General features: G+C 45.8%; 2 protein-coding genes and 1 long non-coding RNA gene across 3 annotated transcripts in view; 1 reads left to right on the plus strand and 2 right to left on the minus strand.

The window, feature by feature from the left end:
* Positions 1-6,348: 6,348 nt before the first annotated feature.
* LOC139163547 (WAP four-disulfide core domain protein 3-like) lies at positions 6,349-31,897 on the minus strand. The gene is made up of 9 exons (XM_070744380.1): positions 31,786-31,897; positions 22,364-22,570; positions 19,971-21,132; positions 19,712-19,781; positions 17,136-17,327; positions 15,520-15,660; positions 13,821-13,964; positions 9,867-9,998; positions 6,349-7,184 (listed from the first exon to the last, which is right to left on the minus strand). The coding sequence occupies exons 5-9, from the start codon at positions 17,281-17,283 to the stop codon at positions 6,997-6,999; spliced, it is 753 nt and encodes a 250-aa protein (XP_070600481.1). The 5' UTR covers positions 17,284-17,327; positions 19,712-19,781; positions 19,971-21,132; positions 22,364-22,570; positions 31,786-31,897; the 3' UTR covers positions 6,349-6,996.
* Positions 31,898-31,976: 79 nt separating this feature from the next.
* LOC139163551 (waprin-Phi1-like) lies at positions 31,977-47,332 on the minus strand. Its single transcript, XM_070744386.1, has 4 exons — positions 47,161-47,332; positions 46,763-46,921; positions 37,384-37,536; positions 31,977-32,129 (listed from the first exon to the last, which is right to left on the minus strand). Exons 1-3 carry the CDS (start codon positions 47,261-47,263, stop codon positions 37,385-37,387), a joined length of 414 nt encoding a protein of 137 aa, XP_070600487.1. The 5' UTR covers positions 47,264-47,332; the 3' UTR covers positions 31,977-32,129; position 37,384.
* Positions 47,333-66,961: 19,629 nt separating this feature from the next.
* Positions 66,962-71,028, plus strand: part of LOC139163554 (uncharacterized) — a 7,001-nt gene continuing 2,934 nt past the window's right edge. Inside the window, exon 1 of the long non-coding RNA XR_011558497.1 lies at positions 66,962-67,325. This is a non-coding gene — a long non-coding RNA (uncharacterized lncRNA). The remainder of the gene's footprint in view (positions 67,326-71,028) is intronic.

The following is a 71,028-nucleotide window of genomic DNA, read 5'->3' on the forward strand; positions in this document are numbered from 1 at the left end:
CTGTCGGAGGTTGTGCCAAAATCCATTGCGCACAACATTTCTCTAATCGAGCAACCCTTGCAGAGGGAGATAAAGTTCAGTCTGACACAACCTCTTTGACACAACCTCATGTTCTTTGTTGCCCCTCTGTCCAGGCTCTGATAAGATGTTGCTGAATAATCTGTTCAAAGATTTGGACTGGGGCAGACGCCAAGGTTCCCCTTCTTTCTCCCCCCCCCCCCTTCTTGAAGATGGGCACTGCATTATTTCAGGGGGACCTGATTGATTCCTCCAAGAGTTTTCAGAAGGTTGCCAGAAAGACCTGAGCCCAAACATGTTGCAACCAAAGTGGAGTTCCAAGAATACCGAAGGTCCCTAATACATTCCTCCCACTCCCCAATTACTACATAAGTAGAGTGTAAAAAATGTACAATATGCATATCTCTTTTGTCTTTCTGTATTTGGTTTTTATTGTATATATTTAATAAATTTATTTAAAAAAAAAAAAAGAATACCGAAGGTCCCAGTGGGGGATATTACGCAACATGCGAGTCCAAAACCTGGGTTAATAATTCACAGCTCTCATGTTGAAACTGTGCATCACCAAAAAATGCTTTTTCCAAAGGCCACCCGACTATGTTTTTCCTCGAAGATGTTTCACTTCTTGTTTAAGAAGTTTTTTCTTTTCTTTTCTTATTTGACAAGCATGTATTCGATAACAGATATAAGTATAAACATGGTCATGTGTTTTGTTTATCTGTTTGTTTGATCAGATTTCTATGCCACCCTTCTCCTGTCACTCAGAGTGTCTTACAGTAAACCAATACAAAAAGATGAAGAAATCTAATATTAAAATATTCTAAAAATCTCAATATTAAAAACACATAAAAACCTAACTTAAGTTACATTCTGCACGAATCCGAGCAGCCGATAAGGTCCCACAGAGTTGGCCTTCTCCGGGTCCCGTCGACCAAACAATGTTGTTTCACGAGGCCCAGGGGAAGAGCCTTCTCTGTGGCGGCCCCGGCCCTCTGGAATCAACACCCCCCAGAGATTAGAACGGCCCCTACCCTCCTTGTCTTTCGCAAACTACTCAAGACCCACCTTTGTCGCCAGACATGGGGGAGTTAAGTTATTCCTTCCCCCTAGGCCATTACAAGTTATGCATGGTATGTTTGTGTGTATGTCTGGTTTTTTATAATTAGGGCTTTTAGTTAAATAAATAAATAAATTCTAAAACCCTGAGCACATTGTTATGTGTTGTGTGAATGTTTTATTATTATTATTATAAAAATCAATATATATTGATTTTTGGTATGGCTAGCTGATGAGGCCAGAACAAGGCCGAAATAGCGCTATCCTAGTCTCCCTTAATTATAAAAATTCAGCCATCATTCACATTCATAGCCTACTTCACTCATAGGCCGGAGTAGATGTTAAGATTTCAGTGCCATTTTCAGGGCCTTACGGAAGACTGGGGGGGCGAGGGCGGTATGAATCTCCAGTGGGAGTTGATTCCAGAGGGCTGGGGCCACCACAGAGAAGCCTCTTCCCCCAGGCCCTGCCAAACAGCATTGCCTGTCTTTCGGGGCCTGGAGAAGGCCTACTCTGTGGGACCTAACCGGCCGCTGGGATATATAAGGCAGAAGACGTATTACCGTAGGTAATGCACCAATACATTAAATGGATGCAAATAAAAAGGAACATTAGGACAGGGGTGGTAAGCAGGCTGGTGCGCTTACGCACGCCCCTAACAGACATCTCAGGAATGGGGTGAGGTCGAGTGTAGACAGTCTAAGGTTAAAGTTTTGGGGGATTTGGGGAAGAAACCACAGAGTCAGGCAGAGGATTCCAGACGTTGATCACTCTATTGCTGAAGTCGTATTTTCTGCAATCAAGTTTGGTGCATTTTATCTTAAGTTTGTATCTATTGTGTGCTGGTGTATTGTTGCAGTTGAAGCTGCAGTAACCATTGACAGGTAGGACATTGTAGTAAATAATTCTATGTACTATGGTTAGGACAGACTGAAGGTGGCACAGTTCTAAGTTGCCTAACGCCGAAATTTCAAGTCTGGTGGAATACGGTATTCTGTTACGAGCAGAGGAGTGGAGGACTCTTCTTGTGAAATATTTCTGGACTCTCTCGGTTGTATTAATGTCCGAAATACAGTGTAGGTTTCAGACTGGTGAGCTGTATTCAAAAATTGGTCTAGCAAATGTTTTGTATGCTCTGGTTAGCAGTGGAATATTGCCAGAGAAAAAGCTACACAAGATTAGCTTAACAACTAAGGGGCGAGTACAAGTGCACTAGAGTGCCTTCCATCCCCTGTCCTATTGCTCTCCTATATCTCCTATACCTTTCTTCTATTCCTATATCTCTTCTTCTATTCTTTCATTGATATGTTCTATTCCTATATCTTCTCTTTTCTTCTTTCTTAGGTATATTTTACTATGAGTATCTCCTCTATAACCTTCATCATGTATTTTACTACGTGTATATAGATATATACCCACTAAAACCCTCATTGTGTATTGGACAAAATAAATAAATAAAAATAAATAAATAAAAACTCGTAGTGCCTTTTTGACAATGTTGTTACAATGGGCGCTGCCGCACGAATCCCAGCGACCGGTTAGGTCCCACAGAGTTGGCCTTCTTCAGGTCCCGTCAACTAAACAATGTCGTCTGGCGGGACCCAGGGGAAGAGCCTTCTCTGTGGGAGCTCCGACCCTCTGGAACCAGCTCCCCCCTGAGATTAAGATTGCCCCCACCCTCCTTGCCTTTCGTAAACTCCTTAAAACCCACCTCTGTCGTCAAGCATGGGGGAACTAAAACATCTCCCCCTTGCTCATGTTGTTTTGCCGTCTGATTGATTGACTGTGTGTCTGGTTTTTTATATATATTGGGATTGTTTTATGAATTTTTTAATTTAAAATTGTAATTAGATTGGTGGGAATTGGATTTGTTACTATGTACTGTTTTTATTATTGTTGTGAGCTGCCCCGAGTTTCCGGAGAGGGGCGGCATATAAATCCAATAAATCTAATCTAATCTAATCTTTAGGTGATTAGATATGAGCACTCCAAGGTCCTTGACAGAGTAAGATGAGTCTACAAGGTTGTGTCCTCCAAGCCTGTATTTTGTGTTCTGATTCTTTTTGCCAAAGTGTAAGACAGAGCATTTGTTGGTTGAGATTTGAAGTTGCCACATGTTTGACCATTCTGACAGATAGTCAAAGTCTTTTTGAAGAGTAGCAGCATTGTCGGTGGTGTTGAATATTTTTACATTACCACATTTCTTACGTTTAGCAATTTTACATGATTCTAATAATAATACACACTTTTATGTTGTTATAATCTTCCATTATTTAGTTATTTAATACAGTGATACCTCGACGTATAAACTTAATTAGTTCCGTGACCAGGTTCGTAAGATGAAAAGTTTGTAAGATGAAGCAATTTTTCCCATAGAAATCAACGTAAAAGCAAATAATGCCTGCAAACCCCCCCAAAAGTCGCCCCTTTTGCCTTCATTTCCTTCATTTTTCCTGGAATCCAACGGAAGAGAATGAGCAGAGCCAGGGGTCAGTAGATCACCGACTGGCGTTGTGGGGAAGGTTAGAGATGAGACCAGGGAAGTCTTAATACCACCCTACTACGCCCTGGTCAGACCACATCTGGAATCCTGCATCCAGTTCTAGTCACCCCACTTCAAAAGAGACATAGAAACTCTGGAGAAGGTGCAGAAAAGAGCAACCAAAATGATTAAGGGACTTGAAACCAAGACTTACGAAGAGAGATTGTGGGAACTGGGCATGGATAGCCTAGAGAAAAGGAGGGCCAGGGGGGACATGATAGCTGTATATGAGGGGTTGCCACAGAGAGGAGGGGGCCACTCTATTCTCCAGAGCACTAGAGGGCCGGTCGAGGAACAACAGCTGGAAGCTGACCAAGGAGAGATTCAACCTGGAAATAAGGAAGAACTTCCTGACGGTCAGAGTGATCAGCCAGTGGAACGGCCTGCCAGTGGAGGTTGTGAATGCCCCAACTCTGGACACTTTCAAGAGGAGATTGGACGGCCATCTGGCTCGGGTGCTGTAGGATTTCCTGCTCAGGCAGGGGGGTGGACTTGATGACCTGCATGGTCCCTTTCAACTCTAACAATAAATAAAATAAATAAAAATCCGTTTCCCTCCAAGGGCGAAGTGCGCCCTGTAGTATGCTCCCTAAATGCTGAGGGCATGAACGCTGCTGCGATGGGGGGGCAAAATTTGTGCGTGATGGGCACCCAAGATTTTTCTTGCCGATTGCTGTGTTTTGAATTGTTAGGCTGAAGGAGAATGGGGATGGCGCCACGGCATTGACTGACGTTTTTTCTCTGGATTAGGGGGATATTAAGCCCAAATTTCATCTCCGGTCACTCTACAGTGGCGAAAAGCCTGGCCATCAATCTCGAAATGGTCAAGAAATTCTCGGCCAGCATTTACTCTCTCAATTTTGTGCACTTCTGGGAGCATCTCGGCCCCCCATCGCACCAGCGTTCACACCCTTAGCATTCAGGTAGCGCATGACAGTGCGCACTTCGCCCTTGGAGGGAAACGGAGTGAGGATGCTCATCTCTAACTTTTCCCCACAATGCCAGTCGATGATCTACTGACCACTGGCACTGCTCGTCACTTTCCCACTACAGACAGTAACACCAACTCCCCCCATGAATATTTCCTGCGAGAGCTACGGGCCTTGTAATGTTCCTTTCCAGATAACCATGGTAACTGCTATGGCATTGTTATAAAAAAAGCCATACAAAATTACTAATCCAAAACTTTTCTTTTAAATATTTTATTGATTTTCTACTTTTAAAAAGAAAACACAATAGCAAGTACAGAAGAAAAGGAAATTAAATTAATCATAGTATATACAGATATTGGCATTATATTAGCATTAAAATCACTATATTTATATTATATTAATTATACACTAGACCAGAGGTCCCCAACCTTTTTTGCACCAGGGACCGGCTTTAAGCTAGACCAGTTTTCCATGGCCCGGTGGGGGGGGGGGGGAGCTAGCTGTCAGCGGCGCCGTAAAAGGGGCGATCAAGAGAGGAATGGGTGAATGAATGGACGGAGGGTGGGAAGGAAGGAAGGAAAGAGGGAAGGGACAGGAACAGAAGAAGGGTGCAAAGGAAGCAAGGAAAGGTGTGAAAGGGGAGAGTAAGAGAGGAAGGAGTGAAAGAAGTGAATGAGGGAGGAAAGAAGGGAGGAAGGAAAAGGAAAGCAAGAAATGGAGGGAGGAAAGGAAGGAAAGAAGGAAAGAAAGAAAGAAGGGGGGAAGGGACAGGAACAGAGGAAGGAAGCAAGGAAACTTATGAAAGGGGAGAGTAAGGGAAGAAGGTAGGAAGGAGAAAGAAAAGAAGAAATAGAGGAAGGGAAGGTAAAAGAGAGAAAGAAAAAGAGCAAGAAAGAAAGCAAGAAAGAGAAAGAAAGAAAGAAAGAAAGAAAGAAAGAAAGAAAGAAAGAAAGAAAGAAAGAAAGAAAGAAAGGCAACTTCAAAGAAAGGCTCACTGAGCATCTCTCAATCTCTCTCTCTTTCTATCCCTCTTTCTTTCTTTCTCTTCCTTTCTCTCTCTCCTCTTCCTTTATCTCCTCTCTCTCCCTCTCTCTTTCTCTCCCCCCTCTCTCCCCTTTCCCTCTCTCCCTCTCTTGCTATCTCTCCCCCCTTTCCCTCTCTCTTTCTCTCTCTCCCTCTCTTGCTATCTCTCCCCCCTCTCCCTCTCTCTTTCTCCCTCTCCCTCTCTTTCTCTCTCTCTCCCCCTCTTTCTCTCTCTTCTTCTCATTTTCTCTCTCTTGTTTTCTTTCTGTCTCTTTTGCTTTCTCTCTCTCTCACTCTTTCTTGTTTTCTTTCTCACGCTCTTTCTCTCTCTTGTTCTCTCTCTTGCTATCTCTTTCTCCCCCCCTTTCTCTCACTCTCTCTTTCTCACTTTCTCTCTATCTTGCTGTCTGTTGCTCTCACTCACTCTCGTTCTCCGTTCTTCTCAGCGGTGACGCGCGCACGCCCTGCCCGCCTCACCTTTGCGAGAGCACTTTCGCCCCGGGCTCTCAGCAAGGGGGTTTGCAGGAGAGGTGGGGCCGGCGAAGGTGATATTCAATGTCGGGGGCGCACAGGCGGTTGCACGCGCTCCCTATCTCCCTGCTAGCCCACTCGGAATATTCAAAATAAGAAAAGCCTTCGCCGGCAAAGGTTTTTCTTATTTTGAATACTCCGAGTGGGCTAGCAGGGAGATAGGGAGCGCGTGCAACCGCCCGTGCGCCCCCGACATTGAAGACCTCCGCTGAGAAAAGCCTTTGCCGGCATTTCCTCTCGGCGTCAAGGAGGCGCAGCGGCGGGCGGAGAGAGGGAAGGGGGGGCAGTGGCGTCCCTCCTGGCCTTGGCGGGCCGCCCGACCCTCCCCACCTCCTGCAAACGCGGCGGGCGGCAGGGGGAGAGCAAGGAGCCGGTTCCAGCGGGCGCGGGGCTTGGCTGGCTGGCGGGGGGAGCGCCGCTGGTGGTGCGGAAAGGCCGAGGGGGCCCTGGCGCCGCGGACCGGCTGAAAACCCCCAACGGCCCGGTGCCGGTCCGCGGACCGGCGGTTGGGGACCTCTGCACTAGACTATAATTTGTCTCTAGTATTTTATGTCACTTAAATATTTCCTCTCTTTGAGCCATTTACACCATTAAGAAAACAGAAGACGTGGAAACACACAGTGGATGGACAGCAGAGGAAGGCATAAAAAGTCCATGCAATTCAAAGGCCAATGAGAAGAGACAGGGGAGGGGGAGGTCTCTGTTCCTCAAGAGAAGACCCTGGGGAAGAAACCATCACTTGACCCCGGTCTGTCCTTCAGAACCTTCTGTCCCTTTGGGGAACTGAGGGTGGTGGCCCCAAGCCCTGGGCTTCCCAGGGCTTTGGGAGAGATGCCGGAACAGAGGGGGGAATGGAGGAGGAGGAGGAGGAGGAGGAGGAGGAGGAGGAAGGCTTCAGGGTCTCTCTACCCCCCAGTTGGCCAGCGGACCTTTCCCTGGTTCCCTGCAGACCATCCTGCAGCCGTTTGAACAGCACTTTTGGGCACCCTTGCAGTCAAAGTCGTGCATGCAGGCGCTCAGCATCTTCTCCAGGCATGGTCCCAGGGACCCCCGCAACAGCAAAGGACACACTCCAGGCTTTCCTGCAACCAGAGAGTAGCATGAGATCCCTGCCTCTTCCTCCACCCCCTAAATAGACCCTGGGCTCTCATTCTGCCTCAGATTCCTGCCCAGCCCAGCCTTCCCTCCTCTTCCCTCCCACTTGCTTCATCCTACAAGAACTTTATGTTCTTCGGAATGTCCTTCAAGAACTTTATGTATTTCTGAATGTCTTTCAAGAACTTTATTTTCATCCTTCAAGAACATTATGTACTTCTGACTGTCCTTCAAGAACATTATGTACTTCTGAATGTCCTTCAAGAACTTTATGTTCACCCTTCAAGAATATTATGTTCTTCTGAATGTCCGTCAAGAACTTTATGTATTTCTGAATGTCTTTCAAGAACTTTATGTTCATCCTTCAAGAACATTATGTTCTTCTGAATGTCCTTCAAGAACATTATGCTCTTCTGAATGTCCTTCAAGAACTTTATGTATTTCTGAATGTCCTTCAAGAACTTTATGTTCATCCTTCAAGAACATTATGTTCTTCTGAAAGTCCTTCAAGAACTTCATGTACTTCTGAATGTCCTTCAAGAACTTTATGTTCATCCTACAAGAACATTATGTTCTTCTGAATGTCCTTCAAGAACTTTATGTTCTTCTGAATGTCCTTCAAGAACTTTATGTTCATCCTACAAGAACATTACGTTCTTCTGAATGTCCTTCAAGAACATTATGTACTTCTTCTTTTTTTCCAATTCATTTTTATTTTATTTTGTTTGACTTACAAACATTTAGACCTCATACAATACAACATTGAACATTTACGATTTATATATGTACAAGATTTATTTTTTACAATTCTATTTACTATACCTTTTTCTTAACTTCCACCCAGTTGTATATTTTTCCCACACTTTGTAATAGTCCTTATTTTGTTGGTTTTGAATCTCATATGTTAATTTGCTAAATTTGGCGCAGTCTAATATTTTTTTAATCACCGTTTCTTTGTTTGGAGTCTTATCTTGTTTCCAAACTTGTGCATATGCTAATCTTGCAGCAGTAAGTAAGTGATTTATTAAGTGGTAATTTTCTTTGCTGTGTTTGCCTCTAATTATGCCTAATAAATACATTTCCGGTTTTATCTCAATTTTATAGCCCAATATTTCTTCCATCCATGTCCTAATTCGGATCCAGAATTTTTTTGCTTCGTTACATTTCCACCATATGTGGTAGTATGTTCCCACCTCTTTTTTACACTTCCAACATTTGTTACTAATATTTACGTTCATTTTGGCTAGGCGCGCTGGCGCATAATGCCATCGAAAGAACATTTTATAAAGACTTTCTTTGTATGGTGTTGACAAAGTCATCTTATAGTTAACTGACCATAGTTTTTCCCAGTCTTCTAGCTGAATTGCATATCCAAAGTTAGTCATCCAAGCTATCATATTAGGTTTAACTATTTCTTCAATGTTTTCATAGTTTAGTAGATAAGTATACATTTTGGTTATAAATTTTTTATCAGATCCTGTCAATATTTTGTCTATTTCATTTTGTTTTTTACATATTCCGGATTTCACCAAGTCCTTTTTGTATCTACTTTGAATTTGGTAATATGGTAGCCAATCTATTACTATGCCTTCCTCTTTAAGTCTTTCTCTAGTTTTTAGACTTCCTTTGGTATTTAATAGAGCTTCATAGGTTATTATTTGTTCTTGGCTAATTATATTTGGATGAATTTGGGCTTCTAGTGTGGATAGCCATCTGGGTATTTCGTTATAGTGTTTTTTCCTAACTTTCTGCCAGCATGTCAACAGTGTATTCCGAATTTGATGTTGTTTAAAATGAGAATGTTTTGAATGTTCTTTTCCCCACAAATGTGCGTGCTATCCTTCATTTATATCATGGCCTTCTATTGTTAAAATTCTAGGATTTTCAAGGTTGACTCATTCTTTAATCCATAGTAATTTAGTGGCTTGGTGGTATATTTCTAAGTTGGGTAATTATGTACTTCTGAATGTCCTTCAAGAACTTTATGTTCATCCTTCAAGAATATTATGTTCTTCTGAATGTCCGTCAAGAACTTTATGTATTTCTGAATGTCTTTCAAGAACTTTATGTTCATCCTTCAAGAACATTATGTTCTTCTGAATGTCCTTCAAGAACATTATGTTCTTCTGAATGTCCTTCAAGAACTTTATGTATTTCTGAATGTCCTTCAAAAACTTTATGTTCATCCTTCAAGAACATTATGTTCTTCTGAATGTCCTTCAGGAACTTCATGTACTTCTGAATGTCCTTCAAGAACTTTATGTTCATCCTACAAGAACATTATGTTCTTCTGAATGTCCTTATAGAACATTATGTTCATCCTACAAGAACATGATGTTCTTCTGAATGTCCTTCAATAACTTATCTGCATCCTTCAAGAACATGATGTTCTTCTGAATGTCCTTATAGAACTTTATGTTCATCCTACAAGAACATGATGTTCTTCTGAATGTCCTTCAGGAACTTATCTGCATCCTTCAAGAACATTATGTTCTTCTGAATGTCCTTATAGAACTTTATGTTCATCCTACAATAATATTATGTTCTTCTGAACATCCTTTAAGAAAAGAAGAACTGCACTGGCCATACTTACTAGCTGTCTCCCCCTCCACTTCCTTAGATTTGGAGTGAGGTCTCTGAGAGGCCTGTGCAAAGCCAAGAGGACGTACCTGGAGGAGGCCCTTGGCACTGGGAGCCACAATCCGTGGGGCCGCACTTCTCCCCCTTCGCACAATCGGAGTCATCTCTACAGCGATCTTGGCATTTGGGTCTTGGTGGATCTGTGCAAACACCAGGACCTTCTGGGGGCAAAAAGAGAGATACTTAAAATGGTGAAGCCTAAGGATGGTTGAAATAATAATAATAATAATAATAATAATAATAATAATAATAATAACAACAACAACAACAACAACAACAACAGGAACAGGAACAACAACAGAAACAACAACAACAGAGTTGGAAGGGACCTTGGAGGTCTTCTAGTCCAACCCCCTGTTTAGGCAGGAAACCCTACATTACTTCAGACAGACGGTTATCCAACATCTTCTTAAAAACTCCTGCATTTTATCTTAGGATGGATCTATGTTTATCCCAGGCATATTCAAATTCAGTTACTGTGGATTTACCGACCACGTCGGCTGGAAGTTTGTTCCAAGCATCTACTACTCTTTTAGTCAAATAATGTTTTCTCATGTTGCTTCTGATCTTTCCCCCAACTGACTTCAGATTGTGCCCCCTTGCTCTTGGGTTCACTTTCCTATTAAAAACACTTCCCTCCTGAACCTTATTGAACCCTTTGACATATTTAAATGTTTCGATCATGTCCCCCCTTTTCCTTCTGTCCTCCAGACTCTACAGATGGAGTTCATGGAGTCTTTCCTGATACGTTTTATGCTTAAGACCTTCCACCATTCTTGTAGCCCGTCTTTGGACCCGTTCAATTTTGTCAATATCTTTTTGTAGGTGAGGTCTCCAGAACTGGACACAGTATTATTCCAAATATGGTCTCACCAGCGCTCTATATAAGGGGATCACAATCTCCCTCTTCCTGCTTGTTCTACCTCTAGCTATGCAGCCAAGCATCCTACTTGCTTTTCCTACCGCCTGACTGCACTGTTCACCCAAAAAGAAAGGAACACCCCCACTTGCTCAAAATCTCTCCCCCTCCCAGGATGCTGTCCACCTGCCTTTGTATTCTGGGCAGCCCCCACCCCCAAACTGACAACTCTCACACACACACCCCTCCAGCTGCAAAGGATGCCTCTGGGGCGGGGATTGAGGGAGCGTTTCTTTGCCAAAAGTTTGCAATCTCTCCTTTTCCCTAAAAGGCAGGTGGGGCCATTGTCTGTCTGTCTGTCTGTCTGTCTGTCTGTCTGTCTGTCTGTCTGTCTGTCTGTCTGTCTGTCTATCTATTTAGTCAAGCATTTATAGGGTGGTAATTTGTAGAATTAAAACATTAGATAAGTAATGATAAGAAGTAGACATTAGGGCAGGGACGGTAGGCACAATGGTGCGCTTATGCACGTCCCTTACAGACCTCTTAGAAAGGGGAAGAGATCAATTGTAGATAGTCTAAGGCTAAAGGTTTTGGGGTTAGGAGTAGAAACCACAGAATCAGGTAGTGCATTCCAGGCGTGGATTACTCTGTTGCTGAAGTCGTATTTTTTGCAGTCAAGTTTGGAGCGGTGGACATTTAGTTTAAATCGATTTCATGCTCGTGTGTTGTTGCGGTTGAAGGTGAAGTAGTTGTTAATAGGTAGGACATTTTGGTATATGATTTTATATAATTAAGTTGCAACGGAAACGACGGAGTTGTAAGTTGTCTAAACCAAGAATTTCGAGTCTGGTGGAGTCAGGTATTTTGTTGTGAGAAGAGGAGTGAAGGACTCTTCTTGTGAAATATTTCTGGACTCTTTCAATTGTGTTGATGTCAGATATGCCATCAATGTCAGCTATGTCAGCTATGTCAGCAATGTCTCAGGTTCCAGGGTCAGGAAGGTGGGAGGAGGGAGGAGAGGTATTTATTTAACATCTACATGAAAACACCGGGTGAGATCATCCGATGGCATGGGGTGAGGTTCCAGCAGTATGCTGATGGCACTCCGTTGTACATTTCCACCGGGTGTCAATTCAGTGAAGCAGTGGATGTGATGTGCCGGTGGTGCCTGGAGGCTGTGAGGGTCTGGATGGGAGTCAACAGACTCAAACACAAGACTGAGTGGCGCTGGGTTTTGCCTCCCAAGGACGGTTCCATTTATAATTAATAATTTAATAATAATAATAATTTATGAGATTTGAATGCCGCCCCTCTCCGTGGACTTGGAGCAGCTCACAACAAAATAACACAGTATAACAAATCTAATATTAAAAATCATTTAAAACTCAAACATTAAAACCATGCAACACAATCATTCCATGCATAAACTATATATGCCTGGGGGTCTCTTAATTCTCCCACGCCTGGTGACATAGGTGGGTCTTTAGCAATTTACAAAAGGGAAGAAGGGTGGGGGCGGTTCTAATCTCTGGGGGGAGTTGATTCCAAAGGGCCGGGGCTGCCACAGAGAAGGCTCTTCCCCTGGGGCCTGCCAACTGACATTGTTTAGTTGCTGCGACCCGGAGAAGGCCAACTCTGTGGGACCTTATCAGTCATTGGGATTCGTGCGGCAGAAGACGGTTCCGGGGGTATTTATAATTTATATAAATTTAAACATTTATAATGTTTTAAATTAACTGTTTATATTAATTGGATCTAGCTGTATTATTGTATACCGTTCGGTCATTAATCTGTTGTGAGCTGCCCCGAGTCCACAGAGAGGGGTGGCATAGAAAGTCCAATTCATAAATAATAAATAAATAAATAAATCTGACCATCCTTAGCTTGGGGGCGGTATTCTATTCTAACCCCCTCAGAATGGGTTCACAAACTGGGAGTCCTCCTTGATCCACAGCTAAAACTAGAGCAACATCGCTCGGCTGTGGCTGTGGGGACCTTTGCCCAGGTCCGCCTGGTGCACCAGTTTATTTATTATTTATTTATTTATTTATTTATTTATTTGATTTGTATGCCGCCCCTCTCTGGAGACTCGGGGCGGCTAACAGCAATAATAAGACAGCGTATAACAGTAATCCAATACTAAAAACAATTAAAAACCATTATTATAAAAACCAAACATACATTCAGACATACCATGCATAAAATTGTAAAGGCCTAGGGGGAAAGAATATCTCAGTTCCCCCATGCCTGGCAGCAGAGGTGGGTTTTAAGGAGCTTACGAAAGGCAAGGAGGGTGGGGGCAATTCTAATCTCTGGGGGGAGTTGGTTCCAGAGGGTCAGGGCCGCCACAGAGAAGGCTCTTCCCCTGGGTCCCGCCAAGCAGCATTGTTTAGTTGACGGGACCCGGAGAAGATCCACTCTGTGGGACCTAACTGGTCACTGGGATTCGTGTAGCAGAAGGCGGTCCCTGAGATAATCTGCTCCGGTGTGGCTCTATTTGGATCGGGAGTCTCTACTCACAGTCACTCACGTGCTTATCACCTTGCGGCTCGACTACTGCAATGCGCTCTACATGGGGCTACCCTTAAAGAGCGTTTGGAAACTACAATTATTCCAGAACGCAGCCAGACGCACTGTTGTGGGTCTGCCTCAGTACACCCACATAACACCAACACTCCGCGAGTTGCACTGGCTTCCAATCAGTCTCCGGACACCATTTAAGGTGTTGATTATCATCTATAAAGCCCTACATGGCTTAAGGCCAGATTATTTATGGGACCGTCTTCTGCCTCACACATCAAAGATGCCAATTAGAGCCCACAGGGTCGGCTTTCTCCAGGTCCTGCGGCCAAGCAATGCCGACTGACAGAAGCGTGTGGGAGGGCCTTCTATGTGGTGGCTCTGGCTCTCTAGAACAAGCTTCCCTGGAGATCCAAAGGGCCCCTTCCCTCCTGGCCTCCCAGAAAGCCTTAAAAATCTGGCTTTGCCAGCAGGCCTGGAGTCATTGAGCGCCAGCCCAGAAGTATGAATGTTTTTATTATAGGGGTTTTAAACTGTTTTAATACTACGCTGCCCAGAGTCCGAAAGGAATTGGGTGGCTCACAAATATAATAAATTAAATTACCTGTTCTGGGTCGCAGGCACTCCAGGCCGCAGCCGCTGAAGCAGCACTTCTGGTCCGAGGGGCAGCCTCTGTCGTCCTCACATCGGTTTGGGCAGGGGGTCTCGGTTGTCAGCACCCTCCTCCTCGGGCACAGGCCGGGTCGGGCTACGGCAAAGACAGCAAGATGCCAGGGGGAGCAGAGGGTGAGTGCCTGCCCTGTGGGGCTTGACCCCCAGCCTGGCTGCCCCTCTCCCTCCTTCCCCCCACCCACACATAAGAGACCCTCTGTCCTGTCTCAGCGCTGAGCCCCCAATAATCAGATGCAGACCAATAGTATAACTAATATAAAAGGATTTAGCATTTACAAAAGTCTCAGTCTTTTAAGAGTCTTTTCAAAGTCTTTTCAAAAGGAATCAAGTCTTATCAGTTGGCCAGAATCCCAGAGAGAAGACAAACACAGCAATAATTACCAGGTGAAGCAAGATTCCAGAAGTGTAGATGTCAGAAGTTAAGGTGAAGCTCATTAGCCAAGCCAAGAATGGGCTCTTTTGAAACACAAGCCGAATGCCATAGCCGATACTAGAGGTTTCCAAAATGAACTGCATTGTTCTCTGCAAAGAGGCATGGCGCACCTCACACTTAAATAGTGTGAGGGCTTGACCCAATAGCCAGCAGTTCTATTCACGCATAAATCTCCTCCTAGCAAACCACTCATGCCTCCTAGATGCCCTGCGCGCTCTAGCATCCAGAAGAGGCTCTTCCTCTTCTCCTAAGTCACTCAACTCAGGAAGTGCAGAACACCCTCATTGCTCTTCAGCCTCTGACCCTACATCATGACAAGATGGAGTGGCTGTGGGTCCTGCCTCCCAAGGACAATTCCATCTGTCCATCCATTACCCTGGGGGGGGGATTATTGACCCCTTCAGAGAGGGTCCGCAACTTGGCCGTCTTCCTCGATCCACAGCTCACATTAGACAACCATCTTTCAGCTGTGGCGAGGGGGGCGTTTGCCCAGGTTCGCCTGGTGCACCAGTTGCGGCCCTATTTGGACCGGGAGTCACTGCTCACAGTCACTCATGCCCTCATCACCTCGAGGTTCCACTACTGTAATGCTCTCTACATGAGGCTACCTTTGAAGAGTGTTCGGAAACTTCAGATTGTGCAGAATGCGGCTGTGAGAGCAATCATGGGCTTTCCTAAGTATAATTTAGTGTTGGTAATGACCTATAAAGCCCTTCATGACACCGGACCAGAATATCTCCAGGACCGCCTTCTGCCGCACGAATCCCAGCGACCGGTTAGGTCCCACAGAGTTGGCCTTCTCCGGGTCCCGTCAACTAAACAATGTCGTTTGGCAGGACCCAGGAAAAGAGCCTTCTCTGTGGTGGCCCTGACCCTCTGGAATCAACTCCCCCCCAGAGATTAGGACTGCCCCCACCCTCCTCGCCTTTCATAAACTCCTTAAAACCCACCTCTGTCGTCAGGCTTGGGGGAACTGAGACATCCCCACCCTTGCCTATATAATTTTGTGTGGTTTTTTTTCCTTTTTAGACTTTTTAATGTAAAACTGTTATTTTAGTTTTTACTTATTAGATTTGCTACCATGTATTGTTTTTATCATTGTTGTGAGCCGCCCCGAGTCTACGGAGAGGGGCGGCATACAAATCTAATAAATAATAATAATAATAATAATAATAATAATAATAATAATAATACTCACCTGGCTCTGCCCTCACACAGCGCAGCTGGCAGTCCTGGAGGCAGCATTTCTCCCTGGGACCACAGGGGGCATCATCCAGGCAGGAGAGCCGGCAGGGCTCCAGGGCCGTGGGGCAGGCAGTGGGGCAGTAGCCGGGGTTGACTGGGAGAGAAGGGGGAGAAGAGAAGGACCATATCGGCCTATCCCAGAATGGCAGGCAAGTCGCACCCCAGTGCCCTGGTCTCCATTCCTTCCTCTCCCGGGAACGGTTGGCCTGGCGTGGCGACTGGCAGAGAGACCGAGTCCCTTTTGCCAATAGGGACAGAAGCGCCCCTCCCTAACCGCCCCTGCAATCGGTTCATAGCAGTGCAGGTGCCTCGACTTACAGCCATTCATTTAGTGACTGTTCAAAGTTACGATGACACTGAAAAACGGCCAACAGCCATGTGAGCAACTTAAAACCTGCAGTGATTCACTTTACAATGGTGGCAAGAAAGGTCATAAAAGGAGGCAAAGCTCACTTAGCAACAGAAACGCTCGATTGTGGTCCTGAATCAAAGGCTGTCTGTCGCTGTGTTGACAGTGTGACTGTGGGCCCTTTTTGTAACCCTCGTATTTGTCTTCGTAGCTTGTACGGCCAAAGCAGGCAGGACAGCGGCCACAAAGTGAGAGAAACATAAGAAGCAGGCTTGGTTTGCATGTCCTGCTGACCCCCTGACCCTTCCCCAACCACTCTCACGATAGGAGTCCAACTTTGTTTCTACGGCCCTCTCCCCTCCCCCAACCATTTCTATTCTACCATTTTTTTTTTATTATTATTATTATTATTATTATTATTATTATTATTATTATTTATTAGATTTGTATGCCGCCCCTCTCCGTAGACTATTCTACTAAATTCTAGTGATTTTAAACAAGTAACTGAATGTAAACCTGACTGGGATAAACATAGATCCATCCTAAGATAAAATATAGGAAATAGTATAAGGGCAGATGGACCAGGAGGTCTTTTTCTGCTGTCAATCTTCTATGTCTCTATGTTTCTATGAATGAGGAAGGAAGGAAAGGAAGAGAAGGAAGGAAGGAAGGAAGGAAGAGAAGAAGGAAGGAAGGAAGGAAGGAAGGAAGGAAGGAAGGAAGGAAGGAAGGAAGGAAGAATCCACAGGAACTGAAACATGCCTGGGATAAACATAGATCCATCCTAAGATAAAATACAGGAAATAGTATAAGGGCAGATGGACCAGGAGGTCTTTTTCTGTCGTCAATCTTCTATGTTTCTATGCTTCTATGAATGAGGAAGGAAGGAAGGAAGAAAAGAAGGAAGGAAGGAAGGAAGAGAAAGAAAGAAAGAAGGAAGGAAGGAAGGAAGGAAGGAAGGAAGGAAGGAAGGAAGGAAGGAAGGAAGGAAGAATCCACAGTCACTGAATTTAAACCTGCCTGGGATAAACACACATCCATCCTAAGATAAAATACAGAAAATAGTATAAGGGCAGACTAGATGGACCAGGAGGTCTTTTCCTGCCGTCAGTCTTCTATGTTTCTATGTTTCTACTCAGCCTTGAGAACCAGGCTGGCAAGGGCCCTGGGGGGCAAATTACAGGGCAGCCCCCCCCCTCATCTCTTGCACCCCCCTTTACCCAGAGGAGGCTGTGTGCAGATCCTCATCCGTCCCAGGCTGCAGCATTTCTCATTCCCTGGACACGAAGCATCGTTGAGGCAGTAGAGTCTGGAGGGTGGGGGCTCCTGGGCAATTCCCGCTGGGCACCGTCCTGCTTTTCCTGGCATTGACTCCTGAGGCCGGACGGGGCCCGGGGTTGTTTCTTTGGCAGCTGTGAAGAGGAGGCCGAGCGCTGTCAGGTCTGAAGCATTAGTGGGTTGCTACCGGTACAGGGAAGGATGGTGCACCGGTAGCGATTGCTCCGCTACACGTGCAGCTTCATGTCTCTTGCGAGCATGCGCACATGTCCCAGCATCTTTTCCCACCCCCACTCCTTCCCCCCACACACATGCGCACCCTCACGCTGCCCCCTGCAAATGCACACAAATCACCCCCGCCCCACTGGAGCCTGGGATGGTGGAAAAAAACAGGCAAACCGGAAGTTAGAAAAAGCAGACTTCCGGTTTGCCTGTTGGACTCTTTTTCGCACTCCGGAGCCTTCAGGGAAGCTTCCTTAAAGCCCCCGGAGGGCGAAACGGCCTCCCCAAGGCTGAAAATCGTCTGCCCTTCCGGCAATGTCTTGCATGCCCTCCTGTGGCGTGTGGTTTGCCATTACCGACCTAGTGGTTCCCCAAAGGCAAGATGACCAGTTTGTAGCTTCGGTAAAGCGGGACACCATTGATGGGAGACACGGGGGGGGGGGGAAACGGATGACCAAATTTTACCTCAGCATTTGTCGGGGGGGGGGGGGCTTCACCTCAAAGCAAGCGATTTCCCTACTCTTCCCCCCCCCAACGCCAGAGAGGTGTGCGCTTGGTCTCTTCTCCAACCCGCTGATCTCTCTCTCTCTCACGTTCTCTCTCACTGCTGGCCATGCACAAAACAACCCGTAGCCGATAGCGCCAAAGTTTCAGGCCACCGCTTCATTTTTTTCCTTCTCCCCCTCCCCACTTTACACCGGCTGATTTCAGGCATCGCCCGGCATCAAAGGATGAAGAGCCAGTCCTGCCACACGAATCCCAGTGACCGGTGGTCTCCTTAGGGTCCCATCGACCAAACAATGCTGGCTGGCGGGACCTAGGGGAAGAGCCTTCTCTGTGGGGGGCCCGGCCCTCTGGAATCAGCTCCCCCTGGAGATTTGCATTGCCCCCACCCTCCTCTCCTTCCGGAAGAGTTTAGAAACTCATCTTTGATGCCAGGCCTGGGGTTCCGTAGATCTTCCCCCCTGACCGATGAATGTTTTAGTATGATTGTTGAATGAATGGTATTGATTGTTTTTAATTAGAAGTTTATAGATTGTTTTAGTGTATTATTAATTGGATTGTTGTTACTGTTTCCTGTTTTTTTTTCTGTACATGCTGTCAGCCACCCCGAGTCCTTGGAGAGGGGCAGCATTCAAATCCAATTAAATCTAAATCTCCAAAATATCAGGACTTTTTAAAAACGCCGCTGGACGCGGGACAAATTGCTCAAAAGTGGGACTGTCCCACCAAAAGCGGGACATATGGTCACCTTACCCAAAGGGCCTCCTGATGCCAAAGACCTGGAGTCTAAATCTGGGGTAGGAATTCCTGTACATTCTTCACCGGAGACCCCAGACCCCTCTGTCTGCCTTGCGCCATCTTTCCTCTGGGGTCCAGCGAGGTGCCCCATCCAGGAACTCCTTTGGTGGCAACTGCTGGTTCCTGGGCAGGGCCAGCAGGCTCAAGGGCCCCATTGTGTGTCGTGTCATGAACTCCCCCCTTCCTCCCCGCTGGGCCTCACCCCTGGGGGGGGAGAGCTGTGAAGGTTTCCCACTCACCTGTCCTCCCTCGCTCAGCCGTGGAGGTGACCATCCCCAGGAGGAGCCAGAAGGCCCCAGACTTCATGGTGCTGCTCCAAAGAGCCTTGGACGATGCCAAGCCAGCCCCCCTCATCCTATATATCCAGCCAGACAATGGGGGGTGGGGTGGGCTGCCCCCTCCCAGGTCTCTCCATCCGCCAGGGCTCTGTAGCTTCCCATCCAGGTGAGCGGTGCCAGCATTGACATGTTGCCCTCCTGCAGGGCTCGGTTGGCATCTCCCAGGGCAGAAGTGATGGATGGTGGCTTTCATCCGGATGGGAGCAGAGCCACCAGGTCCCCAGGTGTGTTCTTGCCACTGTCCAGGATGTCAGGCCTCTGACCTCCTCCAATGGGGAGGGAGGGCCCTTTCTACTCACCCAGGGGACCGGAACTCCAAGGAGACATTCAGAGGGCAAACGTAGCTCCTGGGTTTGTGCCAGGCTGCCCTCCCCCAACTGCTTGGCATCACTTCAGGCAGAAAGCCCAGAGCAGAGCAACCGAGATGATTTAGGTTTAGGGACCTGAGGGTCAGCTGAATGAGGAACAGTTACAGGAACTGGGCATGGCTATTCTAGTGAAGAGAAGGACCAGGAGAGACCACGACAGCCTATATCCCAATGTTTCAGGGGCTGCCATAAAGAGGAGGGGGGCAGGCTGTTCTCTAAAGCCAGACAAGGAACAACGGATGGAAACTAGTCAAGGACAGAAGCAATAGCAATAGCATTTAGACTTACCTACCGCTCCACAGTGCTTTTAAAGTCCTCTCCAAGTGGTTTCCAGAGTCAGCCTCTTGCCCCCAACAATCTGGCTCCTCATTTGACCCACGAAGGAAGGAAGGAAGGAAGGAAGGAAGGAAGGAAGGAAGGAAGGAAGGAAGGAATAGCAATAGCATTTAGACTTATAGTCTGCTTCCTGGTGCTTTCCCAGCCCTCTCTGAGCAGTTTACAGAAACCGCCTCTTGCCCCCAAAAATCAGGGTCCTCATTTGACCCACCTGGGAAGGATGGAAGGCTGAGTCCACCTTGAGCCGGTGGTGAGGTTTGAACTGCTGAATTACAGCTAGCAGTTAGGTGAAGGAGCCTGCAGGGCTGCACTCTGACCACTGTGCCACCAAGGTGCATAGGCAGTGGTAGGCAGCAGGCAGGACGGGGTGGAAGGCAGTTCCACTGGCGGAAATGAAGCCATGTGCCCAGCTCCAGCTGACTCTCCCATCCTCCTCCTCCTCCTCCTCCTCGGAAAGTGGCAGGGAGACCAGCGCCGGCAGGATTGGCAGGGGGCCCGTTTCCTCCCCCCTCTGTTCTCAAGAGCTGATTGGCCCCCGTTCGCCTAGCCACCCATCCTCAGGAAGGAGAGCGCGGGAAACTCAAAGTCAGTTTTCATGCCAGAGAGCGACACTGGTGAGGTTGTAAGTCGAGGACTTAACAGGTCACTTGAAGGATGATGATCGTTCAAGCCACTCCCACCTGGTCACATGGCCGGCAAGCCACTCCTACCCAGTGACATGACCATCAAACCACACCCATAAAATAAGCCCACACTCACAAGTCTGGCAATAAAAATTTGGGCTGCCCATTACTACGCATAGGCAGCCTAGAACAAAGGAGAAATTTTCTGGCAGTGAGAACAATTAATCAGTAGGGTGTATCTGTGTGTGTAGAGAGTGTGTATGTTGGGGTGTGTGTATGTAGAATCCTGTGCATGTGTATAAGGGGTTTTTAGTTGTTTAGTATTGGATTGTCACATGCTGTTTTTTATCAGTGTTGATAGCCACCCCAAGTCTGTGGAGAGGGGCAGCATACAAATCCAATTATTAAATAAATAAATAAATGAACGAATGAACGAATGAACGAATGAACGAATGAACGAATAAACAAATAAACAAATAAACAAATAAACAAATAAACAAACAAACAAAAGTTTGTGTGTGTGTGCAGAAGGCTGTTTGTGTGTGTAGATGTGTGTGTGTGAACAGAGGGGTGAGTTTACATACATGCATGTATGTATGTGTTGAAGTGTCTCTGTCTGTGTGTACATGTGTCTGTGTAGGAACCAAGCTGATGTTGTTCATCCATCGTGTTCGAAGAGGGTCCTGACATCTGACGGGTTGTGTGGCCACCATTGTCGCAGCATTGGCAGCTCTGGCTTTGCGGATGCTCCTACAGAGAAAGAAATCGTATTTGAAATTTTAACATGCCCAGAGATAGACAGACGTTAGAGTTCAAGGACAGCTTAGGTACAGATTACTTTGAAACCTGGGATACATTATATAATTGGATAGAGAGGAGAACCAAGATTAAAGGCTAGAAAGTATGAAGGGGAAACTATAAAGAAATTGTGTCAACCCCTAACCCCCAACATTTCTCCCTTAGACTCTCCACGATTGACCTCTCCAGGTTCCTAAGAGGCCAGTAAGGGGCGTACATAAGTGCACTGGTGTGCCTTTCGTCCCCTGTCCAATTGTCTTTCCTTTCTTTCACTTATCATATATATTCTCTTCCTTTCATATATCCTCTCCTCCAAGTTCACTTTACCCTTATATATATTACTACATGTCTATTTTTCTTCCTATGTATTTGTGTATTGGACAAATGAATAAATAAATAAATAAATTAAAACTCAAACTGATATTGGAAAATCAATAGGGGGGGCAAGTGGAATAAACATTGTAAATTTATTTATTTGTTATTTATTTTGATTGATTGATTGTATTTATATTGGAATTAAATACTGAATAGACCACCATATACGGTACCTTTTTTTTTGGTTACTGTATATTGTTATGTATATGTTATGTTTTATAAATAAAAAAACTTTAATTAAAAATAAAGAAAGAGTATATTATTGCAATGGGTGAAAGACTATTTTTCTTCCGCCGCACTGTGTGTACAACTTCTATTCTCCTGCCTCTGTGTGCGCATGTCCAAGCATATTTTTGCTTTTGCACACGCATAGGAAGCAAACTCTCGCAAGGGAGCACGGGAGCGAGAATTCAGCGATTTCTTTTGCTTCTGCTCATGCACAGAAGCAAAAAAATCACCAAAATCTCATGCACGTGTGCATCCCCTCGTGAGATATCACTTCCTGCACATGCACAGAAGCAAAACCATGCTGAGGGCGCATGCAGGAGAATGGAAGCTGCACACGCAGCGCAACTTTCACCACCAATGTGCCGTCCTAAATCCGTGCCGGTAGCAACTGTGACCTGCTCAGTGCTCCCAATGAAGGGACCCTTTGTAACCCCCCCATGCAAACCTCGGTTGTCACTCAGGATCCCGGAAGGAGCAACGCCGCGGCCCCAGGGCTCTGCAGCAACAAAGCCCGATTGTAAGCACAATGGACCTTTCATTGATAAAGGTGGCAGTTGTCTTCCTCACCTGCCTGGCTCACCTGGCAAAGCAAAGGCCACCTGCCTGTTTGGTGGTGGTGGTGGTGACACCTGTCCAGTTCTTCGTGTTCTCAGATTTCTCACTTCCTCCACGGAGGACTCCGGGGGCTCTCTGTCCATCCAGCCCAGTCTGGCATTCTGGGCACCATGAAAGCCACACAGGTTCTCCTCCTCCTGGGGTTCCTCACCCTCCTGGCTGAGACCCCCCTCTGCATGGGACAAAAAGGTAAGGGTGTGTGTGTGTGGGGGTCTCCAACATGGTCCATCTCCACTCTGCCCTTAGGGACTATTACTCTAGGGACTCAACCCTAAGGAGGTTAGTTTCCAGACACAATTCAAAGTGTTGGTTATGACCTATAAAGCCCTTCATGGCATCAGACCAGAATACCTACAGGACCGCCTTCTGCTGCACGAATCCAGCGGCCCATCAGGTCCCACAGAGTTGGCCTTCTCCGAGTCCCGTCGACTGAGCAATGTTGGTTGGCGGGGCTCAGGGGAAGAGCCTTCTCTGTGGTGGCCCCGGCCCTCTGGAATCAACTCCCCCCGGAAATTTGAACTGTCCCCACACTCCTCACCTTCCGCAAGACTCTGAAGACCTATTTATGTCACCAGGCATGGGGTAATTGATATATCCCCTTTGGCTAGTAAGATTTACGTGTGGTTATGATTGGGTAGTGTTGACTGCTTTTAATGACAGTGGGTTTTTTAACTATAGTTTTAATTATTAGATTTGCACCATATTGTGTATTGTTGTTGTGAGCCGCCCCGAGTCTTCGGAGAGGGGCGACATACAAATATAATAATAATGATGATGATGATGATGATGATGATGATGATGATGATAATAGTAGTAGTAGTAGTAGTAGTAGTAGTAGTAGTAGTAGTTAAGGGTTGAAATAAAATGGTCCGTAGTACTCTCTGAGCTGAATTATTTCCTGGTGGACGTCTCATCATTTGTTTATTTATTAGAGTTGAAAGGGGCCTTGCAGGTCATCTAGTCCAACCCTCTGCTCAAGCAGGAGATCCTACACCACCCCATCCAGAGGGCAATCCGATTTCCTTTTGAATGTGTCGAGCATTGGGGCGTTCACAACCTCCACTGGTTGATCGCCCTGACCATCAGAAAGTTCCTCCTTATTTCCAGGTTGAATCTCTTCTTGGTCAGCTTCCATCTGTTGCTCCTGGTCTGGCCCTCTGGTGCCCTGGAAAACAGCCGGACCCCCTCCTCTCTGTGGCAGCCCCTCAAATATCTGTAGACTGCAATCATGTCCCCCCTGGACCTCCTCTTTGCTAGACTCTCCCTGCCCAGTTCCAGCCACCTCTCTTCATAAGTCTTGGTTTCCAGTCCCCTGATCATTTTGGTTGCTCTCTTCTGCACCTTCTCCAGAGTCTCTATGTCTCTTTTGTAGTGAGGTGGCCAGAATTGAATGCAGCACCCCAAGTGTGGTCTGACCATATAATGGTATTAGTACTTCCCTAGTCTTGGAATGAATCCCTCTGTTGGTGCAGTTTAAGATTGTGTTGGCTTTTTAAGCCACTGTTGCCCATTGCTTACTCAAACTAGGCAACATCATCAATGAAATTGTTTTGATATCCCCTTAGTGGACATGTCCTTAAATCTTTGCCAATCTTGTGGGTGAAAAATGGCATCATAAAACATTTTATGAAGATTTTCTTTACCTGCAGTTGACCCCGTTAATGTATAATTCCCACTCCACAATTCCTGCCATTTTTCTAACTCTATTTTCTAACCCAAATGTTTAGCCCAGGCTATCATGGTCTCCTTTACTTGCTCACCTTCCATTTTCATACTTAGTAGGCAGCTACATACGTATTTTCTTCATTAATTTTTCATCCATTCCTATTAATATCTGATTGAATCCTGTTAATTCTTTATAAAAACCGTACGTGTTCGCATCTTTCCCATATTGAGATTGTATCTGCACCAATCCATTGACTGCTCAATTCTTGTTTAGTTTAGTTTTGGGTTCCTTTTTTTCATTGAAAATGTCTTTAGGATGTATTTTCTATTTTTTTCCATGTTAATAACATTTGGATGTATCAATGCTTCCATTGTGGAGAGCCAGGTGGCCAACTTGATGTCACTCATGCCAAGGGTTAGGATTAGGGTGCCCGGCCTCTCCTCCCCTCAAAGAGAGACAATTTCCCTCTCTATTTACTATGACTGAACATCCAAAATATACTATTTAATTCGATATATATGTATGCACATAAATATTACATACAGGCAGATAAAAGTATACATTATCTACTATATAGAGTTTATGTAGACACATACATACACACAAACACACAGCTCTTCTAAAATTATACACATTTAAACTCATTTACTGTGATAGGAAAAACATACCCAGAGCCCAGAAGGGAAAAAAAGGAAAAATTCAAAATTTTTCTACCGGGTCTGTGTATCTGACTGTATCCACAGGAGCCCATCCCTGTTGGCAGGTTGGTTTGGTCTTTTGTTTATTTATTTATACAATATTTCCCACAATAGCCACTCCGAGTCTCCGGAGAGGGGCGGCATACAAATCTAAGTAATGATAATAATGATAATGATGATGATGATGATGATGATGATGATAATAATAATAATAATAATAATAATAATAATAATAATAATAATTGTAATAATAATTGTGGCATTGGGGACCCACTTGAGAGGCCTCTGGATCAATCCCTGCCTGTCAAAGAGCCCCCTGTCCTTCTTGGCTCTATCTTGACTCTAATTTTGGCCACTTTCTTTTTCTGCCTGGTGTGACAGCTGAGCAGTAATTAAGGTCAAAGTAAAACACACAGACTGGAGTTTCAGAAACACAAAAATATATTTCATTAACAAGTTGGCTGAGAGCCACAATTACAGCAAAAGAGTGTCTGTTTACTGTGAAAGAGTCTGAATTATCTTCGAGGCCGATAACAAATGTCCCAAAGCCTCCAAGGTTTGTAAAGAATGTCTCCAAACTGGGCTGAAGCAAGGGGACTCACTCTTTTTTGCAATAGCTACAGTCTTTCATAAGACAATTGTCCAAAGGCTGAGTTTCTCCGAGGAATCAGGGATGTTGGTTTAGAGAAAACTCTGGATCTGTTTCTCTTTCTCTGTTAAACCGCAAATGATAACTCTTGCAAAGATCACTCCCACAAAACCTCCCCGTTCATGCACGCTGCAGAATTCCCTATGACTCTCAGCTGTGATCAAGATCTCCTCCTGCGTCTGCGCAGTTGCTCCTGTCTCCCCCCAATCCTTCGCACACACACACATTCAAGATTGGATCATTTATCACCCCCTCCTCATCCGACCCAGACAAGGCCCTAGCTGGGGGTTCCATAGACATTGTAGGGGGCTCCACCTCTATCTCTCCAGCCCCTTCAGCTTCCGTCTCTCCTTCTCCCGAACTGTCTGAATCCTCCGAGAGCCACACAGGTCTCCGATGCTTGGACGGAATTGGCTCATCTACTCAAAGTCTGTTACCAGAGGAGCTGGCTGTGACCCAACTACAACACTTACCAAGACTTCAACCATTGTGGATTGTTCAGCCTGGCTAAAAGAATCAAAGGAATCAACACTAAAAGAGAAACATTTATTTACTGATGCTTGAAACTTGTTTGCTTGTTTGAGTCCTTCAGCATAAGAAACCAGCATAAAACAAAGCAAACCACTAACTCCTGGGCTGTTCTATTTAGTTCCTCCTGGGAAGTCTGGCAAATGTCCCCAAGCACCCAAAGGCCTGTTCACGACTTGTGACAAGAGGTGTGACAACGACTGGGACTGTGATGGCAATTGGAAGTGTTGCAAATATGGCTGCAGCATCCGATGCCTGCAACCTGTGTAAGGTAAGAGCATTGGGTCTTATAGCCCCGGGCAGAACTTTGTAGATCTCAAAATACAAGCGGGTGGGCAGGTGGGCTCTGGGGGCTTGAGGCTGTAACAACAGAGTCAGGTAGGGCATTCCAGGCGTTGACCACTCTGTTGCTGAAGTTGTATTTTCTGCAATTGAGTTTGGAGTGGTTTACCCTGAGTTTGACTCTATTGTTTTACCACTTATTATTGCTGCCAGAATAGCTTTTGCACAAATGTGGAAAAATGAGGGAATTGTTTGTTTGTTCTTTTGCTTGTTTATAAATGAATGAATGAATGAATGAATGAACAAACAAACAAACAAACAAACAAATAAAATTTATATGCCACTCATTACAAACGAACTCTGAGTGGCTAACACCCATTATAAATACAATACAAGTAAAACCAATAAAAACACCACTAAAATCACATGTGTCCATACCTCTGGATGCTCGATTGTTCTAATGTCATTCCAGGCAGATGAGCTGCATCTGAGGATTGGTCTGGCAAAGGTTTTGTATGCCCTAGCTGTACAGTGTTATCAGGGAAGAAGCTTCACAGAATTAGGTTCACACCTCTCCCTGCCTTTTTGCAGTGGGCTCTGGGGCTTAGATTTTTTGAGATGAGTCTTCCTCGATACTTGAGGGTCACCTGTGAGGCTGTATCTGCCCAGCTTGTGTTAGGTGTTCAAATTTTTGTAGCCAATGTTTCTTTGTTTTGTCAGACAAAGCATAAACATGACTGTGATTACATAAGATGCATAAGCATAATTATGAGTCAAGGAGGTGGTGTTGAATACATGGGGACACTAAGACAGAGATAGAAGGCTTGTGTGCTGATGCATGAAATCTTGGAAGATGCTGCCGTGTCTCCCCTGGCCCTTCACTTCACCAGACTAGCCAGGCCCAGCTCCTGCAACCCTTCTTCCTATGTTTGAGCCTCCAGTCCCCTCATCATCCTGGTGGCTCTTCTCTGCCCTCTTTCTAGAGCCTCGACATAGTGTGGTCATCAAAACTGGATGGGTGTGGTCTAGGTGTGGTCTAACCACTGATGGGGTCCCCATCGCTGGTGCTCCCGGAATGCTCCTGGTGACTGGCTTGGGTGCAGGCACATTTGGCGGGTGGGCGCACATGTGTCAGCGCAAGATACAGCTTCTGCACATGCGCTGGAAGTGAAATCTTGCATGAGGACAGACAAGCGAGCAAGATTTCAGCCATTTTCACCAATTCTTTGCTTCCGCGCATGCAGAAACAAATAATAATAATAATAATAATAATAATAATAATAATAATAATAATAATAATAATTTATTTGATTTGTATGCCGCCCCTCTCCACAGACTCGGGGCGGCTAACAAAAATTAGAAAATAGGTGAAAATCGCTGACATCTCACTCGTGCACATGTCCCCATGCAAGATTTCGCTTCTGCCACATGCGCAGAAGCCGATGTGCACCCACCCACCCATCAGCTGGAGCTGCACCCGTAGTTCCATTTTCGCTACTGGGATGCTTTATTGCCCTGTATGGGGGCAGCCCGGTCCTGGGTGTAACTAAGGCTTTATTTCTCCTTTGTTCCACAGATACAACTCAGGCTGGGGGACTCGGTGCCTTCACAGCTCTGGACTCTGAAGAAATGACCATGACAATCTTGAGCTCCTTCCCATCCAGGCCCACCCCTGCTTCCACGTGGGGGGTCTTCCACCCCTTCCTCTTTTACCAGTAAAACTCTCATTTCTCACAGCAGCCTCAGAGTCTTCTGGTTTTGTGCTGACTGCTTTCTTTCTTTCTTTCTTTCTTTCTTTCTTTCTTTCTTTCTTTCTTTCTTCCTTCCTTCCTTCCTTCCTTTCTTCCTTCCTTTCTTTCTTCATTTATTTGTTTGATTGATTGATTTCTATGTCGCCCTTCTCCTGAGACTCAGAGCAGTTTACGCAATTTATGCAAAACACGTTAAAAATCTACAATAAAATCTACATTAAAATACTGACTTAAACCCCCCAATGCTTAAAATTAATCATCACATACATACATACATACATACATACATACACACACACACACATACATTCCATCTTGGCCCCCTTCTCCACTTAGCTCTGGCCAGGGAGGGAGGGAGAACAAGTGGGGACCCCCCCCAATGTCAGGCAACCAGAGTGACTCATGGACAGTTGACAATCAGCAACTCTATTGACTTCTGCCAAAGTTGCAAAACTGTCCTCAGAGGGCCGGCCTGCCTTTGGGGACAACCAGATAAGGTTTCTCAGGGAGGCTGAAGTGAGACCCCTTGTGGCTGCACAAGGATTCCGAGCTAGACCCCCACTTGACCCCTCCTTCCAGCCTGGCTAGCAGTTCCTCCGCACTGGCCCTCTCTCCCACCCACAACGTCTCTTTCGAAATGGAAGGTTGTGGTCCAAAACGTCTCCGATTTAAGAGGGAAAAGTCAACGCAGCTGCTTGATGGATCCCTCTACTTGATTCCAAGACCCTCCAGCTGTGATGGAAGCAAAAGTGGCAGGTGATAAAGGAAGGGCAAGTTGAGGTCACAGGTGCCCTGCCATTCTTCATCCGTAGGTAGCAGGGGACGGTCCAGCTAGCAGCAGTTGGAAAGCATGCACATGTGAGTAGATAAATGGGCACCACTTTGGCTGGGAGGGAACAGCATTCTCCTTTTTTTTGTCACGAGGGAAGGCCCTCTTGGACAAAGAGCAAGCATCCCCTTTAATTGTCCTCAAGTTACACTTCATTGGATATTTAGGAACACTTTACAGGAGCTCATTGGTCAAGAAAATGCATGGTAACTTCATGATCACCTCATGGTACGTGAGTGATAAATTCATGCTAGTGCCCAAGGGCCATTGCACACATGCAGTTCCTCTTCTTCTTCTTCTTCTTCTTCTTCTTCTTCTTCTTCTTCTTCTTCTTCTTGTTTCTCTTCCTCTCCTCCTCCTCCTTCTTCCTCTTCCTCTCCTCCTCCTCCTCCTCCTCCTCCTCCTCCTCTTCTTCTTCTAAATAGACTTTATTTAAACACACAACATACAAACAACGAAATGCATGGGAACAGCATTCCATGTGCCTTTGGCAGAAATTCATGCTCTCCACACGATCAAAGAGGTTTGGGCAATGCTGACTTCTTGGCCAAGAAACAGAGACGAGCATCGCCCCCAGAGTTGGACACAAATGGACAGGGAAACCTTGACTTTATGTTGTTTCTCTAGTCTTGTACATCACCCAGACTTGGGAGGCCAATATTTTAAATAACTACATCAAAATCCACCCAAGAATGGTTGGAAGCCACTAGAACAGTGGTTCTCAAGCTAAGGGGTGGGACCCCCATTGGGGGTTGAATGACCGTTTCACAGGGGTCACCTAAGACCCTTGGAAAAGACCAATGTCCTCTGGTATTAGGAACTAAAGCTTCCATTCTGGTGCCTTGGAACATATTTTTATTTTTTGACCAATCAGACCTTTACAGTGGGGGTGTCTCTCTGACCTTCCTACCAATCAGCTTAAAGCTCTGGCACTAGACTTATGGTTGGGGGTCACCACAACATGAGGGACTGTACTAAGGGGTAGCAGCATTAATAATAATAATAATAATAATAATAATAATAATAATAATAATAATAATTTAATAATAATAATAATAATAATTTAATAATAATTTAATAATAATTTAATAATAATAATAATAATAATAATAATAATAATAATTTAATAACAATAACAATAACAATAACAATAACAACAACAACAACAACAACAACAATAATAATAATAATAATAATAATAATAATAATAATAATAATAATAATAATAATAATAATAATAATAATAATAATTTATTAGATTTGTATGCCGCCCCTCCCCGGCTCACAACAATAATAAAACAATGTGACAATGTAAACAAATCTAATATTAAAAAAGCATCTAAAAAACCCATGCAACACACGCATGCCATACATAAAAGTATAAAAGGTTGAAAGGTTGAGAACCACTGCACTAGAAGATGCTGTTTTTAGTGGGCATCCGGCCAAAATCTTTTTTTTTTACAAATAACAAAAAAACCCCCAAACACCTACAACTCTGCATGTTCTCTTTTCATGTGCCACCAGGGGGCAGCATGTCACCAGTTTCCTCTTTCCTTGAGACTCGTCCAATACAGGCAGCCAAAACGTTAGATTTAAATCCTTAATAAAAATATATAATTTTATGAAACTTCTCAAAGTATAAAATTCACATGGAGATGCAAACGTGGAGGTCCCTTTGCCTTAGGGACCCTCCCATAGAGTCCTGCCTGGTGGGGTGTGTATGAGCTGGTGGGAGCTGGTGTGCAAATGGTCATGGAGTGGGATTCCCTCCCAGCGGAGTGCGCAAGAAACCACAGACACAGAGACGTGATTCCTGGAATGCCTGGTCCTTCCTTGCTCTCTCTGAGTGAACATCTACCAGAAGCCGCACAGAAAGCAAAAAAAGTATCAGACCCTCTTGTCTGCATCTTCTCATGATGAGATTTTGCTTCCTGCGCATGCCCAGAAGCCCAGTCTCGCTCCGATGCACATGTGCGCCCACCAGTTTATTTATTTATCAGATTTGTATGCCGCCCCTCTCCGCAGACTCGGGCAGTGTTCCCTCTAATTTTTTTTGGGGGGGGGGGGGCGGAAAAGTATAGTGTCTGAGTGGCAGTACAGAAATAATAAACAAACAAACAAACAAACAAACAAACAAACAAACAAAAAAAAACCCGCCCTGTTTTGCCTCAGAGAATTTCAAAGTAAAATACTGTCCTGTGTGTCTATAACAGTGAGCTCATAATAGGGCAACTCTATCAATATCAAGATGCCACTTAAATAGTTGAGCTAGTTTCAAACTAGATTTTGATTTTCTTTCTCTCTTCCTTAGTCCCATTCTTTTTCTTTCTCTTTTCCTTCCTCTCTTTTTTCTATCTGTTTCTCTCTCTTCCTCTCTTCCTCTCTCTCTCCTTCCCTCTCGGCTTCTGGGCAGGTTTGGAAAACTCTGAGTTGATGATTTTTAAGTGAGCGATTGCTCACTGCTCAGCTTAGAGGGAACTATGGACTCGGGGCGGCTAACAGCAGCAATAATACAATGTAAACAAATCTAATATTTAAGTTAATTTAAAACCCCAATTTAGAAACCAATCATACATACTAACATACCATGCATAAATTTTATAACCCTAGGGGGAGGGAAAGTCTCAATTCCCCCACGCCTGACAACAGAGGTGGGTTTTATGGAGCTTAAGAAAGGCAAGGAGGGAGTTGCTTGGAGCTGCAGGCACAGCTCCATTTCCGCTACTGGTGTGGCGTCCCTCACTGTTCTGGTTGCACCCCGATACTGGAGCCATTGCAGGGCAGCAGAGTCTCTGCAAACATTTATTTATTTTTATTTATTTATTTATTAGATTTGTATGCCGCCCCTCTCAGTAGACTCGGGGCGGCTAACAACAATAATAAAACAGCATATGACCAATCTAATATTTAAAATAACTAAAACCCCATTATTAAAAACCAAACACCCCAGATTTACTCCAGAGTAGCCCCTCTCCAGAGTATACCTGAAGCAGGGCTGATTTTCAGAGAGAGCCGATTTTGAGAGAGGCCTCGTCGCCGCATTCTCTCTGGGAAGCAGCATTGGAGGATGGTATGTTGTCTCTCAGCCCCTCTTCTCCTGACATGGGGGGGGGCATAGGTCAACAAGGGAGGAGAAACCCACAAAGGGGCCAAAGGAGACACCTGAGACCGAGAGTGAAGCTGGAAGCAAAGCTTTATTGCAGAGAAAAAAGAATGAAGCCAAGGTGCGTTTTGAGGGGAGGGTCTCCAGGGTGGTCCAGGACAGAAGAAGGCTCTTCGGGTCAACTTGGAAAAGCGAAGCTCCCAAGCAGCCTCCACTCAGAGGGTCCTGTGAAAAGAAAGAGAGACAGGCATGTGGTTTTAGTCCACGACTGTCTTCTACGCGGCCCACAAACTCTAGACCAGGCTTCCCTGCCAAAGGCTGTAATCCAATGAGGACTATCACTAATTAAGAGCCTCGGTGGCACAGTGGTCAGAGTGCAGCACTACAAGCTCTTTCTGCTGGTTGCCAGCTGCCAGCGGTTTGACAGATGGAATCTCAGGAGGCTCCAGGTTGACTCAGCCCTCCGTCCTTCCGAGGTCGGTAAAATGAGGACCCAGATTGTTGGGGGCAAGAGGCTGGCTCTCTGTAAACTTCTTAGAGAGGGCGGTAAAGCACTGTGAAATGATATACAGTATGTCTAAATGTGAAGGAAGGAAGGAAGGAAGGAAGGAAGGAAGGAAGGAAGGAAGGGAATGAGAATGAGAAGAGGATGAGAAGGAAGGAATGAAAGGACGGAAGGAGGGAGAGAGGGAGGATAGGAGCCTCGGTGGCACAGTAGTTAGAGTGCAGTGCTGAAGGCTACTTCTGCTGCTCGCCGGCTGCCAGCCGTTTGACCGATGGAATCTCAGGAGGCTCAGCCTCCCATTCTTCCAAGGTGGGTAAAATGAGGACTAGTACTTCATTTCTATCTCCAGTAAGGGAGCACCCACAACCAGTGTTCCCTCTAATTCTTTGGGGGGGTGGGCGGAAAAGTATAGTGTCTGAGCGGCAGTCCCTTCGGAACTGGGCGGCACAGAATAAACAAATAAACAAATAAACAAATAAACAAATAAACAAATAAACAAATAAACAAATAAACAAATAAACAAATAAACAAATAAACAAATAAACAAATAAACAAATAAACAAATAAACAAATAAACAAATAAACAAATAAACAAATAAACAAATAAACAAATAAACAAATAAACAAATAAACAAATAAAAAATAAAAAATAAAAAATAAACAAATAAACAAATAAACAAATAAACAAATAAACAAATAAACAAATAAACAAATAAACAAATAAACAAATAAACAAATAAACAAATAAACAAATAAACAAATAAACAAATAAACAAATAAACAAATAAACAAATAAACAAATAAACAAATAAACAAATAAACAAATAAACAAATAAACAAATAAACAAATAAACAAATAAACAAATAAACAAATAAACAAATAAACAAATAAACAAATAAACAAATAAACAAATAAACAAACAAACAAACAAACAAACAAACAAACAAACAAATAAAAAACCCACCCTGTTTTGCCTCAGAGAATTTCAAAATAAAATACTGTCCTGTGTGTCCATAACAGTGAGCACATTATAGGGCAACTCTATCAATATCAAAATGCCACTTAAATAGTTGAGCTAGTTTCCATCTAGATTTTGATTTTCTTTCTCTCTTCCTTACTCCCATTCTTTTTCTTGCTCTTTTCCTTCCTCTCTTTTTTCTATCTGTTTCTCTCTCTTCCTCTCTTCCTCTCTCTCTCCTTCCCTCTCACTCTTTCCCTCTCGGCTTCTGGGCAGGTTTGGAAAACTCTGAGTTGATGCTGATTTTTAAGTGAGCGATTGCTCACTGCTCAGCTTAGAGGGAACTATGCCCACAACCTCTGGTGGCAAGCCGTTCCACTGGTTAATTGTCCTCACTGTTGCGATGTTTCTCCTTAATTCCAGGTTGCTTCGTCTCCCTTGTCAGTTTCCATCCATTGTTTCTTATCCTGCCTTCTGGTGCTTTGGAGCGGCAACCAAAAAAGCCAATGCAATCCTCTATAAAGCCCTAGTTAGACGTCATCCAAGGTGGTGCCGTGGATATTGCCTATCTGGACTTCAGCAAAGCCTTTGATACGGTTCCACATAAAGAGCTAATAGATAAATTAGTGAAGATTGAACTAAATCCCTGGATAGTTCAATGGATTTGCAGCTGGCTGAAGCGTAGACATCAGAGAGTTATTGTTAATGGCGAGTATTCTGAGCAGAGTCAGGTTACAAGCGGTGTGCCACAAGGGTCTGTTCTGGGTCCTATTTTTTTTAATATGTTTGTGAGTGACATAGGGGAAGGTTTGGTAGGGAAGGTTTGCCTATTTGCCAATGACTCTAAAGTGTGCAATAGGGTTGATATTCCTGGAGGCATCTGTAATATGGCAAATGATTTAGCTTTACTAGATAAATGGTCAAAGCAATAGAAACTGCAGTTTAATGTTTCCAAATGTAAAATAATGCACTTGGGGAAAAGGAATCCTCAATCTGAGTATTGCATTGGCAGTTCTGTGCTAGCAAAAACTTCAGAAGAGAAGGATTTAGGGGTCGTGATTTCTGACAGTCTCAAAATGGGTGAGCAGTGCAGTCAGGTGGTAGGGAAAGCAAGTAGGATGCTTGGCTGCATAGCTAGAGGTATAACAAGCAGGAAGAGGGAGATTGTGATCCCCTTATATAGAGCGCTGGTGAGACCACATTTGGAATACTGTGTTCAGTACTAGAGACCTCACCTACAAAAAGATATTGACAAAATTGAACGGGTCCAAAGACGGGCTACAAGAATGGTGGAAGGTCTTAAGCATAAAACATATCAGGAAAGACTTCATGAACTCAATCTGTATAGTCTGGAGGACAGAAGGAAAAGGGGGGACATGATCGAAACATTTAAATATATTAAAGGGTTAAATAAGGTCCAGGAGGGAAGTGTTTTTAATAGGAAAGTGAACACAAGAACAAGGGGCACAATCTGAGGTTAGTTGGGGGAAAGATCAAAAGCAGCATGAGAAAATATTATTTTACTGAAAGAGTAGTAGATCCTTGGAACAAACTTCCAGCAGACGTGGTTGGTAAATCCACAGTAACTGAATTTAAACATGCCTGGGATAAACATAGATCCATTGTAAGATAAAATACAGGAAATATTATAAGGGCAGACTAGATGGACCATGAGGTCTTCTTCTGCTGTCAATCGTCTATGTTTCTATGTTTCTATGTCACCTAGAGTCCTGGATCCAGTTTTGGTCACAGACATTGAAACTCTAGAGAAAGTGCAGAAGAGAGCAACCAGGATTAATCAGGGGACTGGAGACTAAAACATATGAAGAGAGGTTGCAGGAACTGGGCATGGCCGGTCTGGTGAAGAGAAAGACCAGGGGAGACATGATAGCATCTTCCAATATTTGAGGGGCTGCCCCAGAGAGGAGGGGATGTAGCTATTTTCCAAAGCACCAGAGGGCCAGACAAGGAATAATGGATGGAAGCTGACCAAGGAGAGATTCAACCTGGAAATAAGGAGGGACTTTGTGACGATGAGAGCGATCAACCAGTGGAACAGAAGTCGCCTGTGGAGGTTGTGAGCGATTCAACACTTGAGACTTTCAAGGGGAGATTGGACGGCCATTTGTCTCGGGCGGTGTAGGGTCTCCTGCTTGAGCGGGGGGTTGGACTAGATGACCTACAAGGTCCCTTCCAACAACAACAACAACAACAACAACAACAACAAGTAGTAGTAGTAGTAGTTGACCCCCTCTTCTTTGTGGCAGCTCCTCAAATACTGGAAAACTACTCTCTTGCCCCTCCTAAACTTTCTTTTCTCTAGACCAGTGTTTCCCAACCTTGGCCACTTGAAGATATTTGGACTTCAACTCCCAGAATTCTCCAGCCAACATTCGCTGCCTGGGGAATTCTGGGAGTTGAAGTCCAGATATCTTCAAGTTGCCAAGGTTGGGAAACACTGCTCTAGACTGTCTCCAGTGCAAACAATTTTACTACCGCACTGTGGGTGTGGCTTGTGGGCCATGTGACCAGGAGGGAGTGGCTTGATTATCATCTGACCAGGGGTGGCTTAAAGGTCATGTGACTGGCTTAAAGGTGGTGAATTTGACGTCACTCACATCAAAGGTTTGGGTTAGGGTGCCTGGCCTCTCCTCTCCTCCAATAGACCTGCCCTGTCTATTATTGGACATCCAAACTATACTCTTCAATTCTACGTACGTATGCCATATGTGTACATACATATTACACACAGGGACAAAAATATATACATGATCTACTCTATAAACACACACACACACATGCGCGCAGCTCTTCTAAAATTATACATATTCAACCTCATTTACTGCATTAGGAAAAACATACCCAGAGTACGGAAGGGGGAAAAAAGATTTTTTTCCCCTAGCGGTTCTACATGCCTGACCGGACCCATAGGAGCCCATCACTGACTCTCTCCCTCTTTTCCTGGCCCTCTTTTCCCATGGGGGGCTTGCTCCTGTCTGCCCCCCATCCTGCACTTGGCTGGGGGGGGGGGTCCAGGCTCTGGGTTGGTATCCCTCCGGAGAGCTTGTCTGTAGTGTTGGACGAACCAAACCCGCACAATTTGGGTCTGTACCGAATTTTGTGGTGTTCAGCACGCCGGACCCGAACCTGAATTTTTTTAAAAAATTGTGCTCCGGTTCAGCGTTCGTGCCGAACACCGCGAAAGCCACCGCCCGGCTGTCATCTGCTGAGAAGAGGAGGAGGAGCCGGGCACCGATGACGGTGGAGGAAGGCAAACACCAGGGAGCTGTCGGACGGTCTGGAGGATGGGAGGGAGGCACAAAAGGAGCTGGGGAATCCCTGCCACGAAGAGATTCCGGGGGCGGAGCTTTGACATCACGTATACCGGCAAGTTGCTAAGGATGTCAAGGTGACCATGGATCCATGGAATCCAGTAAGTGAATACCTTGGCGTCCTTAGCAACCTGCTGGTATACGTGACGTCAAAGCTCCGCCCCCGGAATCTCTTCGTGGGATTCCCCAGCTCCTTCAAAGGGAGGTCTTTTCACGTAAAAATAAACATTTTTATTTTTACGAAAAAGGACACCGCAGCAGCGCTGCAAGCCAAGGGCAGTCCTTTCACGTAAAAATAAAATATATTTTTATTTTTACGTGAAAGGACCGCCCTTTGCTTGCAGCGCCACTGCGGTGTCCTTTTTCGTAAAAATAAAAATAAATAAAAATAAAAAATCCATAAAAATAAAAAACGATGGGATTCTGGTGGCGGAGCTTTGGCGTCACGAACCGTTTGGGTTTGGGTTTGGGTTTGGGTTTGGGTTTGGCCGAACTTTGCGTGAAGTTTGTCTGAACTTGCCGAACCCGAACACCGTTGGGTTCGCCCATCACTACTTGTCTGCTCTCTGGCAAGGGGATCAGGTGCACCCCAATAATAATATTAATAATTTATTGGATTTGTATGCCCCCCCTCTCCAAAGACTCGGAAATCCCCTCCCCTGTGTGTCCCATGCCCCACTCACCTCAGAACCTGGGCGTTTCACAAGTCATAAACCCACAGCCATTTCTGCAGCATTTCTTCCCTTCTTGACAGTTTGTGTCCGATTGACACGTGGTCCGGCAAAGGCCCAGAGGCGGGATGGGCACGTCCACATTTGGGCAGGACCCGGGTCTCACTGCAAGGAGAGAAGAGCAAAGCGTAAGCTGGGAAGTCCTGGCTGGGAGGGGACATCACTGAGGGAGCCCCCAAAATCCTGGGCAGGATCTGTTGGTCCCATTGCAGGGAGGCCTTGGCCGCTTGTGGGCACAGCCTGGGGGGTCGGGAGAGGCTGTGTCCAGTGTCTCAAGAGATACACCTAGGTACACCCACGTAACACCAACACTCTGCGAGTTGCACTGGCTGCCAATTGGTCTCTGGTTGCAATTCAAGGCGTTGATTATCACCTATAAAGCACTGCATGACTCAGGGCCAGACTATCTATGGAACCGTCTCCTACCGGACACCTCCCAGAGACCGATTAGATCCCGCAGGGTTGGCCTTCTCTCGGTCCCGTTGACTAAGCAATGCAGGCTGGTGGGCCTGCGGGGAGGGCCTTCTCTGTGGCAGCCCCGGCCCTTTGGAACCAACTACCCCCTGATATCTGTACTGCTCCCACCCTACTGGCCTTCCGAAAGGCTGTGAAGACCTGGCTGGGGGCTATGAGTCTTAACACCTATTCATGGCTGAAATAATATTTTCTCATGTTGCTCTTGATCTTTCCCCCAACTAACCACAGATTGTGTCCCCTTGTTCTTGTGTTCACTTTCCTATTGAAAACACTTCCCTCCTGGACCTTATTTAACCCTTTCACATATTTAAATGTTTCGATCGTATCCCCCCTTTTCCTCCTGTCCTCCAGACTCTACAGATGGAGTTCATGAAGTCTTTCCTGATCGGTTTTATGCAGGTGGGACCACCCTCTTGGGAGGGAACCTTGGGCTGACTCCTGCCAGCCCTTTGGCAATGCCCCCCTCCTGCTCTAAAGCCCCCTCCCCCATCTGTCACCTTTTTGCAGATGGACAGGTGGCTTCGTGGCTGCTTCCTCAGCTAAGGCAGAAAGGGGAATGCCTTCCTCTCTTCTCTACCTCTCTGTGGCCGATGTGAGTCCTCTGCGCCAGAATAAGAAGCCCAAACCTGGGAGGTTTTCTTCCTGGGCAATTTCCTAGAACCGTTATCACCACAGGGCAGTGTTCCCTCTAATTTTTTTTTGGGGGGGGAGGGCGGAAAAGTATAGTGTCTGAGCGGCAGTCCCTTTGGGACTGGGCGGCACAGAAATAATAAACAAACAAACAAACAAACAAACAAACAAACAAACAAACATAAAAAAACCCACCCTGTTTTGCCTCAGAGAATTTCAAAATAAAATACTGTCCTGTGTGTCTATAAGAGTGAGCTCATAATAGGGCAACTCTATCAATATCAAAATGCCACTTAAATAGTTGAGCTAGTTTCAAACTGGATTTTGATTTTCTTTCCCTCTTCCTTACTCCCATTCTTTTTCTTTCTCTTTTCCTTCCTCTCTTTTTTCTATCTGTTTCTCTCTCTTCCTCTCTTCCTCTCTCTCTCCTTCCCTCTCGGCTTCTGGGCAGGTTTGGAAAACTCTGAGTTGATGGTGATTTTTAAGTGACCGATTGCTCACTGCTCAGCTTAGAGGGAACTGTGACCACAGGTGGTACTCAGAGCCATATCGGAGGGCCTGCAAGACTTTGCCCTGTATCAGCTCCTGCACTCATGGGAAAGGCCATTCCATCCTAGGGAGACTTCAGGGAAGCTTCTCTGAAGCCTGTATGCCCCCCAAAAAACCCAACATCAATGGACAAACCGGGAGTTCAGAAAAATGCACCTCTGGTTTGCCGTTATGCTGTTCATGGAAACCCCGGAGTGCAAAAAACAGCACAATGGGCAAAGCAGACGTGTGTTTTTCCAACTCCCGGTTTGCCCATTGAGGGATTTTTCCCCCATCTACCAGGCTCCAGAAAGGCCTGTTTGCATGTGCAGTGGTGGGGGGCAGAACAGGGGGAGGGAAGGGGTGTGGGCACGCACACACATGCTAGCACCATATCCACCCCCATCCCAGTTAAAAGCGGTGTTCCCCAAGGTAGTGTACTGGGACCAACACTCTTCATTCTCTACATCAATGACCTTTGCGATTACATCACAAGCAACTGTGTCCTCTTTGCTGATGATGTAAAACTCTTCAATACCACTGATAACACAACTCCTCTCCCAAAAGACCTGAACTCTGTTTCTGAGTGGTCTAACACATGGCGACTCCAAATCTCAACTAGCAAATGCTCTGTCCTTCACATTGGGAAGAAGAATCTGAACTCCAAATACGAACTGAATAATCAAATTATCACAGATAATCCCCACTCGGTTAAAGACCTTGGTATACTAATAACAAAAGATTTAAGTGCCAAAGCCCACTGCAACAACATAGCCAAGAAGGCTTCAAGAGTTGTAAACCTAATCCTACATAGCTTCTGCTCTGGCAATCTCACACTGCTTACCAGAGCTTACAAAACTTTCGCCAGACCCATCCTCGAATACAGCTCATCAGTTTGGAACCCATATCGCATCTCAGACATTAACACCCTTGAAAATGTGCAAAGATACTTCACCAGAAGAGCCCTTCACTCCTCCACTTGAAACAGAATTCCCTACGAGACTAGACTTACAATCCTGGGTCTTGAAAGCGTAGAACTAAGACGCCTTAAACATGATCTAAGTATTGCCCACAAGATCATATGCTGCAATGTCCTGCCTGTCGGCGACTACTTCAGCTTCAACCACAACAATACAAGAACACACAACAAATTTAAACTTAATATTAACCGCTCCAAACTTGACTGTAGAAAATATGACTTCAGTAACTGAGTTGTCGAAGCGTGGAACTCATTACCGGACTCCATAGTGTCATCCCCAAATCCCCAACACTTTACCCTTAGATTATCTACAGTTGACCTCTCCAGATTCCTAAGAGGTCAGTAAGGGGCGAGTACAAGTGCACTAGAGGGCCTTCCGTCCCCTGTCCTATTGCTCTCCTATATCTCCTATACCTTTCTTCTATTCCTCTATCTCTTCTTCTACTCTTCATTGATATGTTCTATTACTATATCTTCTCTTCTATTCTTTCTTAGATATATTTTACTATGAGCATCTCCTCTGTAACCTTCATCGTGTATTTTACTATATGTATATATATATATATATACAAAATATATATATATATGTACAAAACTCATTCCACTTCATAGAAATCATAAAGGAACAAAACCTACAACCCAGTGACCTTCTCGTAAGCTTTGATGTCATATCTCTCTTCACCCAAGTGCCTATCAAAGAAGCCCTGACAGCCATCCAAAACAAATACAACCCCCCGAAGCACATCTTAGATCTGACCAACCATTGCCTGATGAATACATACTTCATCCACAATGGACAAAGATACAAACAGATAGAAGGAGCCCCCATGGGATCACCCCTGTCCCCCGTCATCGCAAACTTATACATGGAATATTTTGAAACCAATGCCTTGGACAAATCTGAATACAAACCCAAACTCTGGCTTAGATATGTAGATGACACCTTCGTAATTTGGCCACATGGGAAAGAAAAACTGGACAGCTTTCTCACACATCTCAACAGCCTACACCCCAAAATACAATTCACCATGGAAATAGAAACCAACAACAAACTTCCCTTCCTGGATGTCCTAATCTACAAAAAACCCGATGGCTCCCTAGGACACACCGTCTACCAGAAGAAGACACACACCAACCGCTACTTGAACGCAAAATCCCACCACCACCCCGCACAGATCAATTCCGTAGCCAAGACCCTCATTTCCAGAACCCAACGCCTAGCCGACAAAGACCACCTGGAACCTGAATTACACAGTCTCACAAATGTATTAATTTCCAATGGATTCCAAAGAGAGGCAATCAACAACTTAATCCAAAAAGAGACACCCCCCAAGAACCAAGACACAGAACAGGACAATGGCATCGCCCTCCTCCCTTACATCAAGGGCACCACAGATAAAATCAGTAAAATTCTCCGCAGACACAACATAAAGACAGCCTTTGGTACAGATAAAAAAATAGCCAACATCCTAAGAAACCCAAAAGACAATATCCAACTTGAAAACCAGGGAGTTTATCAAATACCATGTAAAATCTGCCCAGCCACATATATTGGACAAACAAACAGGAGAGTTAATGCACGTGTTGCAGAACATAAGAATGCATTAAAGAAAAAAGAAAAAACCTCCTCCCTTTTCCAACACTTCAAAACCACAGGACATGAAATTGATTTTGACAGTACCAAATTAATTTCCAAAACAGAACACTACAGCAAAAGAATAATCATGGAAGCGATCGAGATAGAAAAACATCCCCAAAATATGAACAAGCGGGATGATACCTCTCGCTTACCAGACATCTGGAAACCAGCCCTCAAACATATCCCAGCCACAGAAACCAGACTCAGGACACACATTGTAAAGCAATCAAGCAGCCTACAAGTTCTAACTACACAGGACATCACGCCTAATCTACAACCATTAACTAACCAGCATACCTCAGCTACATCAACGACCCCAATTGTTACCCCTCTGACTCACCAGGAAGTTTCTACACAGCAGGCAATTACTGAGCCATCAAACCACACCCAGCCACCAGTATTTATAGAAGGAATGCAGCTCAGGTCTCGCAGTCTTCGCCTGAGAAAAAGGACAGAAACACCAGCCTGAAGATGATGAGTGAGACCTCATCGAAACGTCGCCAGAAATTTCCAAATCCTACACGGGAAGAAACCCGAATATACCAAGACCGTCATATATATATATATATATATATATATATATATATATATATATATATATATATATATATATATATACCCACTAAAACCCTCATTGTATATTGTACAAAATAAATAAATAAAATAAATAATAAATAGCACACACACACACACCTTTTGGCACGCGAAGTAAAGAAGGTTGGCCATCACTGTCCCAGAAGGACTCAAAGGACTTCTGCTGTGCCTGGAAGAGGAGCACAGCCTATGCCAGTTTAGACCAGTGTTTCGCAACCTTGGCCACTTGAAGATATCTGGACTTCAACTCCCAGAATTCCGCAGCCAGCGTTTGCTGGCTGGGGTATTCTGGGAGTTGAAGTCCAGATATTCGCTGGCTGGGGTATTCTGGGAGTTGAAGTCCAGATATCTTCAAGTTAGGGGGGGACATGATCGAAACATTTAAATATGTTAAAGGGTTAAATAAGGTCCAGGAGGGAAGTATTTTTAATAGGAAAGTGAACACAAGAACAAGGGGACACAATCTGAGGTTAGTTGGGGGAAAGACCAGAAGCAACATGAGAAAATATGATTTGACTGAAAGAGGAGTAGATGCTTGGAACAAACTTCCAGCAGACGTGGTTGGTCAATCCCCAGTGACTGAATTGAAACCTGCCTGGGATAAACATATATCCATCCTAAGAAAAAATACAGGAAATAGTATATGGGCAGACTAGATGGACCAGGAGGCCTTTTTCTGCAGTCAGTCTTCTAGGTTTCTATGTTTCTAAGTTGCCATGGTTGGGAAACACTGGTTTAGACCACTCTCCCCACCCCAGTCTCGGCACTGCCCTCCCCCTGCCAGCCATGTTCCCCGCTCCCCCTTGTTCTTCCCATGGTAGCAATGCAGGTGAAACCAGACTGAGGCCGGAAGAACCTGCCCAGGAGAAAAGCCACAAATCTGGAGACAATCCAGAAGCTCAGCTTGACTCAGCTGGGGAAGGAGGGCGGCAGGAGGGGCTTCCCGGCCAGGAGAATTCTTCCTGCGGTGCCAGGGAAAGCACACCACGTCCCCGGAAGAGCCTCACAAATTCTGCAAAGAAGGGAGAGTTCGCCCCATTGCAGCAGAGCCTCCAAGACTCAGCGTCTTGCCCCCAGCAATCTGGGTCCTCATTTGACCCACCAAGGAAGGAAGGAAGGAAGGAAGGAAGGAAGGAAGGAAGGAAGGAAGGAAGGAAGGAAGGAAGGAAGGAAGGAATAGCAATAGCATGTAGACTTATATACCACTTCCTGGAGAGAGAATGAGAGAGACTTGATCAATGGGGCCTCTCCAACAAAATGAAATAAATTTAAATGTACTTGCTCGAAGTTACATTGGGGCTGAATGGGGCTTAGAGCAACAACCCTCCCAACTCTCGCACACCCTCGCTTTGTGACGCATTGCTTAGTGATGGACAGTCCAGACCCAATTCCCGTTGTATGTTAAGGATGATCTATAACTAAATAATTAAATAACAACAATTAACCAATAAAGCACTGATGATGTTACCTCGTTTGTGTAAAGAAACTTCTGCAAGAAAAAAAGCCAAGCTTAGAAAACACCAAGGTCCCCACAGTTCTTTCCTCCTCCTCCTCCTCCACCTCCTCCTCCTCCTCCCTCCTCCCCCTCCCTCCTCCTCCTCTCCCCAAACTCTCCTCCATTCTGATACTGATGATGTTCCCTACTTGGATCATGAAACGTCTAGAAAAGAAACCACCACAAACTGTTTCACTTCCTACCATCAAAGTAACGCTATAGGCAATTAGACACAAGAACAGTTTATCCTCCAAACGCCATCACTCTGCTAAACAAATCATTCCCTCAACACTGTGAAACTATTCACTACGGCTGTTAATCTTCTCATCGTATCCATCACCCATCTCCTCCCACCAATGACTCCACAACTGTAACTTTGTGGTTTGTATCCTTACAATTTTTATTGATATTGTCTCCTGATTGCTTATTTGTACCCTATGACCCTATCATTATGTGGTGTACCTTATGATTCTTTCTTTTTATGTCCACTGAGAGCATCTGCACCAAAGACAAATTCCTTGTGTGTCCAATCACACTTGGCCCATAAAGAATTATATTCTATTCTATTCCAAGCTCAGGGAGCACCAAGGACTCCTCATAACAACAGATAAAGCAAGGTTAGTTATTGAAAGCCTAACAACAACAATCACAACAACAGAGTTGGAAGGGACCTTGGAGGTCTTCTAGTCCAACCCCCTGCTTAGGCAAGAAACCCTACACCACTTCAGACAGATGGTTATCCAACCACTTCTTAAAAATGTCCAGTGTTGGAGCATTCACAACTTCTGGTGGCAAGCTGTTCCACCGATTAATTGTTCTGACTGTCAGGAAATTTCTCCTTAGTTCTAAGTTGTTTCAGTCCTTGTTTAGTTTCCACCCATTGCTTCTTGTTCTACCCTCAGGTGCTTTGGTGAATAGACTCACTCCCTCTTCTTTGTAGCAACCCCTGAGATATTGGAAGGCTGCTCTCATGTCTCCCCTGGTCCTTCTTTTCATTAAACTAGCCATGCCCAGTTCCTGCAACCGTTCTTCATATGTTTCAGCCTCTATTTATCCCCTAATCCTCTTTGTTGCTCTTCTCTGAACTCTTTCCAGAGTCTCAACATCCTTTCTGCATCGTGGTGACCAAAACCGAATGCCGTATTCCAAGTGTGGCCTCACCAAGGCCTCATAAAGTGGTATTAACCCTTCGCATGATCTTGATTCTCTCCCTCTGTTGATGCAGCCGAGAACTGTGTTGGCTTTTTTGGCAGCTGCTGCACACGGCTGGCTCCTATTTCAATGGTCATCCACTGGGACTCCAAGGTCCCTCTCACAGTTACTACATAGAAATTATCAATATAGTAGCTTCCTCCCTCCCTTTTTATTGAATGCCAGTTCTGCCCCCCACAAGGAGTCCTGCCCTAGAGAATGTCCCCTCCCACACCTCAAATGCAAATGCCCATCAAGGAGAAATCTTCACCCCTCTTGACCCTCAAATCTCTGTTTCAAGGAGAAGATCTTTAAGGGAGGCAGTTGGTCCCTTTGGATCCTCTGTTTCTTGCGACCCCAATTCAGAGCCAGCTGCTAAGGAGAAGCGCCAGGAACCCCCTCCCCACCAGCAGACGGCTACCCCCATGGACCTTCCAGTTGGCCAATTTTTGGACAAGGGCTTCGGGAGCAGGCACTGCTCAGAAGACCTTGGAGATCGACCGATTCAAGAGATCGACAGCTCCCGGACTCCGTGATAGCAGCCAGCAAACGCAGCATCTTGGAAGGTGGCATCTAAGGGCAGAAATACCAAGAGGAGAAAGAGTCCCATGAGCCACAGCATCCGCACAGGGGCTGCCCATGGGGGCTAAATGGGGTAAACAAGCTTCCTAGGTTTGCATGATCTGGATGCAAAAGGGATGTTGAGACTCTGGAAAGAGTGCAGAGAAGAGACACAAAGATGTTTAAGGGACTGGAGGCTAAAACATACGAAGAGCGGTTGCAGAAACTGGACATGGCTGGTTTAATGAAAAGAAGGACAGGGGGGACACGATAGCAGCCTTCCGATATCTCAGGGGTTGCCACAAAGAAGAAGGAGTCAAGCTATTCTCCAAAGCACCTGAGGGTAGAACAAGAAGCAATGGGTGTGAACTAAACTAAGATGTGGTACATTGCTCAACAGTAGCAACTGGGAGAGGGATCTTGGAGTCCTAGTAGAGAACCATTTGAATAGGAGCCAGCCGTGTGCAGCAGCTGCCAAAAAAGCCAACACAGTTCTCGGCTGCATCAACAGAGGGAGAGAGTCAAGATCACATGAAGGGTTCATGCCACTTTCTAAGGCCTTGGTGAGGCCACACTTAGAATACGGCATTCAATTTTGGTTGTCTCGATGCAAACAGGATGTTGAGACTCTAGAAAAAGTGCAGAGAAGAGCGACAAAGAGGATTAGTGCACTGGAGGCTAAAACATACGAAGAACAGTTGCAGGAACTGGGCATGGATAGTTTAGTGAAAAGAAGGACCAGGGGAGACAGGAGAGCAGGAGTCAAGCTATTCTCCAAAGCACCTGAGGGTAGAACAAGAAGCAATGGGTGGAAACTAAACAAGGAGAGAAGCAACTTAGAACTAAGGAGAAATTTCCTGACAGTTAAAACAATTAATCAGTGGAACAGCTTGCCACTAGAAGTTGTGGATACTCCAACGCTGGAAGTTTTTAAGAAGAGGTTGGATAACCACCGGTCTGAAGTGGTGTAGGGTTTCCTGCCTGAGCAGTGGGCTGGACTAGAAGACCTCCAAGGCCCCTTCCAACTCTGTTACTGTCATAAAGCCAGGCTCCACTTCCTTCCCAGATCACCTCCCTGCAATCCCGTCTGTGAAGTTTGTCAGTTCCAAGCGAGCGACTCTTAACGCTTTTGCACAAACTCCAGCCAATTGCCAGCCTGTGGTCCAGCCTTTTGCGCAAAGGTCCGGTTTAGTAAAACTCTAGTTGACCAGCTGAAGAACCGTCCGCTTGTGAATACCGTCTGGGACTTGGCAGGACGTCCCGCACCCGGCCCGGCGGCAGCACTTCTTGTTCTCCTCGCAGCCGGCATCAGACTGGCATTCCTCCGTGCAGTTCCCGCCGGGCACCTCCACCTCCGCCTCCACCTGGGGACAGGTGCCGGCTTTCTCTGCGGCCGCTAGAAAAAGGCCCCGGGGAGAGAGGTTGGAGCTGTGAGCGCCACCTGGAGGCTGGTGGGCCTTTGCCCCCTCCCGCTGCTGCCCCCCAGAGGGCCCCAGAAGAAGGGCTGGAGTGGGGGAGGGCCCTCTGTCCCCATCCATCCGCCTTTCATGCCCTGGGGGGAGTGCGGAGAGTGGAGAAGGAGGCCTCCCCCTTCTTTCTCCTGGGGGGCCGGGCAAGGCCAGCCCTCCCACCCACCTGTGGTGTTCTGTCCGGCCAGAGCGCAGGTCGTGAAGAGGCCCACTAGGGAGAAGAGGAGGAGGAGGAGGAGGGGGCAGCAGCTGCCTCTCCCGGGCGTCATGGTGGTGTCCGGTGCCTGGAGGGAGCTTGTGGGATCTGGCCAAGCTTTAAGCTCTCCCGGGTGTGGCTGGCAGGAGGGAGGGGAGGGGAGGGAGGGAAGACGGGCACCTGAGCGAGCAAGTGGCTCTTGCGCAACAACAAGGAAGCCCGTCCTCCCCCCCCCAACCCTTGCAAAGCAGGAAGCTGCCTGCTCAGTCGGAAGGCTGGAACTGACCAGCCCACCAGCCAGGAGGTGCCAGGTGAGTTCGCTCCACCTGCCGGGCATCTTGGGTCTTGGGCTCCTCAGCCTGCAGCCTTCTGGCATGGCCCTTGCTCAGCCTGGGGGGGGGAGGGGGTCTTTCCAGGGGAGAAGCAAGAGGTCAGTCAGGGCCTGGGATGGTCCTGACGCAATGAAACCGGGCAGACCTTTCAGCCACAACACACCTCCAAAGAGTGTCTCCTCTTGATTACTGCAATGCGCTCTATATGGGGCTACCCTTGAAGAGTGTTCGGAGACTGCAAATGGTGCAGAATGCAGCCGCGAGAGCTGTCCAGGGGCCACCTCCATACACCCACACAACACCTACACTCCACAAGCTGCCCTGGCTTCCTATTAGTCTTCGGGCACAATTCAGGGCTTTGGTTATGACCTATAAAGCCCCACTTGCCTTAGGACCAGGCTATTTATGGGACCAAAAAGAGCTCACAGAATTGGCCTCCTCCAGGTCCCATCGACTAAGCAATGCAGGTTGGCAGGGAAGGGCCCTCTCTGTGGCTGCCCCGGCTCTTTGGAATCATCTCCCCCCCCCCGACATCCATACTGCTCCCACTATTGCTGGCAGGTCTGGGGGCCATGAATTGTACATCTATCATGGCCAAATTGTGTGAATGGTGTGAATGTAGGTTGGTTGGATTGTTAAACTGTGGGTTTTAATTGGGGTTTTATGGTTTCATAGTTTTAGGCTTTTATATTTGACTTCTTTTATTGTATCGTATTTGTATTTTTATGTCATCGTAAACCGCCCTGAGTCTTTCGGGATTGGGTGGCATAGAAGTCGAAATGAATGAATGAATGAATGGATGGATGAGTTGGGATGGACGGCTGTTGGCAGTGGACACTGCTGGCTTCTTAGTAATGAGCTCTTGGATGGAGCATCTCATAGAGGCTGGTGAGATAGCAGGAAAAAGTGGACCCAGAGAATGAAAGGCTGCTCTTGGTGTCCACACACGGGGGGAAAGGGCTCAAAGGGTCAGTGAGATATTGGGGTGCGGCTAAGCATTGGAAAGATGTATCTATGGACCTCTGATTTACAGCACAGGCTCAAATGAAGACTTTTGGTGGTAAACACGTCGTGCCAGAACCCAATCTTGATATTCTCTGGTTCAGCCAGGAGACCACAGAAGGTTTTTCCGGATGGCTTGGAATGGCCGTGGAATGATCTTCCTACACAACAGACTCCAGGAGAAGGAGGATGCTGGGTTCATCTTTGCTGGTGGACACTCCAGAAGCCTCTGGAGATACAACAAGGAGGCCAGGAAGGAGGATGGCTCAGTGCAGGGAAGGAGCTTTCAGCTGGATCCATACCATAAATGGATTTATTTATTTATTAGAGTTGGAAGTGACCTTGTAGGTGATCTAGTCCAACCCCCTGCTCAAGCAGGTGACCCTATACAAGTGATGGCGAACCTATGGCATGGGTGCCAGAGGTGACACACGGAGCCCTATCTGCTGGCACGTGAGCCATTGCCCTAGCTCAGCTCCAACGTGCATGGGTGTGCCAGACAGCTCACACTGGGAGGGCATTTTTGGCTTCCAGAGAGCCTCCAGAGGGATGAGAGCATTTTTATCCTTTCCCCTGGCGGCAGGGAGACCTTTGGAGCCTGGGGAGGGCGAAACACAAGCCTACTGGACACACCAGAAGTTGGGAAACAGGCTGTTTCCAGCCTCCAGAGGGCCTCCGGGGTGCAGGGATGCTGTTTTCGCCCTCCCCAGGCATTGAATTATGGGTATGGGAATTCACACATGTGCGATAGTGCACGCAAATGCTCTTTCGGCACCCGAGGAAAAAAGAGTTTGCCATCACTGCCTTAAATCACTCCTGACAAATGGCCGTCCAAACTCCTCTTGAAAGTCCCAAGGGTTGGAGTTCCCATGATCTCCTCAGGCAACTTCTGTCCCACTGGTTGGTCGCTCTCACCGTCAGAAAGTCCCTCCTTATTCCCAGGTTGAATCTCTCCTTGGTCAGCTTCCATCCGTTGTTCCTTGTCTGGCCCTCTGGTGCTTTAGAACAGTGTTTCCCAACCTTGGCAATTTGAAGTCCAGATATCTCCAAGTTGCCAAGGTTGGGAAACACTGCTTTAGAAAACAAGCTGACCCCCTCGTCACTCTGTGGCAGCCCCTCAAGTATTGGAAGACTGCTCTCCTGTCCCCCCTGGTCCTTCTCTTTGCTAGACCAGCCAGGCCCAGTTCCTGCAACCGCTCTTTGTATGTTGCAGTCTCCAGTCCCCTAAATCATCCTGGTTGCTCCCTTCTGCACTTTCTCCAGAGTTTCAATGTCTCTTTTGTAGTGTGGTAACCAAAAGTGAAGGCTGTACTCTTGGTGTGGTCTAACTAAGGCTTTACAGAGTGGTAGTAGCACCTCCCTTGTCTTGGAGTGTATCCTTCTGTTGATGCAACTCAGGATTGTGTTGACCTTTTCGGCTGTCTTCTTGGGTTGCATCCAGACATGAATGCTGGGCAGATTTGTGCTTTGTGTGACATCTAGATCCTATACCGCAGAGATCACTTGAAGATTGGAAGAACAGTTGGACGAGTTGCTGCTCTCCCCTTCTCGCTTACCAGTGAGTCAGTGAAGGTGACGTGGATGAAATGAAATCCCGAGAGACAGAAGGACTCTCGCTCTGCAGAAAATCCGAGATCGGTGCTGGGCAGGAAGGACCTCGACCTCAGACATCCAGGTGGTAGGAGCAGCCAAGGAGACAATGGTCTTGGCACGCTTGTGTAGAGGCTGCTGACGTCCACAGATCGGGCAGCATCCTTTACAGGCGCAAAAAATGTAACAGCTCAGAACACGCTGTGATTACTGAATAATAAAACAACAGAGTTGGAAGGGACCTTGGAGGTCTTCTAGCCCAACCCCCTTCTTATGCAGGAAACCCTACACCACTTCAGACAGATGGTTATCCAACATCTGCTTAAAAATTCCCAGTGTTGGGGCATTCACAACTTCTGGAGGCAACTTCTGTTCCATGCATTAATTGTTTAACTGTCAGGAAATTTCTCCTTAAGTCTAAGTTGCTTCTCTCCTTGTTTAGTTTCCACCCATTGCTTCTTGTTCTACCCTCAGGTGGTTTGGAGAATAGATTGACTCCCTCTTCTTTGTGGCAACTCCTGAGAGATTGGACAACTGCCAACATGTCTCCCCTGGTCCTTCTTTTCATTAAACTAGCCAGGCCCAGTTCCTGCAACTGTTCTTCATATGTTTTAAGCCTAATCCTCTTTGTGGCTCTTCTCTGCCCTCTTTCCAGAGTCTCAGCTGTGACATTGCATTGTGGTGATGAAAACTAGTCACAGTGTTTACCAAGGGCTTATACTTGTGATGGCAAACCTATGATATGCGTGCCACAGGTGGCATGAGGAACCATATGGAAGGGCTGATCTTTGCCTCACTCCTTCCTGCTTCCGCAGTGATCTGCCTGCCAGGATCTTGTGGCTTCCCTTCCGCTTGCTGTGGCTGATGGGGTTTGGCCGCTCCTGGTGGTGTGCGAGAGGTCGCTTGGCAGCGCTAAGAGCCAACAATGTGGCAAGATCTTGAATGTGCACACAGCCACTTGGTTTAAAGAGCTCCCTGCCCTCTCTTGGCGTAGGCTGCCTTACGCAACTCGACCAGCATGGGGTGGGGTGGGGGCAGCAGGAAGATGGGCAGGGGGCTGGTCAGGAAGGGGTGTATAGTGCCCCGATGCAAAAAGATTTTGGATTAAAAAAGCACAACAAAGAATGTTCTTTCTGCGCCAGCTCAGGAAGCTCAAACTGTCCCAGGAGCTGCTGATTCAGTTCAACAGAGGAACCATTGAGTCTGTCATCTGCACCTCCGTCACTGTCTGGTTTGGTGCTGCAACCCAACAAGACCGACCCAGACTTCAGAGGAGAATCAGAACTGCGGAAAAAACCATGGCTGCCAAGCTGCCTTCCATTGAGGACCTGTAGACTGCACGAGTCAAAAAGAGGGCGGTGAAAATATTGACTGACCCCTCGCATCCTGGACACAAACTGTTTCAACTCCTACCCTCAAAACGTTGCTACAGAGCACTGCACACCAAGACAACTAGACACAAGGACAGTTTTTTCCCCCAAACACAACCACTCTACTAATCAAATAATTCCCTCAACACTGTCAGACTCTTTACTAAGTCTGCACTACTATTGCTACTAGTTTTTTCCTCATCATTCCTATCACCCATCTCCTCCCACTGATGACTGTAGATGACACCAAACTGGCAGGAATAGCTATTAAATAGTCTTAGTGCAATTTTAAATGCTATTAAATTGTGTTAGTTTTGATGATGATTTTAGAAATTAGGGTTTTTCCTTGACTTCTTTTTATTATGGTTGTTAATTGTAATTTTTATACTGCTGTAAGCCGCCCTGAGTCCTTCAGGATTGGGCAGCATAAAAGTCAAATATAAATAAATAAACAAATGAATGAATGAACGAACGAACGAACAACCGAACAACGCTGCAGAAGACCGGGCAAAATACAGAAGGATCTTGACAAACGTGAACAATGGGCCCTGTCTAACAGAATGAAATTCAAGGTTGAATTTCAGGTTCTACATTTAGGCAAGAAAAGCAAAACGCACAGGTACAGTATATGGGGTGCATTGCTCAACAGTCCTAAGTGTGAGAGGGACCTTGGAGTCCTGGTGGACGACCATTGAAATAGGAGCCAGCCGTGTGCAGCAGCTGCCAAGAATCCACCTTGTTTGTGAGCAGACTTATCTTCCTTTATCATCAAAGCCTCCTGCGTGACCAGGCACATTCCTCTGAGGACTCACTTCCTTAATTCAACCTTCTTTATCAGTCAGGATCAAGTCAAGGTCAGCCGATTCTCTGGGGCCTTCCTCAAGAGAAGGGAAAAGTGACCGGCAAAGAAAGCCAAGAACTTCCTGGAAGGACTTCACTCTGGATAGATGGGCTTCTGGTCAACTCTGCCCCCTAGATCTTAATCTAGCATTTTGGAAACTCACATAGGCTGTCTTCCCAGCTCCCAGTTTCAGAATTAGCAATAGCACTTAGACTTGTATACCACTTCACAGTGCTTTGACAGCCCTATCTGAGAGGTTTACAGAATCAGCCTCTTTCCCCCAACAATTGGGGTCCTCATTTGACCCACCTGGGAAGGATGGAAGGAGGGAGGGAGGTGGGAAGGAAGGAAGGAATAGCAATAGCATTTAGACTTATATACCACTTCCTAGTGCTTTTACAGCCCTCTCTAAACGGTTTACAGAATCAGCCTCTTGCCCCCAACAATCTGTGTCCTCATTTGACCCACAAAGGAAGGAAGGAAGGAAGCAAGGAAGGAAGGAAGCAAGGAAGGAAGGAAGCAAGGAAGGAAGGAAGGAAGGAAGGAAGGAAGGAAGGAAGGAAGCAAGGAAGGAAGCAAGAAAGCAAGGAAGGAAGCAAGAAAGCAAGGAAGGAAGCAAGGAAGGAAGGAAGGAAGCAAGGAAGGAAGCAAGGAAGCAAGGAAGGAAGCAAGGAAGGAAGGAAGCAAGGAAGGAAGGAAGGAAGGAAGCAAGGAAGCAAGGAAGCAAGGAAGCAAGGAAGGAAGCAAGGAAGCAAGGAAGGAAGCAAGGAAGCAAGGAAGCAAGGAAGCAAGGAAGGAAGGAAGCAAGGAAGGAAGCAAGGAAGCAAGGAAGGAAGGAAGGAAGAAAGGAAGGAAGGAAGCAAGGAAGGAAGGAAGAAAGGAAGGAAGGAAGGAAGGAAGGAAGGAAGGAAGGAAGGAAGGAAGGAAGGAAGGAAGGAATAGCAATAGCTATTCATCTCCACCCCATGTCCAGTCAACAAAGCAGTGGAAGTGATGTGCCGGTGTCTGGAGGCTGTTGGGGCCTGGATGGGTGTCAACAGACTCAAACTCAACCCTGATAAGACGGAGTGGCTGTGGGTTTTGCCTCCCAAGGACAATCCCATCTGTCCGTCCATTACCCTGGGGGGGGGGAATCATTGACCCCCTCGGAGAGGGTCCGCAACTTGGGCGTCCTCCTCGATCCACAGCTCACATTAGAGAACCATCTTTCAGCTGTGCCGAGGGGGGCGTTTGCCCAGGTTCACCTGGTGCACCAGTTGCGGCCCTATCTGGACCGGGACTCATTGCTCACAGTCACTCATGCCCTCATCACCTCGAGGTTCGACTACTGTAATGCTCTCTACATGGGGCTACCTTTGAAAAGTGTTCGGAAACTTCAGATCATGCAGAATGCAGCTGCGAGAGCGGTCATGGGCTTACCTATGTATGCCCATGTTTCACCATCACTCCGCAGTCTGCATTGACTGCCGATCAATTTCCGGTCACAATTCAAAGTGTTGGTCATGACCTATAAAGCCCTTCATGGCACTGGACCAGAATACCTCCGAGACCTCCTTCTGCTGCACGAATCCCAGCGACCGATTAGGTCCCACAGAGTTGGCCTTCTCCAGGTCCCGTCAACTAAACAATGTCAGTTGGCAGGCCCCAGGGGAAGAGCCTTCTCTGTGGCGCCCCCGACTCTCTGGAACCAACTCCCCCCAGAGATTAGAACTGCCCCTACTCTCCCTGCTTTCCGTAAACTCCTTAAAACCCACCTTTGCCGTCAGGCATTGGGGAACTGAAACACCTCCCCCGGGCATGTACAATTTATGCATGGTATGTTTGTGTGTGTGTTTGTTAGAAAAATGAGGTTCTTTTTAAAATATTTTAAAGTTATTTGTATTTGTTATGAATTGTTGTGTCTTGTTGTGAGCCGCCCCGAGTCTGTGGAGAGGGGCGGCATACAAATATAAATAAATAAATAAATAAATAAATAAACAAACAAACAAACAAACAAACAAACAAACAAACAAATAAATAAATAAATAAATAAATAAATAGCATTTAGACTTATCTATAGCTTCCTAGTGCTTTTCCAGCCCTCTCTAAATGGTTTACAGAGAGTCAGCCTCTTGTCCCCAACAAATCTGGGTCCTCATTGCCCCCCCCCCCGAAAGGACAGAAGGCTGAGTCATCCTGGAGCCTGGTAGAGATTTGAGCTGGTGAATTACAGCCAGCAGTCAACAGAAGCAGCTTGAAGTACTGCACTCTAACCACTGTGCCACCAAGGCTCAGAGTTACCACATTAAGAACTGGTATGGCCCCATAATGGATAGATTTAGTTTCGACCATCTATTGAAATCTTGTTGTACTGTATTTCTTTAAGAAGTCGTTCATAATTATCCTTTTTAATCGTAGTATAATTTGAGGTTATCCAAATTCCTAAATATTTAATTTTTTTTGTGGTTTTAATTCTAATTAGTTCTTCCAAGGAAAGTATATCTTTTGGTATCATATTTTTTGTCAAAATTTGAGTTTTATTCCTGTTAATTTGCAGACCGGATATTTCACCAAATTTGTGTATTTCATCAAATAGAATGGGTGCTGTTTGTATGGGATCTTGTAAGATAAATACAATGTTGTCCGCAAAGGCCTGTAGTTTGTAATGTTCTTTCTTGATCGTGATACCCTGAATTTGTGGATTGTTTCTTATGGTTTTCAGGAATGTTTCTATAGCCAGAATAAAAATGAGTGGGGCCAGAGGGCATCCTTGGCGCACACCTTTGGTTATAGAGATTGTGTCTGTAATATCGTTATTGAAAAGGATTTTGACCGATTGAGTAGTATAAATGGTTTTAATTAAATTGAGAAATTTGGAGCCGAAATTCATGTATTCAATTTGATTTATAAGGTAGTGCCATTGAAGACTGTTGAAAGCTTTTTTTAGATCCCTGAATATTAGTGCAATTGTTTTATCATAGTTTTTATTGTAATATTCCATGGTATTCAGTATGATTCTTGTATTTGTAGAGATGTTTCTTGCTGGTAAGAATCCGTTTTGGTCGGGGTGAATAATTTTGTTTAATATATTTTTTAGCCTGTCCGCAATTATAGATGTGAATATTTTATAGTCGGTATTGAGTAGTGCGATTGGTCTATAATTCTCCAGAAGGTGTCTATTTTGGGTATCCTTGGGGATAAGAGTTATGTAGGCTTCGGACCAGGACATAGGTAATTTTGCATGTAAGAGTGCATTATTGTAAATGTCTAAAAGTATAGGTGCCATTGTATCAACGTGGTATTTGTAAAAATTCGGATGGGATTCCGTCTGGTCCTGGCGTTTTATTGTTTTTTTGTTTATCTATCCATTATGGGGAAAATATTTGCTATAAAATCGAACATTCTTCCAAGGTTTCTCTATCTATTTCAAGTTGCCCCAATAAATTTGAAGAAATCTTTCTTTAACACTCTGCACAAACAAATAAAGAAATTCATTTGGACAAAGAAAAAGGCCAGAATAAAACTGAAAAATCTTCAAGATCATAGATCCAAGGGCGGACTCGGACTCCCAGATTTCTACATTTACTACCAAGCCACAATTCTAACAATGATAAAAGATTGGATCACTCTCAAAAATACAAGACTCCTAACTTTAGAAGGTTTCGATCTTCTTGCTGGGTGGCACGCTTTTTTAACAACAGATTACCAAAAAATACCTAAATACTTTAAAAATCATTATTTGCGTAAAACTCTAATAACAATTTGGTTTACTATCAAATAAAATTACTATACTTCAATACCAAAATGGATATCTCCCAACGAATTACTAATTTTTCCTAACCTTTTCTCCCACACCAAAATTCTGAGATACCAACAATTACTTGATAAATCAGATGCTCTTATATCTAAACAACAATTGAATGATCAAGGAACTAACATAGATTGGCTAACATACTTACAAATTAAATTAAAATACGAGCAACACAAAAAACAATTTGGATTCCAAAATGACAATGTGATAGATACGATTCTTTTTGGCCCCCCCACTAAAATGATTTCAAAACTATCTAATTACTTACTAACACAAGAAAATCCTGAAGAACAAGTGAAAGGCTGCATGATGGCCTGGGCTCAGAATTTTGGGTATACGATCAACTTAATTGAGTGGGAGAAAACCTGGACACTAAACTACAAAATGACAACAGCAATGTCTTATAAAGAGAACCAAATAAAAATGTTTTATCGATGGCATTTGCCCCCAGCAAGAATATCCAAAATGTTCCCCAACCTTTCACCTACCTGCTGGAAATGTAAAATTAAACCGGGAACATATTACCACACATGGTGGACATGCCCACTTGCGCAAAAATATTGGACAACAATCCAAAACCTAAATGACCAAGTCATGTCAATTAAATTGCCACTTAAACCTGAGCTTTACCTTTTAGGTATATTTAGGCAAAACCTTACTAAATCACAAAAATATCTCATCCTACAAATTATAACAGCAGCTAGAATATCGTACGCCTTCTTTTGGAAACGTGATCAAATACCTTCTTTATTTGCAATAATCACAAAAATCATAGAGTGCGCTGAAATGTCAAAAACAGCAATGGAAACACAAAATAAAAAAGATTCAGAATATTATGAAATATGGGAAAATTGGTACAAATGGGTTTCTCAAAAAAAATATCAAAATTACTTATTGTAAAACTACTATTTTATTAAACTACCAAATGTACCTTCGAAAATCAACTTCAAACCAATTTAAAAATTGAGCACCAAAAACCAATTAAATTTGCAATAAAATTCATACCATATCTCTTTTTATCTGTCTTTCAACCAACTCAATACACATTATAACACTAACAACTTACATCAACAAAACTAACTCTTATAACATACTTATCATACTACTTATATACTCCCCATACTACTTCCAGACAAAAGTCGTCCCTAAAAACGTCTGCTAAACGCAGATTTTTCTTTTCTCCCCTTTTCTTCTCCTTCCCCCCCTTTTTTTCTTTTTCTTTCTTTCTTTTCTTCTTTCTTTCTTTCTTTCTCTATCTCTCTTTTTATCCCTTCGACTTAGAAATATTTCTAATAACTCGTTATTAGCTAATACATATCAAAAGAAGTACAATATTTACTATTATAACCTTAGAAAACTTTTCATTTTCCTTATTTATTCGCTATTCATCGTGTGTCTATAACGTTTAGCAAATATAATATTTCTGTTAAAAAGTTGACTTAATGTATACACACAACGATTAAGAAATATAGTACTCCTTCTAAGAAATATATGTATTATAATCTATATGTACCACAATGTATAACTATACTCTTCACGTTAATTGTTTGACTTTGTACCCTCTCCCTTTTCTCTCTTCCGCCCTACCCCAGATTTCCTTTCTCGCCTTTCCTTCCCTTATTTCCTTTTCCCTTTTCATTATATTTATAAATAAAGTATATTAAAAAAAAGAAAAAAAAGAACTGGTATGGCCAGTTCTAGAGAAAAGAAAGACTAGTGGGGACATAATAGCAGTCTTCCGATATCTGAGGGGCTGCCCCAAAGAAGAGGGGATCCACCCATTCTCCAAAGCACCTGAGGGCAGGACAAGAAGCAACGGGTGGAAACTAATCAAGGAGAGAAGCAACCTGGAATTAAGGAGAAGCTTCCTAACAGTGAAGACAATTAACCAGTGGAACGGCTTGCCACCAGAAGTTGTGTGTGCTCCATCCCTGGAGGTTCTTAAGAAAAGACTGGACAGTCTCTTGTCTCCATTAATAATAGTTTAATAATAACTTATAAGATTTGTATGCCACCCCTCTCTGAAGTCTTGGGGTCTCCTGCTTGACAGGGGGTTGGACTACAAGACCTCTAGGGTCCCTTCCAGCTTTGATGGAACAGAGCGGCTGGTCAAGATGGCCTCACCAGATCCCTGCGTGGCCTGGACACCCTCCGACACAGATCTTAAGCCTGGAGAGTGAAGCTACATCTGTCCCCAGGGACTGAGTGTGTACAGGGTGTCCATTCCTGCCCAGCACAAGACTTACAACTATAATTGAGATCTGAATGTCCATTGCCAAGTGCGCTGGTTGTTGAGTCAGTCGTGCCAAATTTTATGACCGTTTTTTAACTGCGGTGGGTGTCAAGTGAATCCCATGGACTTGTCATTTGTGTCTGACATGCCTCGCTGATTTTGTTTGTTTTTCACACACACACACACACACACACACACACACACAAACACACACACACTGACTGAAAATTACAAATAGCGATCGCAGGAAGCTACAACTATAAATGCTGGTTCCCAAGCGACTGCATTTTGACCACGTAACGGTGGGAATCCTGTCATGGCCGTGAGTGTGAAGGCTGGTGGCGAGTCCACTTTTTTCAGCGCTGTCCTGGGTTTGCACAGTTGAACAGAACCAAGGTTTCTCCTGCCTGGAGGGGATCCGTCCGGTGTTTATTTCCTAGACCCAAAGCTGAGGGTTTCTGATCCCTGCCAGAGTTTGGTGCCTAAGGAAAAATGAGGGCATCCCCATTGGACGGGGCATCCCAGAATTCTGGAAGTCCACAGCTATCCCTCAAAATTAGCATAACTTGGATGCATCTCTGCCTACGTCCAAGTCATGCATGCACCTATGGATCTAAGTTGTACATGTATGCATGCATCCACCCACCCAGCCATGCAAGCTGCGTATCCACCCATGCATCTCGCCATGCATCCAGGTTGCGCATGCATCCATACATATATCCAAGATGGAAGATTGATAGATCAATGTTTTATGTGATGGATTGATTGACGGCTGAATGTTTTAAATCCGTGGGGTTTTTATTTATGGTATAATGTTTTTATCTTTGTGTGCCACCCTGAGCCCATTGGAGAAGGGCGGATTATGCATCTAATACATTCAATTCAATTCCATTCCTGCATCCAAGCTGTGTATCTATCCATGCGTCCAAGTGGTGCATGCATCCATGCATGCATGCATTCAAGCTGCATACCCACCCATGCATTTATCCATGGATGGATGCATGTTGTGCATGCATCCATCCATGCACCCAAGTTGCATATCCATCCATGCATCTATCCATACACCCAAGTTGTGCATGCATCAATCCATGCACCCATGTATGCATCCAAGCTGTGTATCCATCCATGCATCTATCCATGCACCCAAGTAGTTCATGCAGCCATTCATCCAAGTCATGCATGCATCCATGTATTCATCCAAGCTGTGTATCCATCCATGCATCCAGCAATGCGTACAAGTTGTGCATGGCCCATGCACCCATGCATTGAAGCCATGCACCCGTGCATTGAAGCCATGCACCCGTGCATTGAAGCCATGCACCCATGCATTGAAGCCATGCACCCATGCATTGAAGCCATGCACCCATGCATCCAATAACACAAGTCAAATCAAATGAAAGGGATCTTTCTTGGAAAGAAAGCTGCCCCACCCCGACTCAGTGGGTCTTTTGTAAACACCAGTAACAAAACCGTTTCTATGTGGGGGGAAAAGAAGTGGTGGGGGAGGAGAGGGAGTGAATGATGACCAGGAGGCAGCTGCCCAAGGTTTCATTCCAGTCTCCTCAACATAAACCCCACTGAATTCAGAGGGCCGGACTCCTCCATCTATAGGGCTGATGCTGCCACTGCCCCACTCGAGCGAAGGGTGCCAGGCCTTGGGCACTCATGGTCCTCCTGGGCTTTGCTGGCGCAGACGGACAGCTGCAGCCCCCCTGGAAACCCTTCAACAAGAGCTGAAACATGAAGGAGGGGAAATCCCAGCTGGCACAGTGGTTAGAGTGCAGCACTGCAGGCTCCTTCAGCTGACTGCTAGCTGTAGTTCAGCAGTTCAAATCTCACCACCAGCTGAAGGTTGACTCAGCCTTCCGTCCTTCTGAGGTGGGTCAAACGAGGACCCCGATTGCTGGGGAATAAAGGCTAATTCTGTAAAATGTTTAGAGAGGGCTGCAAGACTACTATGAAGTGGTATATAAGTCTAACTGCAAATACTCTTCCTTCCTTCCTTCCTTCCTTCCTTCCTTCCTTCCTTCCTTCATCTGTCTGTCCATCCATCCATCCATCCAAGTTATAGATAAATATAAATAGATTAAAAATCTTTAGATAGATTTTTTTCTCCAAAACCATTTGGTTAAAATAAATTCGATTAAAAGAAAAACAACCCACAATTTTTCTGATTTTTTTTTAAATCTCTTTTTTATCCAACCTTCACTTGTGGTGTGAAGCAGGCAGCCTGGTTCACAAACCATGTTTTTTTTCACAGCTTAATGTGTTCAGTAAACCTGGGCTTGTTCCAGTTTCCGTAGCAGCTCAGGCACATAATAAATAGGCCTTTTGCAGGTTCTGAAATCATCCTCTCTCTCTACACACACACACACACACACACACACACACACACACACACACAAGGTTTGTGGTGCCAAGGTGAAAACGCTTTGGTGAGGCTGCCGTGTTCGGTGGCTCCTGGGTGGGGTCTTTGGTCTAACACCCCCCCAGTGAAGCCTCTTCTGCCGACCTGCCTGGACCCCCCCCCCCCCGTTTCCTCCCTGCCCTCCCCTCTGTGCAGCCGAAGGGCCCTCCCTCAATCTCACTAACGTTTTTATAACAGCGTTCTGATCCATTTCTTCACCTGCAGCCTGGAGTTAAATGCTTGCGAAAGCCCATTCCTCATCTCCATTAAAGGGGGGGGGGGGAAAGGGGGGGGAGAGACAAAGCTGGTTAAAGTCTGAGCCTTAGCATGGTTGGGGGCAATCATGGAACAGAGTAGAACAGAACAAAACAACAGAACAGAACAGAATAGAATAGAATAGAATAAGAGTAGGATAGGATAGACAATGGAATGAAATAGAATAGAATAGAATAGAATAATGAATGCATACAATAGAACAAGGAATAGAATAGAATAGAATTTTATTGGCCAAGTGTGATTGCACACACAAGGATTTTGTCTTTGGTGCACATGTTCTCAGTGTACATAAAAGAAAATATACATTTGTCAAGAATCATGTGATATAACACTTAATGACTGTCATAGGGGTCAAATAAGCAATGAAGAAACAATCAATGTTAATAAAAATCTTAGGATACAAGCAACAAGTGACAGTCACACAGTCATAAGTGGGAGGAAAAGGATGATAGGAATGATGAGAAAAAAACCTAGTAGTAATAGAAGTGCAGACTTAGTAAATAGTTTGACAGTGTTGCGGTTTTTAGATAAACTTAGATTGTTTTAATTACCAGATTTCTTATATGTTTTTGTATTGTTCCTGCCGTCCTGAGTTTGTAGAGGAGGGGGGCATAGAAATCTAAGTAATAAATCAATCATAAATCCTACTCTTCCTCTTTTCCTACTCCCCCTGAGTCCTATGGGACGGGGTGGTGTATAAATCAAATCAAATAAACACCTCCCCCTCCTCCCCTCCTCCCCTTCTCCACAAATCCCACTCCCTTCTACCACTGAGGATGTCACCTCGTTGGGTCCTGAAACGTTGTCAGGAAAAACCACCAACCTCAGAAAAGACCAAGGACCGCAATGATCCTCTTCCTCTCCACAAATCCCTTCTGGCACTGATGATCGGAGGGTACAAATGATGCAGGGGATAGAAAAGGTGGCGAGAGAAAAGAATTTTTCTCTATCCACCTTTTCTATCCCATGCATCATTTATACCCTTTGATCTTTTCTCTATCGCACAATACAATATTAGCCGCCCCGAGTCTACGGAGAGGGGCGGCATACAAATCTAATAAATAATAATAAATAATAAATAAGTAGGATGAGGGGGCCCTCCCTAAAGCTCATAGGTGAGAAAGTGAGGACAAATAAAGGGAAATATTTCTCCACCCAGAGGGTCATTGAGGGTTTAGAAACATAGAAACATAGAAGATGGACGACAGAAAAAGACCTCATGGTCCATCTAGTCTGCCCTTATACTATTTCCTGTATTTTATCTTACGATGGATCTATGTTTATCCCAGGCAGGTTTACATTCAGTGACTGTGGATTGACCAACCACGTCTGCTGGGAGTTTGTTCCAAGCATCTACGACTCTTTCAGTCAAATAATATTTCCTCACGTTGCTTCTCATCTTTCCCCCAACTCACCTCAGATTGTCCCCTGGTTCTTCTGTTTACTTTCCTATTAAAAACACTTAAACCCTCCTGAACCTTATTTAACCCTTTAACATATTTAAATATTTCGATCATGTCCCCCCTTTTCCTTCTGTCTTCCAGACTATACAGATTGAGTTCATTAAGTTTTTCCTGATACGTTTTATGCTTAAGACCTTCCACCATTCTTGTAGCCCGTCTTTGGACCCTTTCAATTTGATCCATGTCTTTTTGTAGGTGAGGTCTCCAGAACTGGACACAGTATTATTCCAAATGGGGTCTCCCCAGCGCTCTATACGGCGGGATCACAATCTCCTTCTTCCTGCTTGTTATACCTCTAGCTATGCAACCAAGCATTCTACCCGGTTTCCCTACCACCTGACTGCACTGTTCACCCATTTTGAGACTGTCAGAAATCACGACCCCTAAATCCTTCTCTTCTGAAGTTTTTGCTAACACAGGACTGTCAATTTATGGAATTCCCTTCCAGAAGAGGTTGTGACAGCTGTCACCCTGGAGAGGTTCAAGGCAGGATGACAGAGATTCATGGATGCCAAGTGTATTGGTGGTTATTGAAACGGATGTCCAAGTGCCTCCTCTATGTTGGTTGAGGCAGGCAGGGTTCCTGTGGGTCCCATTGGTTGGTGGTCAAGGGAAAGGGAGGGTTTTGCCTTCTCTTTCTGCTCAAGATCCCCATGGACAATTGAGGGGCCACTGTGGGACACAGAATGCTGGACTCCATGGGCTTTGGCCCCATTCAGCAGGGCTCCTCTTTGGTTCTTATGATATTCCCTAGTTAGATCATGAAACATCTGCAAGAAAGCAGCCCAGCTCGGAGACCACCCAGAGTCTTCCAGTGGGCTACAAATGTCCCCCTTTGTTAGCAAAGGAGCTCCTGCAGCTTTGCCCAAGACCCCTGTCCCTCCCTCCACCAGGCCTCTCGCCCTCCCCTGGGGCCATCTGCACTCACCTTGAGCCGAGGTCGTCCCCAGCAGCATCACCGCGGAGAGGAGGAGGAGGAGAGTGGCCTTCATGGTGCTGCTCAAGGAATCAGCCTCCTTCCAAGCTAGCGGAGAAGGCATATAAAGCGCTCCTTCAGGGTGGGGGGGGGGGGGGGAGCATCAGGGGAGGGAGGGAGGGAGGAGTGCGGCCAAGCTGTGCTTTGCACATGACTCAGTCTCCGTGCCCCCTCCCAGGAGCAAGTCACTCCATGCATGGGGCTGCCAACATTGCCCGAGGCATCTTGGCCCCAGACATGCAACCTCCCCTCCTCCCTAGGCAGCCGGCTGCAGCCAAGCCCAGTCTGCGCCCCCCTCCACCCTTCGCCACCTGTCGGGTCTGCAGAGGTTGTGTCAATAAAGGTCTCGCAGCTGGCCGGCTGCCCATTGCCTGGAATCGAGGCACATCCTGATTCTGCAGAGAATCCCTGGTGCCGCCTCCCTGCCCCACCTGCCCAGAAGATGGGGGGCATTGGGGGGGAACCCCAGCAGGTCCTGAGAGGTTCTGGAGAACCGGTAGTGGAAACGTTGAGTAGTTTGGAGAACCGGCAGAGACCACCTCTGGCTGGCCCTGCCCCCATCTATGCTCTGCCTCCCAAGTCCCGGCTGATAGGTAGGAAGTGGGGATTTCCTTCCTTTCCTTCCTTCCTTCCTCCCCATCATTTCTTCCTTTCTTCCTTCCTTCCTTCCTTCCTTCCTCCCCATCATTCCTTCCTTCCTTCCTTCCTCCCCATCATTCCTTCCTTCCTTCCTTCCTCCCCATCATTCCTTCCTTCCTCCCCATCATTCCTTCCTTCCTCCCCATCATTCCTTCCTTCCTTCCTTCCTCCCCATCATTCCTTCCTTCCTTCCTCCCCATCATTCCTTCCTTCCTTCCTTCCTCCCCATCATTGCTTCCTTCCTTCCTCCCCATCATTCCTTCCTTCCTTCCTTCCTTCCTCCCCATCATTCCTTCCTTCCTTCCTTCCTCCCCATCATTCCTTCCTTCCTTCCTCCCCATCATTCATTCCTTCCTTCCTTCCTTCCTCCCCATCATTCCTTCCTTCCTTCCTCCCCATCATTCCTTTCTTCCTTCCTTCCTCCCCATCATTCCTTCCTTCCTTCCTTCCTCCCCATCATTCCTTCCTTCCTCCCCATCATTCCTTCCTTCCTTCCTCCCCATCCTTCCTTCCTTCCATCCTTCCTTCCTTCCTTCCTTCCATCCTTCCTTCCTTCCATCCTTCCTTCCATCCTTCCTTCCTTCCTTCCTTCCTCCCCATCATTCCTTCCTTCCTTCCTCCCCATCATTCCTTCCTTCCTTCCTTCCTCCCCATCATTCCTTCCTTCCTTCCTCCCCATCATTCCTTCCTTCCTTCCTTCCTCCCCATCATTCCTTCCTTCCTTCCTTCCTTCCTTCCTCCCCATCATTCCTTCCTTCCTTCCTTCCTCCCCATCATTCCTTCCTTCCTTCCTTCCTTCCTTCCTCCCCATCATTCCTTCCTTCCTTCCTCCCCATCATTCATTCCTTCCTTCCTCCCCATCATTCCTTCCTTCCTTCCTCCCCATCATTCCTTCCTTCCTTCCTTCCTTCCTCCCCATCATTCCTTCCTTCCTTCCTCCCCATCCTTCCTTCCTTCCTCCCCATCCTTCCTTCCTTCCTCCCCATCCTTCCTTCCTTCCATCCTTCCTTCCTTCCTTCCATCCTTCCTTCCTTCCTTCCATCCTTCCTTCCATCCTTCCTTCCTTCCTTCCTCCCCATCATTCCTTCCTTCCTTCCTCCCCATCATTCCTTCCTTCCTCCCCATCATTCCTTCCTTCCTTCCTCCCCATCCTTCCTTCCTTCCTTCCTTCCCATCATTCCTTCCTTCCTTCCTCCCCATCATTCCTTCCTTCCTCCCCATCATTCCTTCCTTCCTCCCCATCATTCCTTCCTTCCTTCCTTCCTCCCCATCATTCCTTCCTTCCTTCCTCCCCATCATTCCTTCCTTCCTCCCCATCATTCCTTCCTTCCTTCCTTCCATCCTTCCTTCCTTCCTCCCCATCATTCCTTCCTTCCTTCCTTCCTCCCCATCATTCCTTCCTTCCTCCCCATCCTTCCTTCCTTCCTTCCTTCCTCCCCATCCTTCCTTCCTTCCATCCTTCCTTCCTCCCCATCATTCCTTCCTTCCTTCCATCCATCCATCCATCCTTCCATCCTTCCTTCCTTCCTTCCATCCTTCCTTCCTTCCTTCCATCCTTCCTTTCCTTCCTTCCTTCCATCCTTCCTTCCTTCCTTCCGAACCTAAGAAGAGCCCTGCTGAATGAGGCCAAAGCTCCTTGAGTCCAGCTTTCTGTGTCCCCCAGTGGTCGACCAATTGTCCAGGGGGATCCTGAGCAGAAAGAGAAGGCCAGACCCTCCCTTTCCCTTGACCCTCAACAAGTGAGACCTTTGCAAGTTGGAGACCACAAACCTCACATTCTGGGGGGGGGGAATTCCTTTGGGCCTCGTGTTTCCTTAGGCTGGATTTAGAACACAGTTTGTGGTGTAAACATAGTTTATGAGTCTACGTGAGATCTGGCATGGCAGGTATAAAATATCCCTGAATATTTATGATCAGCTTTATCAGGGAAATAAAAACCAGCCCCTCCTGGTGGCTTCATGGACATATCCGCCCTGGCTTCCGGCAATAAAACCAACATGGTTTATAGATTATTTATAGGTCTCCTATAAAAGTCCAGGGAAGATTTCAGCATAAAAGATGGCAGAGGTTTGATCAGGCCATTGCAAACACCGGCTTGACTTTTTTTAGAGATCCTGTGGATCCTCCAGGGAATGGCATTGTTCCATCTAAATTGATCACTTTAATCCTTCTACTGGCTGGTATCTTCTGCCCAGCATGTCACGACCTGAAGACTGCATTGGAATAGCAATAGCAATAGCATTTAGACTTATATACTGCTTCCTAGTGCTTTTATAGCCCTCTGTAACTAAGCGGTTTACACCATATTTGCCTGCAACAATCTGGATCCTCATTTTATCCAGCTCAGAAGGAAGGAAGGAAGGAAGGAAGGAAGGAAGGAAGGAAGGAAGGAAGGAAGGAAGGAAGGAAGGAAGGAAGGAAGGAAGTGAGGAAGCTAGCCTGAGATATACATTCATATTTAGTTCTAGCCCAAATTCTGCATTTCTTAAGCCTTGACCTATGCCCCACATATATAGTTATGCTTGACATTTAGAGTACAAAAGTACATTTTGTGTTTATAATCTATGCTTTGCATCCGGTAGAACATAGCTGTGCAACAGGAAAAGGACATGGCTTTGATGGTGCATAGATAGATCTGCCACCTGCTCTCAAGGCCCATAGCTTCATTTATGAACCCACATACTAACCGCAAGTTCCTTTTTGTTGTACATTCTGCACCTTCTACATTGTATAACCCCTTTTTTACTTTCTGTATAAGGAAACGTTGACAACTAGTATCTGATTGGCTGATATTGTGTGTTTTTTATACTCTTTTGGAAATGTATAAAGAGCCCTGAAAAACAATCCACGTTGTTCAGACTTTGTTTTTACATCTTCTGAACCTGATGCATGCATCAAATAAACCTGAGATACGCAATCTCCTTGTGGTCTCCATTCCCTTGACTGGCAACTGAGTTTTGCCGCAACATTTCTGGTGGCCCGTACGGGGAATCGAGGGGCCCTGAGGCCCTCTGGATGCCCACCGTGATATCAGTTGCCCTGTGATGTGAGAGAGGAATCGTCCAGGTGCCATCGGACATTTTATCCGAGGACCTTCCCGCTGACACGGGGGCGGCACCACCACCGGTTTGTATTCCAAGAACCATCGAGTGGGAGATCAAAGAGCAGGACATCTGTTCGCCGGCTGGAAGAGGAACCGAGTCTCCAAGATAAAAGGCAAGTCCTCAGTTATAGGCACTTTTTAGAGACGGGTGCGAGTCTATCTCTCCCTGCGGTAAGGGACAGAGGCGAAGACTGGTCACCTTTGTTTTGGCTCGTTATTGGGTCAAGGGCTCCAGAGGTGGGAGGCCCATTTTAAGGAAAATAGGTGGGAAAACCAAGTGTACCCTCTACTCCTTTTGAGTTTGTAACGAAGCATTTTAATATGGTTTATGATAATAAGGACAGGCCTATGGTATGAAATGGAGTAAACATAAACTTAGAAACTTTCACACTAAAGAGTGGCCCTCCTTTAATGTAGTTTGGCCTCCCATGGGAACATTTGATGTTTCCATAGTTCTTGAAGTCCACAGAATCCATCCAGCCCTGGGCCACCTGCCCAGGAGGGTTAGTTACTTAGTTAGTTAGTTAGTTAGTTAGTTAGTTATTTACTTACTTACTTACTTACTTACTTACTTACTTACTTACTTACTTACTTACTTACTTACTTACTTACTTATTTATTTAGATTTGTATGCCGCCCCTCTCCGCAGACTCGGGGCGGCTCACAACAAGTAAAAAAAGACAGTTTGTGACAAATCTAAATTCCTACTAAAAAACATTTAAAAAACCCCATTTTCTAACACACATACATACACACATACCATTCATAAATTGTACGCCCAGGGGAGATGCCTCAGTTCCCCCATGCCTGACGACACAGGTGGGTCTTAAGGAGCTTACGAAAGGCAAGGAGAGTAGGGGAAGTTCTAATCTCCGTGGGGAGTTGGTTCCAGAGGGCCGGGGCCGCCACAGAGAAGGCTCTTCCCCTGGGGCCCGCCAACCGACATTGTTTAGTTGACGGGACCTGGAGAAGGCCCACTCTGTGGGACCTAATTGGTCGCTGGGATTCATGCGGCAGAAGGCGGTCTCGGAGATATTCTGGTCCAGTGCCATGGAGGGCTTTAAAGGTCATAACCAACACTTTGAATTGTGACCGGAAGTTGATCGGCAACCAATGCAGACTGCGGAGTGTTGGTGAAACATGGGCATACCTAGGTAGGCCCATGACTGCTCTCGCAGCTGCATTCTGCATGATCTGAAGTTTCCGAACACTTTTCAAAGGTAGCCCCATGTAGAGAGCATTACAGTAGTCGAACCTCGAGGTGATGAGGGCATGAGTGACTGTGAGCAGTGAGTCCCGGTCCAGATAGGGCCGCAACTGGTGCACCAGGCGGACCTGGGCAAACGCCCCCCTCGCCACAGCTGAAAGATGGTTCTGTAATGTGAGCTGTGGATCGAGGAGGACGCCCAAGTTGCGGACCCTCTCCGAGGGGGTCAATAATTCCCCCCCCCAGGGTAATGGAAGGACAGATGGAATTGTCCTTGGGAGGCAAAACCCACAGCCACTCTGTCTTATCCGGGTTGAGTTTGAGTCTGTTGACACCCATCCAGGCCCCAACAGCCTCCAGACACCAGCACATCACTTCCACCGCTTCATTGACTGGACATGGGGTGGAGATGTAAAGCTGGGTATCATCAGCGTACTGATGATACCTCACCCCCTGCCCTTGGATGATCTCACCCAGCGGTTTCATGTAGATATTAAATAGTAGGGGGGAGAGGACCGACCCCTGAGGCACCCCACAAGGGAGAGACCTCGGAGTTGACCTCTGACCCCCCACTAACACCGACTGCAACCGACCGGAGAGGTAGGAGGAGAACCACTGAAGAACAGTGCCTCCCACCCCCAACCCTTCCAGCCAGTGCAGAAGGATACCATGGTCGATGGTATCGAAAGCCGCTGAGAGGTCAAGAAGCCCCAGGACAGAGGATAAACCCCTGTCCCGGGCCCGCCAGAGATCATCCATCAATGCGACCAAAGCAGTTTCCGTGCTGTAACCGGGCCTGAAACCCGACTGCTGGGGACCTAGATAATCGGCTTCTTCCAAGGATCGCTGGAGCTGGAGTGCCACCACCTTCTCGACAACCTTCCCCATAAAGGGAAGGTTGGAGACTGGCCGGTAGTTGTTAAGTACGGCTGGGTCCAGGGAAGGCTTCTTGAGGAGCGGGCGCACGAGCGCTTCTTTATAGAGTGTTGGAAAAACTCCCCTCCCCAAGGAAGCGTTGATAATCTCCTGGACCCAGCTCCGTGTCACCTCCCTGCTGGCCGAGACCAGCCAGGAGGGACACGGATCCAGTAAACAGGTGGTGGAACTCACAGCTCCAATGGCCTTGTCCACTTCATCAGGTGTCACCAGATCAAACTCTTCCCAGACAGGTGGACAAGTACGGGCCCCAGTCACCTCAACTGACTCATTGTCAGCCGACTCTGTTTTCCAATTGGAGTCGAGGTCGGCCTGGATCTGAGCGATTTTATCAGCGAAAAACGTGTTAAAGTCCTCGGCACTACTCTGTAAGGGGTCCCCAACTCCCCTCTGATTAAGAAGGGAGCGGGTCACCCTAAACAGAGCGGCCGGGCGGGATTCCGCTGATGCAATCAAGGTGGCATGATACGCGCATCTTGCCGCCTTGAGCGCCACTTTGTAAGTCTTAATAAAAGCTCTTACAAGTGTTCGGTCAGATTCAGACTTATTGATATGTGTTTGAATTTGGTCCAAAGTCCACCCCCTTGGCTCACTAAATACAAGCATGAGGAATCCAATATTCTTACATGCCCCCCCCCCAGCAACCTGGGACTGCCATACAGTAAGGAGTCAATAAGAGAAATGGAGCTGCTTGTACCCTGTTGTGTTGAGGAATTGACCCCATTTCCTCCCAATGTGGCCCCACAAGTGAATATTGTGTCTGTGGGAGTCGGGAGGGGGGGATAGACCAAGAACTCCTCCATTAGGAGAGTCTACAAGATCCCTTTCCGGGGATGATTTAAATGGGTCTGAGGATGCCAAGGGCAGGACTTGTTGCATCCCGAGTCCAGTGACAACCCCCCCCCCCCCGACGTTTTTGATTATCTATCTCCATGGCCTGAGAAACTGGATGGGGCAGTAGGATCCAGTCCTTCACAACAACTCCCAAAGTTGGCACTGAGAAACGCCCCAGAAAAGGAACATGTAGTTAAAAGGTCATTAGAATTACCTAAAAGTGGCCCCGTGACTTTAATTGGACCCATACAGAGTGTCCAACAAGTAGTGTTGGATCCTAAAGACCCTACCCACTGTGTAACGTTTCCCTTGTCACAAGGTATATGGTTAGTAATCCCAGATGAGGCCTTCTCTTAATATAGGGACACCCACTTAGAGTTGTGTACCCCTTTGACTCATTTGTGAGTGAATATATTGATAAACCCCTTTTTGGTTTATGTGAAGTTATTTTGATTATTGTTTTGAATACATACTGGAAGGCCTGGATTTGTTTCTAGTGTGATAAAATGGAAGCCTCCGAAGTCACCCAATCCCTTCTCTATCCCATTGTGACCTGGAAGGAGCTGTCCTCTGGGATCTGCCTAGATAATGTTCCTGAATTCCTGCAGAAAACACTTAAAATTATTATGTTGAAAAGCCCACTTTTTATGTGCCCACATGTTAGTGTTTAGTTATAACCAACACTGTAGAGAGGACCCTACCAGCTACCTTCCTTTGTGTTGTGGAGCTTGCTTCTCTTAAATCTTGGGTCCGTTTCACTCCTATCCAACTGGCTGTCCACTCTTGTGGACAGCATTTCCTCATTGTATATGAAGAGGTTGAGGATGAGAAAGAAGTTA

The sequence above is a fragment of the Erythrolamprus reginae genome, chromosome 3 (genome assembly GCF_031021105.1).
Source record: "Erythrolamprus reginae isolate rEryReg1 chromosome 3, rEryReg1.hap1, whole genome shotgun sequence".
In the NCBI taxonomy this organism is placed as follows: domain Eukaryota; kingdom Metazoa; phylum Chordata; class Lepidosauria; order Squamata; family Dipsadidae; genus Erythrolamprus; species Erythrolamprus reginae.

What these genes read in the sequence shown, in the direction of transcription:
- LOC139163547 (XM_070744380.1), bottom strand. Translation starts at nt 17,283, where the DNA reads ATGCCAGGAAAAGCAGGACGGTGCCCAGCGGGAATTGCCCAGGAGCCC. An exon ending in CTGCACACAGCCTCCTCTGG is followed by an intron (nt 15,661 to 17,135) that starts GTAAAGGGGGGT and finishes CTTCTCTCCCAG; the next exon opens with TCAACCCCGGCTACTGCCCC. An exon ending in CTGTGTGAGGGCAGAGCCAG is followed by an intron (nt 13,965 to 15,519) that starts GTGAGTATTATT and finishes TCTTTGCCGTAG; the next exon opens with CCCGACCCGGCCTGTGCCCG.
- LOC139163551 (XM_070744386.1), bottom strand. Translation starts at nt 47,263, where the DNA reads ATGACGCCCGGGAGAGGCAGCTGCTGCCCCCTCCTCCTCCTCCTCCTC. An exon ending in GGCCGGACAGAACACCACAG is followed by an intron (nt 46,922 to 47,160) that starts GTGGGTGGGAGG and finishes GCCTTTTTCTAG; the next exon opens with CGGCCGCAGAGAAAGCCGGC. An exon ending in GTCCTGCCAAGTCCCAGACG is followed by an intron (nt 37,537 to 46,762) that starts GTATTCACAAGC and finishes CTCTCCTTGCAG; the next exon opens with TGAGACCCGGGTCCTGCCCA.